General features: G+C 34.8%; 2 protein-coding genes across 3 annotated transcripts; one reads left to right on the forward strand and one right to left on the reverse strand.

Moving 5' to 3' along the window:
- Nucleotides 1-43,439: 43,439 nt before the first annotated feature.
- On the forward strand, nt 43,440-46,931 carry LOC141689150 (uncharacterized). Of its 2 annotated transcripts, none has more exons than XM_074493334.1 (4): nt 43,440-44,042; nt 44,174-44,217; nt 45,681-45,944; nt 46,672-46,931. In XM_074493334.1, exons 1-4 carry the CDS (start codon nt 43,892-43,894, stop codon nt 46,777-46,779), a joined length of 567 nt encoding a protein of 188 aa, XP_074349435.1. In that variant the 5' UTR covers nt 43,440-43,891; the 3' UTR covers nt 46,780-46,931. The 2 variants fall into 2 exon arrangements, with proteins under 2 accessions (XP_074349435.1, XP_074349436.1); XM_074493335.1 differs by having other exon boundaries at nt 43,442-44,042; nt 45,684-45,944.
- Nucleotides 46,932-53,079: 6,148 nt separating this feature from the next.
- Nucleotides 53,080-54,675, reverse strand: LOC141692885 (hyoscyamine 6-dioxygenase-like). Its single transcript, XM_074497836.1, has 4 exons — nt 54,419-54,675; nt 54,024-54,277; nt 53,615-53,933; nt 53,080-53,495 (listed from the first exon to the last, which is right to left on the reverse strand). The coding sequence occupies exons 1-4, from the start codon at nt 54,617-54,619 to the stop codon at nt 53,250-53,252; spliced, it is 1,020 nt and encodes a 339-aa protein (XP_074353937.1). The 5' UTR covers nt 54,620-54,675; the 3' UTR covers nt 53,080-53,249.
- Nucleotides 54,676-60,948: the final 6,273 nt, after the last annotated feature.

The raw sequence follows: 60,948 nt of genomic DNA on the forward strand, positions 1-60,948 counted from the left end.
GTCAGATCAAACAACGAGAACCGTTAGATATAATCTTAAAAATTATTATACAAAAAGTATAAGTTTCGAATCCTACCAGCAATATATTAAAATTATAATTTTCAATATATAATGATAAAAATAACCGTGATGCATTGTAAAGTTATTATACTTGAGGTATAAGATTTGAATCCCAATAACAATATATTAAAATTATACTTTATAATATATAATGATAAAAAATATTACGTGAGCCCGTAGGGTAACCCAGTGCGCACCCAAAGGGTAGCGGCTGCGGGTTACCTACGATTAAAAAAAAATCTGCATCGCACGAGTTATATATTAGTATTTTTAAAAGCTAAAGTTAATAAATAGTAGAAAATCAAAATAAGTTGATAAAATTAAGTCGTTACCAATATTTAATTTATTATCTTATAATTTATAAATTTAACTTATAAATTAGATCGACAAACACTTATCGATAAATTATTGGGGGCTTATAAGAGTTATAAACTTTACTTATAAAATTTTCCAAACAAGCTTGAAGATTTTTTTTCAACTTATTTATTTATTTTGTTACGGGTAAAATCACTTGGCTAAAATTAACAAATATATCTACCGTGACACAATTATAGTGTGGTATACATCCATATAATTATTTTATATAAATCTTTAGATCAAAACCTTATACTTTGAAACACGATCTCTTGAATAATTGCACATCGTCAAAGAAACATAGATAATTTACATATAAGCCATCAGAGACGAAGAAAGAGCGAGAAGAAAAATCTATTGACTCACCTTTGGCTGCCTATTGAAATTCAAGTTGACCATTTTAGACGTGAAATGATATACAGATTTTCTCGTATTTTTATAATAAAACATCTGTCCGGGTGCTTTTATAAATGAACGAGAATTCCCGTGAATATGAAAATGCTCCTGGTCTTAGCAAAAAAAAAAGTGCTCCTAATTCTTATTTCCTTCGAAGTTTTACTTTAACGATTGAATAAACGAAATACTTTTTTCTTTCATATGCGTAGAGACCGAATTAGAATTGCAAAATAGCTGGAATTTAAAAAAATATACTCCCTCCGTCCCTCCCAATTGTTATCGTTTCTGGGAGAGTGTTCGACACGCATTTTAAGATGAATAAAAATGATAGTTCTATAACTTTTTCCAAAAATTTTCTTTTTCTGAATAAAAATAGAATGTTTAAACTTTTATTCAGAAAAATAAAATTTTTAAAAAAAGTTAAAAAACTATACTTTCTCTTCATCTTAAAATGCGTGTCAAACACTCTCCTAGAAACGATAACAATTGGGAGGGACGGAGGGAGTAGTTAATATTTTAATATTAGCAAGGGTTTAACAAAAAAATTCTACTAAATTTTTTAGCTGATAGGTATGTGTTGAAAAAAAAAATCTACCAAAACTTGTTCGCTTAGCAGGCTATAGTCTAGGTTGCCACCCAAGTGGTTCCGCCCCTTCATATCCCATCCTATTATTCTATTCTTATGGTGCATGTTTGTTTACTGACTTATAGTTATAACTAACTTATTATTTATAAGCTCACTATAAATTATGGACAAGTATTTGTAAATCAAAATTTATGACTTATAAAATGATAAGTTAATTATTATTAATTATATATTTTTTCTTAAACTTATTTTAATTTTAGTTTTTTAATTATTATAGTTTTAAAATATAAATTTTAAACACTAATATAATTTATATTTCATGAATTAACATATATATATATAGAAATTATTTATTTAAATTTATTTAAATAAATAAATATAACTTATAAGTAAAATTATCTAAATACATATATAACTTTTAAGTGTTCATCTATTTATTCATTCTAAAAAACTTATTCTGTCATAAATTAGTTCTTTTAATAATTTTCAAAAACTGCAATACATTTCATTCCTCGGATACGTGACGAAACTTTAAAGAAATTGTTACATACATGGTTTAAAGTATTAATTTACAAGGAATAGTTAAAATATCTTATACTGGAAACTTACAGTACTAGATGTCAAAATGGCCAGTTTTGGATCCACACGATGGTGAACACATGGAGCAAGGTAGAGCAGCCACCTAATTGTCCGATGGCCGCAACTTGTAGGCTTTATAAGAAGACGGAGAAGCAGCCAGTTTTGATATTACAATATTTTTCGTTTAATAAAAAATTGACTTGCGATTTGTTTATCACAACCATCCATTACTTTACTATGTATATTAATGTTTATATAGGTGAAAAATTATAATCGTGTCTTTAATTGAATTTCATCTAATATAACTAGGTGTACTGGGTAGATCAATTAATTTTTTAACTAGCTTGTAAAACGGACATATTGTATTAATTGAAACTGTTTTTCTGTAATTGTTGATGATAAATTTATGTTGTTACTTAATGGATGAATAATTTATTTGTTTATACATATGAGCACGAATGAATGAGATATATTTGTAATGGTGTATTCGCATGAATTAATAAATTATGTTAGTATACATTTTTTGCCATTTCATTATTAAATGGTATTTGTAATATGTTAATAATTGGAAAATAAAATAAATACAATTGATTATGTGTGTCTGATGTATCTCAATCACTCTAAATACGAAATAATTGTAAATTTATTTTTAATTATTTAATGTGTTTATGTGTTAGAAATGTGATTGCTGAATTATGCTATATAGATAATTGATGTCAGTACTGAACGTTTAGTCACTGAATGACATATGATACTCTCCGTCCCAATAACTTTCTATTTTGGGATGTTCCAATAGATTGTTAACATTTTCTAAAATATCATATCATCTTTATAATAACTCTAAAATTTACCCCATGTTCTCAAGTTTTCTTCAACATAAGTCATTTTTAATCTCTCTGTATAACAACAATATTAACAACTGATGGGACGGTGGGCGTATATAATATTTGTCATAGAATGATTAATAGAGAAATTATAAATTGTACACATTTGTATAAATAGTTTGTTTTATTTTTTATTGGATTTAGTATAGTATTTCGCCATTTCATTATATTAGAGGACGATGTTAGATTGATGACAAATAAGAAATTACGAATATGTGTGTATGTCTCTGTATTAATTTATATTTATGTATATATTTATTGTATATATGTATGTATGCACATATTAATTATATAACAATTGATAATTTTTAATAAATAAATGACGATGTGAATTAAATATTATATACATATTAATGCAGGGGTATAATTGTCATATGAATTAATTTGTTCAAGAGACCCCCTAACGATATTAACAACTTATGGGATGGTGGGAGTATATGATATAAGTCACATAATTATTAATAGTGAAGTATAAATTGTACATATGTATTAATTAATTTGGAGAAAGAATCAACAAAACCAACTTTTGGAAACTCTCTCTCTCGAGTGATTCACGTAACCGCCATCATCACCTTCAACTTTTTCTGCCTATCTACTTACCACAAGATCAAGAAAAAGGGCACCAACAATTCTTCATTTTGCGTCTTCTAGGGATCCGGATCAAGTTTAAAACAAAAAAGGTTATCTTCTCCCTTATACAGTTTCATTCAGAAGCAAAAAATATGCCATTATCACTTGTCTAGTTTCTTCGCCAACAACTTTTTTATATTACTCCTCGACAATTACAACTTTGACTATAGAAAAATGCAACTTGTTTATATAGAGGAACCAACTTTCTTTCGAGCGATTACTTTATGTAATTTACCGATCACACACATATATGTACTTGTTCATCAATTATCCATTTCAAAGTGGATTTTCAAACTTCTTTCCTGATTGGTTGTAACTTGTGCGCGACCAAACAACAAAAAACAAATAATTAGGTATGTCCCATGTGAATAATACCATGGGCTAAAGTTTATTTCGACTCTTTTCAATTTAAGTGATCAGATTTACTTGTTTGTTTGATGTGAGTATTGATTTTTGCGTATATGTTATGTTGTTCTTTTCACATTTTACGTATTTTTAACATGCACACACAAGCCGAGGGTCTTTCGGGAAACAACCTCTTTATTCTTCGGAATGAGGGGAAGGCTGCATACATCTTATCCTCCCCAGACCTTGCGTTAAGCGGGATATATTGGGTATGTTTGGTTTGATTTTGTATAAATTATACATATGTGTACAAATAGTGTATTTTATTTTTTTATTTCATATATTTTAATATAATATCTGGTCACTTCATTGTTAGGTGGACGATGTTAAATTGATGACAAATAAAAATTTATGAGTATGTATCTATGTATGTATGTGTATATTTATATTAATTATACAACAATTGAATAAACATACAGTTGGTCAATTCTTCAGAAGATTGCTACCAAACTTCATCTACCTACTCCGGGAAACTCCTACCTACAGACTATTCAGACTTGGGATGACATCGGCCCACAACCTCACAGAAGGTTGGTACTTCTTAATCTGCAAGTTTTCTTCTACCATGTTTGGAGAGAAAGGAATGCCAAGACGATAGTTTCTAGTTCAAAATGGTTGAACAAATTAGAATATATTAACAACTTTTATATTTGGCTATTCTAGATTGTATAGTTTTCGACTAACGACCCACTTTTGCTTTTTTTTATCAGCAATTGTAATATATTAGTGATGATGTCAAAGATCACTGAAGACAACAATATCATAAGTATCCCTGATCAAAGTATGAAACAAGCCAAATGAACATCTGATCTAAGGAGATTAATGAACTGTTATTTTTGGTAATCAGCTAAGCTTGGGGCCAACCCTAAGTAAGTTGTATTGTTATCTTAATCTGTATTTTGTACTTGTAACATTTAAATTCTGTAAAAATGTCAAGGAGCAGAATGAAGCCTTTTTCTATAAACAGTATCAAGCCTAAGAATTCTATCTAGAAGAAGATCAAGAAGATCATGCCTCAGAAGAATTATGAAGAAGCTTGGAGTTAAATAAATCTGTTTTAGGAAAAATACTCTAAGTCAAGATCTCTACAAGTCACAGATTTAATGTTATAAAGAAGTCATTCAAGAACTCCAGAATGGCTTATCGAGAAGTCAGGAAAGCTACTAGAGAACTCAGAGATATCGATAAGCCAAATTGAAGACATGAAGATTGGAGATATCGACAAGTCATTTCTTCACTATAGAACTCGAAGTTATCGACAAGTCTACATTCATTAGAGAACTCTGAGTTATCGATAAGTCTAAGTCTACTAGAGAACTCAGAGATATTGATAAGTCAAAATTCACTAGAGAACTCAGAGACATCGACAAGTTAAATTTTGACTAGAGAACTCAGAGATATCGACAAGTTAAATTTGACTAGAGAACTCTTCAATATCGACAAGTCAAGAAGCTACTAGAGAACTAAGAGTTATCGATAAGTCAAAGTGAAGATGTGAAGACTAGAGATCTCGACAAGCCAAAATTCTCTTATAGAGAACTGAAGACCTCTACAAGCCAAACTAAATATAGAGTACTAGAGATCTCGATAAGCCAATATACTTATCGAGATGTCAAGTGTTCTATAGACCTAAACTGGAGATCTCGAGGTACAATCTCAAAGTACAAAGTTGCAGATCAGTTCAATATCCAAGATAAACAATCAATAAACAATCCAACAGCTGGATTGACAAGTCTACAAAAAGCAGCTTGAAGAATGTGCAAGATCAATGGTGAAAATTAACTGACAAAGGAAGATCAAAGTGAACACGGGATGCTAAAGATACGCTAAGCCATAAATGGAAGATCTACTTTTCTATAAATAGAAATGACAAGTGATAGTTTAGAAAAGCTGATAGCATGTCTTATTACACACTGTATAAACCAGCAGTTAACTAAGTTATAAAGTTAACGCCGGTCCTTAGTCAGTTGTAAGAATTTAGATCAAATTTCTTGTAATACTCTCAAGAAGAAGCTAAGCTCTTTATCAACAAAGAGCCTAGAAATTTTGTAGCAAAACAGTCTTAATTTTAATATAAAATTAAGTGAGTTTTGATGATCTGTGTTCTTTATTTTGTGCAAGATTAAATTCTGCATGAACACATTTCATTACAAGATTTAGTTTACTTTGTTCAACCATAAACAGTCAAGAAAAGTACAAAAACAGTAAAACACATTTACCCCGCCCCCTCTGTGTGTTATTCTTTCTAACAAGTGGTATCAAAGCAAAATCTGAAAGTAAACAGATACAAGATCTTGGAAGAATAAATACACAGAAAATCAGTAGCATCAAATTTCCTACCTTTGACAAAGCTAAATACACTCTTTGGAAAAAGAAAATGATGATGTTTATCAGGATGGCCAATCCACTCTACATTCAGATCCTCAAGAATGGACCCTTCATTCCTATGGTTAGAGTTGAGGAATCTACAAATGGAGACATGGTCATCCCATCTCATTTTGCTCCAAAAGATCCTTCTGAGTATTCTGACCCTGAAAAGGAGAAAGTCTTCCTAGACAGTAGCTTGTAATTAATATTGATTGAGTCACTTGACAATGTGATGTACAACAACATTGTCAACTGTGACACTGCCAAGCAAATATGGGAAACGATTGAGATACTCTGTGAAGGAACTGAAGAAGTTAGGTCAAACCAAAGAAGAATACGGATTTCACAGTATGAGGCTTTTATGGCAAAGCCAGAGGAAAGTATTACCGATGTGTTTGAAAGGTTTAACAAGCTGATAAATGATTAGCAGCTTCATGACAAATATTATGAAGCTGAAGAAGTGAACCTAAAGTTCTTGCTTACTCTCCCTGATCATTTGGAACAGAAAATCTCAGCAATCAGGGAAGGAAGAGACTTAAGTAGGATAACACTGGAAGTTCTGTATGAAATTCTCAAAATATATGAACTTGAAATAATTCAGAGAAAATCATTGAGATCTGACCAAGGACATGTGGTAGATGATTAAGTGCTTTAATTGTCAATCAATGCCAAACATCGACTAATGAGTCAAGATCACAAATACCAGTTGCCTTAACAAGTGAGCAAAGAACAAATGATTCACTGGAACAAGTCATCCCAGAATTAGAAAAAGATGAGTTCGACACTCTTGAAGAACTGGATGAGCTAGATCAGTCAATGGCCTATTTGGCTACAAAATTCTCTAATATTAGAGTTAAGAAGCCAAGATACTTCAGGAGTAAATGACAGACTTTCAATAAAGACAACAGCTGGAAAGAAAAAGGGAAGTATAATTCTGATAGCAAGAATGGCTACAAAACTGGATCTGTTGATAAATCTAATATAAGATGCTTCAATTATGATGAACAAGGCCACTTTGCTACAGAATGCACGAAACCCAAGAAAGCAAGGAATGACAAGGCTTATCTTGAACATGAAGCAAAGTATGAAGCTCTTCTAAGGAAACAACAAAGTAAAGCTTATATTGCAGATGGTAAAAGTTGGGATGACTCTGAGAATGATGAAGATGAAGAATTTGGTAATTATGCACTCATGGACCTGGAGCAAGGAGAATCATCCTCATCTAAATCACATACACCAACTCTTACCACTACTGATTTAAATATGAATCAATATAAGGAAACTGTTGAAAAGATGAGCACAGAAATGTTTCACATTCACACAAGCATGGTTGCTGCTAATGAAGAAGTTAGCAGATTAACAAAGATAAATGAGAAGCTTGAAAGTGAGAAGCAAGAAACTGAATTGTTGTTGGTGGAGCTTGAAGCTTTAAAACAAGAAAATGCTTATCTAAAGAACAAGCTCAAGTGTGCAAATAAAATTGAAGCAGTGCTAAGGGAGAAGCTGGAAAAGAATGAAGTGAAGATGAAATCTTTCAGAAATGCATCTGAACTGGTCGGAAAATATCATGAGAAGGATAAGCCATGTGCAAACATTGTTATTGGCCTTGACAATGATGTCATGAATGACAAAAAGAAGACTATAGGTGACAAAGGGAAAGCAAAGAAAACTGAGAATGCTCCAACCTTTTTGAAAGAGGTTAATGCACCTATATTCAAAGCATGTGAAGTCAAATTCAGTGAAGAAAAATTGATTATGAAGCAAGAAATTGCTAATGAAGATAAAGAGAAGAAAACTGAAGAATCAGTTCAGTCTTCCAATACTGAAGAGAAGCTCATGAACAAACAAAGTCCCGAGACTCCTGTTAAAGAAACCAAAACTGAGGATGCAAGAAAGAAAAGGAAAAATAGGGATAAACAAAAATAATAATTTTGCTTATGTTGCAAATGCTCCTAGAAAGAAGTGTAAAAAATGTGGCTCTACAAATCATCTAACTCACCTTTGTAAAAAGGTTGTTAGCAAGCCAACTGAAGGAACTTGCAAATACAATGAAGCAGATTCAAATGATCCCTATTCATTCTGTGACAAGTTTGACTGCATTCATTGCAACTTGAAAGTAATGAAGAGTTACCACAAACTGAGAGTAGACCTTAAAAAAATAAGAAATGAGTCCACATCAGAAGGAAAACATGCATAACAGTCACTGAATTCTATTTTTCTAAAACAACTCACTCATTCTGCTTCTGCTGAATAAGTTACTAAGAAGAAACTACCCAACACTGCTTGGGTTTCCAAACACACTTAAGACTCATTGTGTGCAGGGCATAGTGTAGAGAGTCATCTGGATCATAGACAGTGGATATTACAGGCATATGACAGGTGATAAGGCCCTACTATCACAGTTTGAGGAGAAAGCTGGCCCTTTAGAGACAACAGCAAAGGATTCACAATGGGATATGGCAAGATTGTTTCTGAAAATATTGTCTTTGATGTTGCAGCACTGGTAGCTGGTCTTGAAGTGAATCTTCTCAGAGTTAGCAAATTTGCAGATAAAGGCCTTAAGTCTTACTCAACAAAGAAGTATGCACTGTTATCAGCAAAAAAACTGGTGAAGTTGCTCTGAAAGGAGCAAGGAAAGGAAGCTTGTTTGTTGCAGATTTTGACTCAACAAATAAGGATGGTATTTGTTGCTTCTACACCAAGGCATGAGAAGAAGTAAACAAGCTATGGCATAAAAATCCGTCTCACTTGAATTTCAAGGAAATTAACACCTTGTCAAAAAGGAGTTAGTAAGAGACATGCCTAAGCTGGAGTTTGTGTAGTCTGTCAGAAAAGAAAAATGAAGAAACTACTCAACAGGAAAATCATGAAAATGGAAGCTCATCTCATACACCTGAATTTAATTGCACAAACTCAAGGGGAGAAAGAAGATTTTCAGATACTTGAAGGAAACTCCAAACTTGGGATTATGGTATCCTAAGGGAACTGGTTTTGAAGCTGTTGGTTACACAGATGCAGATTTTGTTGGATGCAGGGTTGACAGAAAGAGTACCATTGGAAGCTGTCAATTTCTTGGACAAAGAATTGTATCTTGGTATAACAAGAAACAACAATCTGTATCAACTTCTATAGCTAAAGCTGAATACATAGCTGCAAGAAGTTGTTGTGCTCAAGTGCTTTGGATTAGAAATCAGCTAATGGATTATGGCCTAGTGTTACACAAAATTCCTATTATGTGTGACAATACTAGTGCTATATCTATAGTAGCTAATCCAGTTAATCATTCTAGGACACAACACATTGATGTAAGGTATCATTTCATCATAGAACATGCTACAAATGGTACCATTGAGCTCATTTTTGTACCAACAGAAAAATAATTGGCTGACATTTTTACTAAACCTTTGGATGAAGCAACTTTCACCAGACTTGTAGGTGAAATTGGAATGCTTAATTCTTCATTCTAAGGCAAGAACTCATCTAATGTTTTACAACAGATTAATCTCCAGCAAATTAATATTAATTTGATTTAATTGGAAATTAACTGAAATATAAATTATAAATATTTCAGAAATCTCTGCATATTTATTTTTCAAATTTAAATTCAACTTGGAATTTTTTAAATTCTAAGTAACCTGCTCAGTTGTTAATTTGCATTCTTAATATGTAAAATTAACACAAGGTAGAATTACAATAACCAAAAGTATATAGAGAACTGAGTTCTCAACAAGTCAAATTGATTTCTCGACAAGTCATTTTAGGACTTCTCGAGTGAGACCTCGATAAGTCAAGTACTGACTTCTCAATAGGCTTAATATGACTTATCGATAAGTCTTTGTAGAGTTCTCTACTAGTGTTAATTCACAGAGTTCTCTACAAGTGTAATTTTTGACTTATCAATAACTAAGAACTGAAATAACTTAATTTAATAAATTATTTTGGTAAAATACTTTTGGAAAATTATTCAAATTTTATTTTGAACTTATTCAAATAAAAGTTGGAATTAATTCGGTCTACTTTTTGGACAAACTGGGTATTAATTTGACATCTCGATAAGTCAATTTTGAGTTCTATAAAAGAGTAATTTAAAATGACTTCTCGATGTGTACTTCATTTCTCAAAATGACTTCTCGACAGACAAACTCCAAATGTCTATTTTTGAGTTCTCGACAAGTCATTTACTTTTACTATAAATACCCAGACTTCTCGAATACATATTTTAACTTTGGATTTCTCAAAATTCTAAGTAAACTGAATATTTATTAATTCATATCCTAAATATATGAAGTTAATAAATAACAGATCAAAAGAAGGAAAAAGTATGAAAAACTTAAATAATTTAATTCATAAATTATGTTCAGCAAAATACTTTTGACATACTTAGTGTATAATTACTCAGACTTATTGACACATTTACGTGCAGATGTGCAATTTTTTTTTAAAATGTGAAATATGTTAGTCTAATGTAAGTAGACTAGTACATTATAGGTGATGTTTTGAGAATGCTGATAATAATTAAATTTATTTGACTATATGCTAATTATGTATTTTGAATTTATTCAAAATAATTCCTTATCAGTATTTGTTTTGATGAGTTAGCTAGTGGAATATTTTGCTGATTGGAAGGGTTACTTTTTGTGTAGGGAGTACTTATTTATTTGCATGGGGAATAGTTAACCTAGAACGGGAACTAAGATTCTTGAGTACTTGCATGGGGAATAGTAACTAGTCACTTCCAACTGTCTGGATACTCATAAAGTGTGTTTGTGTGATTATTACACTTATTAACCGGGAAATTCAAGAGTCTCTTGGTTTCTTTCTTTTCTCCTTCTATAAATTCGAACCCTATTCTCTTCATTATTCATCACTACTCTCTTTCTCAACAAACATCCTACCTTCAAAACATCATACCTTCTTCTTCATCTCTCTCTAATGGCTGCCCCAGTCTTCTACAAGCTTATCAATGGAGTTTATCAACCCGCTCTTCATTTGGCTGACAACCAAATCTACTATGACCCTTTCGGACTGCGTGTCCGCATCAGGGGGATTGCTTGCAGCCCCTTTGATGTTCCACTTGACGTCTTTGACGAACTTTCATGGGAAGATCAGATAAAATTCCTATTCTTTGAGGGAGAAGTCTCTCTTGAGCAGGAAAGACGTGCCATGGTGGCTGAGCAGCAACGTCTTGCTGCTGTGGAGTTGCAGGAGAGAATCATTTCTCTTGCACACTCCATGTCCAGAGCTTACCAGCGCCGGGCAAGGAGGATAGAGGCCGAGAAGAAGAAGCAGAAACTAGAGTAGTTAGGATTAGGATTTACTTGTTGAAATCTATATCTTAATGTACTATGTTTCCATTATTAATGAAAATTCAACTTCTTCTCTTTTTTTTTTAATTCTGTTTGTGTCATGATTGCTATGTGTTTATAACTGAATTGATTATTATCTTCTCTGCAATAATGCTTGTAACTAAATATCTTACAATGCATATGTCTAATTGAACTCCAAAAAGTTACATATGTTCAATGCATTACAGGTCCAACACAATCTATTTAGACAACAACAGGAAATTCAGATAATCAATCAACAGGTATTTATGCTAAACTGCAACTAAAACATTTCAAAACCAAACTGCAGTTCACCCAGGCACAGCAACACAAACATAAACTCAAACACAATCCCACTCAGGTGATTATCTAAAGAAACCTATTTTATAAAAGGACAGAAACTTCAAAATGTTCTTCAGTTGCTTTGTTGTTTGAGAATAGAAACCACCACAAACATGGGAGGTTCATCAGTTTTCACTGAATATCCCATGAATATCCCTAATGCACCTTCATATGCAAAATAGTCTTCACAGACTGAAAGGTTTGAGGGTAGTACTCCTGTGGGGAAGCTATCTAAATCCTTGTTGTGCATATATTGTGTACTTGATGATTTCATAAACAAAACATCTAAGTAGATTTTACTTAGTGAAATAATGTAGCACTCGACGGATAAGAATTATAGTCCCGACGGATAACTCATTATAGTCCCGACGGATGATTAACTTATTATCCATCGAGTGAATAGCTTATGTAATAATAAGTTTGTAGCACAGTGATGTATGCACCTTTATATAGAATCTGTAGTAGCATATAAGTCATGTTGACTTTAACTAGATATGCAGAATAGGTTGATTAACTGTACATAAGTAATGTCTTGTAATTCTGTATAAGTGAAATGAAGTCAAGTGCCAAAATAGCTACCGACGGATGATTAACAAAGCCTTCGACGGATGATCAAAAGACTATCAACGGATGTTTAACATAGCAATCGACGGATGATCAATTAAGTCATCAAAGGATGATCATATCAAGAATTCAAACATCAGTTGAACAGTGAAAGCTGACACACAGCCGTCGAGTTGGATACAAACACATTGTGGAAGCCCATTAACTGGGTAATAGAGGACGAAAAGCAGCAAAGATTAAGACTGTTAGATTTTATATTTGTTCAGTCTTTTTGACTTTGTAATCTTGGTATTATATAAACCAAGAGAGTAGCAAATAGAAAAATAACTGAGATAGCTGAGAGAAACTCAAAAACAGAGAAATCTTTGTAAGCATAATCTTTAGCATTTCCTGTATTCTCAGTAGTTCTATTTTGTAAGCAGCTGTGAGCACTTCTGCACACAGAGTCCTCTCGATATATTATATATATCTCTGGTGGAATTGTTTAAATCCACCAGAAAGTTTTTAAAGACTCTTGTTTTTAATTACTTGTGTTTTGATTCATTCAAGTTTATATTCCGCATTGTGCTAATCAAAACAAATATATCAATAATCGAGTTGAACCTTTTTATTTCAAGAAAAAGGTTCAAGAATTCCATTCAACCCCCCTTCTGTAATTCTTGCTTCATTGTTAAGGGACTAACAATTGGTATCAGAACAAGCTCTTAATCTACAAAGAGTTTAAAGATCAAAACAATTCAGCAAGATGAACAAGAAAGATGTTGGAGTCAAGATTCCTTTTCTTGATAAAGATAATTACCATCATTGGAAGGTAAAGACGCATCTTCACATGCTCTCTCAAGATGAGGCCTATGTGGACTGCATAGAAAGAGGCCCTCATGTTCCAATGAGAGCTGCAACAGGAAATGAACCATCTGTTCCAAATCCAAGGCATGAATGATCTGATCCTGACATTGAACAAGTCAGGAAAGATAAAAAGGCCATGAACATTCTGTTCAATGGTGTTGATGCAGACATGTTTGATAACATCATCAACTGCAAGACTGCCAAGGAAGTTTGGGACACAATACAAATAATCTGTGATGGTACTGAGCAAGTAAGAGAAAATAAAATGAAGCTCCTGATTCAGCAATATGAGCATTTTCACAATGAAGAAAGTGAATCACTCACTGACATTTTTAGTAGATTCCAAAAACTACTAAATGCTCTTAAGTTGCATGGAAGAGTCAATCAGACTAAAGACTCCAATCTGAAATTTCTCAGATCTCTTCCAAAGGAATGGAAACTAATGACAGTCTCATTGAGAAACTCACAGGATTATAAGGAGTTTACTTTAGAGAGACTGTATGGCATTCTGAAAACCTACGAGCTTGAGATAGAGCAGGATGAAAAAATGGAGAGAGGAAAGAAGAAAGGAAGATCCATTGCACTAGTTGCTGATCTGGAAAAGGAGAAGGAAGTAAAGATGGAAGCTGTTGAATCAACTTCAAAGGTCTGTGAAAGCAAGGATAAGGGGCTAGCTACAGAAAATGAAGATTCATTGAGCCAAGATGACATGGAGGACATTGATGAGCACCTAGCATTCCTTTCAAGAAGATTTGCCAAGCTCAAGTTCAAAAAGAACTTTGGAGCAGCCAAGCCAAATAGAAACATGGTGGATAATTCAAAATTCAAATGTTTCAAATATGGCTTGGCAGGGCATTTTGCAAATGAGTGTAGAAAGTCAGATTCCAGTAAGAAAAGATTTGAGTCTGTAGATTACAAGCAAAAATACTTTAATCTACTCAAACAAAAGGAAAGGGCTTTTATTACACAAGAGAATGACTGGGCAGCTGATGGCTTGGATGAAGATGAAGATGTCAGCTATGTCAATCTAGCCCTTATGGCCAAGTCTGATGAAACAGAGACAAGTTCCTCAAGCAATCAGGTAATCACTACAAACCTTGCACATTTATCTAAAACTGAGTGTAATGATGCCATAAATGACATGTCTACATAATTGTATCATTTGCGTGTTACACTTAAGTCCCTCACTAAAGAAAATACTAAAATCAAAGAAAACAACTTGTTTTTGAGTGAGAGGAATAATGTGCTTGAATCTCAGTTTGTTGAGTTTGAAAAACTAAAAATTGAGTGTAGGATTGCCAAGAAGGAATTAACTGAGTCCTTGAAAAAGGAAGAAATTTTAAAGAAGCAGCTCGATCGTGAACAAGAGGTGATTAAAGCATGGAAAACATCCAGAGATGTTCATGCTCAAATCACCAAGGTTCAAGGAATTGAGTCTTTTTGTGATGAAGCCTGGAAAAAGAATAAGGAGAAACTAGAACCTATTTTGGTAGATGGGTTGCTGACAGATGTAGACTCGACGGATGATGAGGACTATCCGTCGGATAACAAAAAGTGTTATCCGTCGAATGATAAAAATCCTAATCCGTCGGCTGTAAGCAAACCCATTAGCAAAGCCAAATTAACCAAGCTAAATGATAAGTATGGGTCTGTTTCCAAGAACTTTGTTTTAGGAGAGTCAAGTCAAGCTAAGAAAGGGAAAAAGGCTAATGTTGGTCACATGACTGTCAAACAGTTAAGTGACAGACTTGAGAAAATAGAGGTAAAAACAGAGACTAAAAAGAAAAACAATAGGAATGGTAAAGTAGGGATTACCAAACACAATAACTACACACCTGATAAATATGCTCATAGAAAGATCTGTGTCAAGTGTGATAGTGTAAATCATTTGTCTGTTAATTGCAAATCTGTCATGCCTATTCCCATGTTTGTTCAGTCTCAATTTCCTAACATGAATGCCATGCCTCCCATGCCTGTTAATGCTATGCCTAAACATAATATGAATGCACAATTTGCTAATATGTCATTTGCACCTAATCCATATTATGCTGCATACAATATGCCTCAAATGCCATTTACCATGCCTTACTGGAATAAAATGTTTGGACCAAGTATGCCATTTCCTGTTAGCCATAACATGCATGATAATTCTGTTGCATCTAGTGGTTTCAAAGGCCCAACCCAAATGACTAAGGAAGAATCTGAAATTCCTAAGTCAAATTAGTTAAGACCTAAGAAACAGAAGAAGAAAGCTAACAAGGCAGGACCCAAGGAAACTTGGGTACCAAAATAAACTTGATTTGATTTTGATGTGTGCAGGGAAACAGAAGGAATCTTTGGTACTTGGATAGTGGTTGTTCAAGACACATGACTGGTGATTCTACCCTGCTCACAGAGTTTAAGGAGAGAGCTGGCCCAAGTATTACTTTTGGAGATGACAGCAAAGGTTATACTGTGGGATATGGCTTGATTTCAAAGGACAATATCATCATTGAAGAGGTTGCCTTAGTGGATGGTCTCAAACATAATCTGTTGAGTATCAGCCAGCTTTGTGACAAAGGCAACTCAGTAACCTTCAACAAAGAAGCCTGTGTTGTGACTAATAATCAAAACAACAAAGTGGTTCTCACTGGTGTGAGAAGAGGAAATGTATACCTAGCTGACTTCAACTCAACTAAAGCAGAATCTGTAACTTGTTTTCTCAGTAAAGCAAGTCAAGATGAAAGTTGGCTATGGCACAAGAAGCTATCCCATTTAAACTTCAAGACCATGAATGAGCTGGTAAAGAAAGAGCTAGTTAGAGGCATTCCTCTAGTGGAGTTTACAAAGGACGGACTGTGTGATGCCTGTCAAAAAGGGAAGCAGATCAAAGCATCATTCAGGAAGAAACTTGATTCAGCAATTGAAGAGCCTCTGCAACTGCTTCACATGGATTTGTTTGGACCAGTCAATGTATTGTCAATTTCAAAGAAAAGATTTTGCCTAATAATTGTAGATGATTTCTCAAAGTTCTCTTGGACATATTTTCTAAAGTCTAAAGATGAGGCTAGTGAAATCATCATCAATTACATAAGGCAAGTTAACAATCATCCTGATTTCAAAGTTAGGAGAATCAGGAGTGACAATGGAACTGAGTTCAAAAACTATGTCATGAGAGCATTTTGTGAGGAAAATGGGATCTTGCATGAGTTTTCAGCAACAAAGACTCCACAACAGAATGAAGTAGTGGAAAGAAAGAACAGATCTCTTATAGAAGCTGCAAGGACAATGCTTGAAGAATCAAAATTACCAACTTATTTCTGGGCTGAAGCTGTAAACACTGCATGTTACACTCAGAATATCTCTCTGATTAATCAAGCAAGATAAATGACTCCTTATCAATTGTTCAAGAACAAGAAGCCAACTCTAAACTTTCTTCATGTCTTTGGCTGTAAATGCTATATTCTGAGAAATCAAACTGATCAAAATGGGAAGTTTGATGCCAAAGCAGATGAAGGAATTTTTGTTGGATATGCTGTTGGTAAAGCATATAGAGTCTACAATCTAAGAACCAATATTGTTGTTGAATCTATACATGTTGTGTTTGATGATAAAAAGATTGAAGGACTAAAAGATGGAGATTACCATGAGAACCTCAAATTCGACAATGTTGAGAGGGTCAGTGATGAAAGTGATGATGAGAGTGATCAAGAAACAGTGTGTAAGGATAATGCAGATAAATCTACCACCAATGAAGCACATAACTCAACATCCGTCGAGTTACATAATGCTTCATCCGTCGGAAGGCAATCTGTGTTATCCGTCGGAAGACAACCTGCCTCATCCGTCGGTACTCAAAATTCACCATCCGTCGGGTTATCTAAAGGAGCAGGAAATCAAGGAAGGTCACCTATAGAAAGTACCCCTTTCTCAAATCAAAGATCCACAAACTCAGGGAGAGTTTCTAGCAATCAAAACTCAATCACACATCAAGACAACATTGAGGTCTCTTCATCTAGAGCTAATCTACCTCAACCAAGGAAATGGACAAAAGATCACCCCTTTGAACTAATTATTGGTGATGTTTCTTCTAGAGTTCAAACCAGGAGAGCAACTCAAGAAGAATGTCTATACAACAGCTTTCTGTCAAAGGAAGAACCAAAGAAGGTAGAAGAAGCCTTGTTAGATCCTGATTGGATTTTAGCTATGCAGGAGGAGCTAAACCAATTTGAAAGGAATAAAGTTTGGAAGCTAGTACCCAAGCCTAAAGGAAAGAATCCAATAGACACCAAATGGGTATTCAGAAACAAGATGGATGAAAATGGCATAGTAGTAAGGAACAAAGCCAGATTGGTTGCTAAAGGCTATTGCCAGCAAGAAGGAATAGATTTTGATGAAACTTTTACTCCTGTTGCAAGACTTGAAGCCATCAGAATCTTCTTAGCCTATGCAGCCCATGCCAATTTCAAGGTCTATCAAATGGATGTCAAAAGTGCCTTTTTGAATGGAGATTTGGAGGAAGAAGTGTATGTTAGTCAACCTCCTGGCTTTGAAGATCCAAATTTTCCAGAGTATGTCTATTATCTACTGAAAGCACTTTATGGACTGAAGCAAACACCTAGAGCCTGGTATGACACCTTATCAAAGTTCCTTTTGGAGAATCACTTCACAAGAGGTACTGTAGATAAAACTTTATTTTTCAGAAATGTTAATAGCTCTAGCATACTTGTTCAAATTTATGTAGATGATATTATTTTTGGCTCTACAGATGAGAAACTTTGTAAAAAGTTTGCCAAACTGATGCAAAGTAAGTATGAAATGAGTATGATGGGAGAACTAACTTACTTTCTTGGTTTACAAGTTAAGCAAGTTAGTGATGGAATATTCATTAGTCAAACTAAATACATTTTTGATCTTTTAAAGAAGTTTGATCTAATGGATTGCACATCTGCAAAAACTCCCATGGCCACTGCAACTAAGCTTGAACTAAACACCACTGAAAAGTCTGTGGATATTTCAAGCTATAAAGGGCATGGTTGGCTCACTTCTATACTTAACAGCTAGTATGCCAAATATAATATTTGCTACATGTTTATGTGCTAGATTTCAGGCTGATCCTAGAGAGTCTCACTTGATAGCTATCAAGAGAATTTTCAGATATCTCAAGGGAACACCAAAACTTGGCATTTGGTATCCTAGAGATTCTGGTTTTGATCTAACTGGTTATTCAGATGCAGATTATGCAAGTTGCAAAATTGTTAGAAAGAGCACAACAGGAACCTGTCAATTTTTAGGAGACAAGCTTGTGTCCTGGTTCAGTAAAAAGCAAAATTCAGTTTCTTCTTCTACAGCTGAAGCTGAATATATTGCTGCTGGCAGTTGCTGTGCACAGATGTTATGGATGAAAAATCAATTGCTAGACTATGGTTTGCAAGTTGAAAGGATTCCTATTTTCTGTGATAACACAAGTGCAATTGCCATCACTGAAAATCCAGTGCAACATTCAAGGACAAAGCACATAGACATCAAGTACCATTTCATAAGGGAACATGTAATAAATGGTACTGTAGAGTTACATTTTGTTCCAAGTGAGAAGCAACTTGCAGATATTTTTACCAAGCCATTGGATGAATCCACCTTTTCTAGGTTGGTAAGTGAGTTAGGTATGCTTAATTACTCTTGAATTTATCTGAGTTATTTTGCAAGTTGAAAAGTAGCCAGAAATTTAAATGATTTTTAGTCATGGATGAAATTTTGGCTAAGTCAAAATTTGCATCTCGACGGATGACCATTATCCATCGAGTTGAGTCATCCGTCGATATATAATGTGCAAATAAAAATCAATTATTTTTCTGAAATCTTTTAAAACTCGACGGATAACAGTTTATCCTCATCCGTCGAAGTGTCTAAATCTTAACCGTTAATTCCCTGCACATTATCCATCGAGTATACTTACAGTTTGTAAGCATTACACGACGGATAATGGGTGGAATTTTTACAGTTTATTTTTAAACGGCTATTTTAGGCAATTTCAATTGGGTAATTTACTTTTCTTTATTATTTTCATCCGTTGTTTTTGAGGAAGTATAAAAGCCTATTTCATTCTAATCGTTTTCTTTTATCATTCTCAATTCAACTGCGTTTATTTCATTCTTTCTCAAGCAAAAATCCTCTTTCTCTTCAAGCTTTAATTATCTAACAATGGCACACGTAGTAAAGATCATGTCACAGACTGGGTTCATCTATGAGAAGAACAACTTCACTGCTTTGGTCAATAAGGGTATCCAGCAATCAGAAGACTATCACAGGATGATGGACTTCGTGAAAAACTGTAAACTAAGTTATGCCATGCTGAAATCACCCACAATTTACTGTGAAGTTGTTGAAGAGATGTGGACAACAACAATCTACAACTCTACTGACAAAACCATCACTCTAACTATCAAAGGTAATGAGTTTTGTATCAATAGTGATGTAATAAAAGCATGTTTCAAGATTCCTGATGATAATGTAACTACACCACACACTGACACTGATATTGTCAATATGCTCAATTCCATTCATTATGCACTTCTTACTACAAAACTAAGTGATATTAGAAGACTAGGTCTTAGGAAGGAATGGAGTTACATGTGTGATGTTGTAACTAAAGTCTTTTCTGGAAAAATCAGTAATTTTGATTCTGTGAACATTTCCATGCTTAACATGCTATATATGCTAGTTACAGATAAATTTTACAATTTCAGTGACCTTATTGTGTATGAGTTAGGTTTTAAACTAGGTGACTTAGCCAAAAGAGGAAAGAATGTTTACTATGCTAGATTTTTTATGCTTTTGGCTAACCATCTTTGTCAAGAGATTGTACTTGAGAACCCAAATAACAAATTGGCTTGTTGGGTTCAAGAGAGAAGAATCATTGCAGACTTGAACAGAGCCAACCATCACAGGGATGAGCCAATGTTCTATTTCCCTGTAATGCAGACACCTCAGGTAAGTGAGGTAAGTTCATCCATACCCTCAACCATTCCAATCTCCTCTAATTCTTTGAGTTCAGGCATAGCTATGACAACTGTGACAATGACCAAACAGTTGCCTACCAAAGCTGCCAAAACAACTGTAATTTCCAAATCCAAATCAAAGAAAACCCCCTCTGGTATCTCTCAAAAGGTACCAGTTGAAAAATCTACCAAAGCCAAAGAGGGGAGTGTGAAGGAGGGACAGATAGGTGACGGAAGGGGTGAACATCAAAGAAACCCCAAGGATAAGGTTAGAGAGATGAGTGAACCCCAGCCCAGCCACACTGCAATTTCCCAACAAACCGCAGTGCTTAAAAAGGACAAAAGCTCACTTCTAGCTGCATCCTCCCAAAAGGATGTGGCTATTGAACAAAGCTCTCATCCAAGAGCACAGGCCAAGAGGGTTAGGGACACAAGCTCACCCCAAACTTACACTAGAAAGAAGAAATCCAAAACAACTGGGGATGCACAGGGCACACACACAGTGCAAACTGGTGCTAAAGACACAGTCCCTGCACCTTCTCAAATTCAGATTGATGTGGCTCCAACAAACGTGGAGTCACAGCCAAAATCTCTCATTATAGAAGCCACTAAAACACCATACTCACCAACTAACTCACTGGAAGTGGACATGATAAACACTTCAATTCCTGATTCCCCTTCTTTAACTCTGTTGGGGAAGCCAAAATCTAGTGCAAGTGAGCATCATCTTTTAGATGATTTGTTGGCTCACTTGCCAATTCTTTCAGATTCTATTGTGACATCTGTGCCTCAAATAACTTCAATCAACACAGAGTCTACAATAGTTTCTCTTCCCACCTCATTCATTTCTACTCTCTCGATGGATATTACTCATCCGTCGAGTAGTGATTGTATCCCGACGGATAAGCTTAACAGCAGTTATCCGTCGGATTGCTTTACCACTCACCCGATAGATATCACTTATCCGTCGAGTGTCTCTGCACAACTTCAAACTTCAATAATTTCAAGTGCAGAAGATTTAGTAGTAATACAATCACTCTTAGGACTGAAAGAGGAGAGTGCATTGAGTGAGAGGCTGGGTTGCTCCCAGGCAAAAGGAGAGGAAAAGAGTCAGCAATCCATTTCTTCAGGATTGACAAAAGTGAGTGAGAGGAGTCCCACCTTGGTGAGGGTGTGAGGGTGGGGAGCCAGGGTGAGACCCTGATGCAATAAAAGAGAGAATATGAGAGAAAGGCAGGTACAGGAGAAACAAGAATGGATCCAGCCATTGCTAGTGAGTCAATGATTGTGGATGATGCTGAAAAAGAAAGACAATTTCAGCAACATTACAAAGCTGTAATTGATAACATTTCCTTGGATGCTGACACTTTTACTCACCCTGTTCCAGCCTATCAATTGTTGGCTGCTCAGGGCAATGTGGAGGCAGAACAGACTTTGAATTTAGTGCACACCACAAAATCTCTTCAAAGAGATAAAACTGCTGTTAACAGGATGCCTTCTCAAGCTGGAGAGCCATCTGGAGAATTTGAAGTAAATTCTAATGATGATGACTCTGGTTCTTTGGATGGAAGCATGAACTTAGGGGGAGCTGAAGGCCCAAGTTCCGCTTTAAGTTTATCTGCATGGGCATGGGCAAAGGAATCTACACCAGTACAATTTGAGGTGTCCTTGGTCAAACAAGTAATGGCTATTCAACAGGACCTTCAGGAAACTTCAGATACTGGTACCAAGGCTGTTCTTCAAGCTCACCTAGACTCTCTAATCTAATGAAGATCCAGCACTTAAGACAGAATCTTAGTGTGGATGAATTGAAAAGAGATATAGCTGACTTAAAGACCTATAACTCTGAGAAGCTGGATTTAGTAATGCCACATGGTACCATGCAAGATCTACTACTAAGATTGAGGAGAGAATTAGACTCTGAAAAGAAGCTAGCCAAGCTGGAAAACAGAGTTCAAGTTATTGAAGATTCAGTGGCTATTCTTCTTCAAAATCAACAGACTCAGACAAATCTTCTCATGCAACTGGCTAAAGCACAAGGCCTAACTCCTCAACTTGATGATAACAAAAAGGGGGAGAGAGAATCAAGTAAGGGGGAGAAAGGACCAACAGAGGGGGAGAAACTTCTAGTACAAATCAGCAAAGTAATTGTACCTTCAATTACTATCTCCAAGCCACCAGTTACAGATGGTATAGATCTAATTGAAGCAGCAGCAGCAAATTTGAAAGTTGCTGAAAAAGGAAAGTTGAGTTTAATCAACTGGGAAAAGATTGATGAGGAAATTCAGAAAAAGTTTGATTTAGTCAAGGAGCCAGTTAAGTCAGCCATCCATCACTCTCATGTCAAGCCAATCAGTGTGAATGAGATGAGCATGAACTATCTGGAGAAAGGACAATCTTCCTGCATCAAATCACAAAAGGCTGAAATAATTCTCAAACCAAGGGCAAATTATCCAAAGTCATCTTTGAAGAATCCCTTGGATACTGTGTATGAGACACCCAAGCCTGATGAAAAGAAGCTTCTGTCAAGATCCATTGTCTTCTATAAAGATCCAGCTGATTCAGCCTCAAAAAGGAGAATTGCTAAGATATTCAGAAATGGAAAGGAAATTTGTGTGGTAGCTGGACATCCACAATTTGCTCAAGCAAAGAGAGAAGAGAAAGCAAGATTAAAGAAGGAAAAGAGACAAGCTGCTCTAGATGCAAAGAAATCTAAACAAAAGAAAGAGCAGATTGCCATCTTGGCCAAGCTACAGGCTGTAAACTCTTCTCAACAAATTCCCTCTCAACCATCTGAAGCTGCTGAATCAAAGAAGAAGATTGAAGAACAGAAGAAATCCCCAAGAAAGAAGGAATTGGCTAGAAGAACAAAAAGGGAACTGGATGTTGTTGACAAGAAATTGGAAGATCAATTTCCTAAGGAATCCACTCAAGCTAAAACTCTAGCATCAAAGCCCTCTGTGGTATTTGAAGACATAAGGGTGGTGGACCCCTACAGGAACATACATGGAGAGCCTATTGTGCCAAAGGATGAGCCAATAGAGTGGGATAAATTACCAATTCCTGACATCAACTTGCCAATCCTTACCAAGCCAAAAAGGACAAAATCAAGGGCAGTCAAGAAAGTGAAGCTGTCACCTCTCAAATCCAAGTCAGTAATCAAAGCTCAACCCAAGGTCAACAGGGGAGACTACTTGTACTTGTGTGACATCAAAGAATTCTCAGATGTAAACCTTTATCTGGATGAACTGGATGAAGTAAGGGCAATTGATGCATACAGAAACCTACCTGAAAGGTTGGTGTTCAAGTACAAAGGAGGAAGGGAGATTCAGTGGCCTCTTCACAGGATACTTCAAGAAAGCCAAGCTGTGTTGATCAAAGTCTATTCATCCTTCAAGAAAAACTTTGGGTTCAATGTAACTGCAAGAAGACTAGTATTGAAGAGGATTGAAGAGCTGAGGAGTGCTAGAGCTAAAGATGTACTCCCAAAAACTCTAATCATCCCATACACAGGGAGAAGAGTGCATCTAAGGCCCTACTGGCTGATGGAATTCATGGATGACAAGGGTGTGAGAAGATTCTTCAGACTAGAAGACCAATTGAGTATCTCTAGCAATGAGACTCTCTTGGAGATGCAAGAAATGCTAGATCTCTCAGAATCTGATGAACTAGAATTTCACAGGCAGCTCCAGAATCAAATTGAAGAAAACAACAGAAAGCTTGGAAGAAGATCCAGACCTTCAAGAAACTAGAAAAATCTGCTCAGGCTAGAGGAGCATCTTGAACTGACTGTAAGCCAAACCTTGTACATTTTGTTTAATTGAAGCACTTTCAGTTTTATCTACTTATCTTTAAAGATATATGTTTAGGATGTTTTGTTATCATCAAGTATCTCTTAATTTATGGCTACAATTCCAGTAGACATAAATTGGGGGAGATTGTTGTGCATATGTTATGTACTTGATGATTTCATAAACAAAACATCTAAGTAGATTTTACTTAGTGAAATAATGTAGCACTTGGCGGATAAGAATTATAGTCCCGACGGATAACTCAATATAGTCCCGACGGATGATTAACTTATTATCCATCGAGTGAGTAGCTTATGTAATAATAAGTTTGTAGCACAGTGATGTATGCACCTTTGTATAGAATCTGTAGTAGCATATAAGTCATGTTGACTTTAACTAGATATGCAGAATAGGTTGATTAACTGTACATAAGTAATGTCTTGTAATTCTGTATAAGTGAAATGAAGTCAAGTGCCAAAATAGCTACCAACGGATGATTAACAAAGCCTTCGACGGATGATCAAAAGACTATCAACGGATGTTTAACATAGCAGTCGACGGATGATCAATTAAGTCATCGACGGATGATCTAAAAGTCGACGGATGATCATATCAAGAATTCAAACATCAGTTGAACAGTGAAAGCTGACACACAGCCGTCGAGTTGGATACAAACACATTGTGGAAGCCCATTAACTGGGTAATAGAGGACGAAAAGCAGCAAAGATTAAGATTGTTAGATTTTATATTTGTTCAGTCTTTTTGACTTTGTAATCTTGGTATTATATAAACCAAGAGAGTAGCAAATAGAAAAATAACTAAGATAGCTGAGAGAAACTCAAAAACAGAGAAATCTTTGTAAGCATAATCTTTAGCATTTCCTGTATTCTCAGTAGTTCTATTTTGTAAGCAGCTGTGAGCACTTCTACACACAGAGTCCTCTCGATATATTATATATATCTCTGGTAGAATTGTTTAAATCCACCCGAAAGTTTTTAAAGACTCTTATTTTTAATTACTTATGTTTTGATTCATTCAAGTTTATATTCCGCATTGTGCTAATCAAAACAAATATATCAATAATCGAGTTGAACCTTTTTATTTCAAGAAAAAGGTTCAAGAATTCCATTCAACCCCCTTCTGTAATTCTTGCTTCATTGTTAAGGGACTAACAATCCTCTCAAATTCAATTAGAGGTTCCTCAAGAAGGAACAACTCCCCTCATAACTCTAGCAGACGCTGCCTTAACAGTCAAAGCTAGAAGTACAATTGCCTATGATAATGTCATGAGAAAGGAAAGTATAACACATTTAAGTGCCAGTGTGTTGCAAGACACACAAGGGTTTGAGGCTGGTGTACATGACAGTAACCCAGTAAAATCCCCTCCAATTCAATTGGAGGTTCCCACTATAAGTGGAGGACAACACATTGTCAAAACCACAGAGCAGTCTGTGAGTTAAACTGTGACCCTAGTCACATGTATTTCTGATGAACCATCCATCCCACAACCTCAAGATGGTATTCACTCTTCTGATGAAATGAGTATGATTAGACCTATATGGATTACCCCTAATCATATGATCACTGACAACTTTTCTCAGCCACCTCTTATTTCTGTAAGTCAAACAACAATTGAACCTTTCATGTGAGGATGAGAGAAAAAATTGAGAGAGAATAGAAAATAAGAGAGGCAGGATCCTTCATGGCAAAAGAAGAGGTAGATGAGTGTCTGGATTTAGTAATCCTTATCAGAAAACTCTGACTCTTAAAAGTCATGAGACTAGTGCAGTGAGAATTAGTGAGACTACTTATTCAAAAGAACAGAGAGCTTAAGACTGTTGTTACTGACAGACTTCTTCTACAGATCTAAATAAAAATCCTATCACTGAAGCTTGAAGCTGCAGATAGTGTTCTAAAAGGACAATGATAAAAGCTTGAACAATGTGCATCTAGCTGGATCTTCCTACCTGGAGATAATGTCAAAAAAGGGGAGAATATATCTATATGCAAAAACAGCTGGATGGATGTTGCCTCACAAAAGAAGACCAGATGGGGAGATTGACTTCTGCATTTAGTTAGAGTTTTGACATCATCAATCAGAACTTGTGCATAATTCCATAATGAACAAGTTGGGGGAGATTTTAATATATTAGTGATGATGTCAAATCACCGAAGACAACAATATCATTAGTGTCCCTGATCAAAGTATGAAGCAAGCCAAATGGACATCTGATCTAAGAAGATTATTAAACTGTTATTTTTGGTAATCATTTAAGCTTGGGGACAACCCTAAGTAAGTTGTATTATTATCTTAATCTGTATTTTGTACTTGTAACATTTAAAGTCTGTAAAAATGTCAAAAGAGCATACTGGAGCCTTTTTCTATAAACAGTATCAAGCCTAAGAATTCTATCTAGAAGAAAATCAAGAAGATCATGCCTCAGAAGAATTATGAAGAAGCTTGGAGTTGAATAAATCTGTTTTAGGAAAAATACTCTAAGTCAAGATCTCTACAAGTCACATATTTAATGTTATAGAGAAGTCATTCGAGAACTCCAGAATGGCTTATCGAGAAGTCAGGAAAGCTACTAGAGAACTCAGAGATATCGACAAGCCAAATTGAAGACATGAAGATTGGAGATATCGACAAGTCGTTTCTTCACTAGAGAACTCAGAGTTATCGACAAGTCTACATTCATTAGAGAACTCTGAGTTATCGATAAGTCTAAGTCTACTAGAGAACTCAGAGATATCGATAAGTCAAAATTCACTAGAGAACTCAGAGACATCGACAAGTTAAATTTTGACTAGAGAACTCTGAGATATCGACAAGTTAAATTTGACTAGAGAACTCTGAGATATCGACAAGTCAAGAAACTACTAGAGAACTAAGAGTTATCGATAAGTCAAAGTGAAGATGTGAAGACTAGAGATCTCGATAAGCCAAAATTCTCTTATAGAGAACTGAAGACCTCTACAAGCCAAACTAAATATAGAGTACTAGAGATCTCGATAAGCCAATATACTTATCGAGATATCAAGTGTTCTATAGACCTAAACTGGAGATCTCGAGGTACAATCTCAAAGTACAAAGTTGCAGATCAGTTCAATATTCAAGATAAATAATCAATAAACAATCCAACAACTGGATTGACAAGTCTACAAAAAGCAGCTTGAAGAATGTGCAAGATCAATGGTAAAGATTAACTGACAAAGGAAGATCAAAGTGAACACGAGATGCTAAAGATATGCTAAGCCAGAAATGGAAGATCTACTTTTCTATAAATAGAAATGACAAGTGATAGTTTAGAAAAACTAATAGCATGTCTTATTATACACTGTGTAAACTAGCAGTTAACTAAGTTATAAAGTTAACACTGGTCCTTAGTCAGTTGTAACAATTTAGATCAAATTTCTTGTAACACTCTCAAGAAGAAGCTAAGCTCTTTATCAACAAAGAGCCTAGAAATTTTGTAGCAAAATAGTCTTAATTTTAATATAAAATTAAGTGAGTTTTGAAGATCCGTGTTCTTTATTTTCTGCAAGATTAAATTCTGCATGAATACATTTCATTACAAAATTTAGTTTACTTTGTTCAACCATAAACAGTCAAGAAAAGCACAAAAACAGTAAAACATATTCACCCCCCTCTGTGTGTTATTCATTTCCTAACAACAATCTGTATTCCCCAGGTTGTCTTTAGATAGTCCCTATGTGGCCTATCACATAGCATGGGTCAATCCCCGTGTATTCTTCTCTTTCTGAAATATAATACTAATTAGCAAAAAAAATTATACAACAATTGATAATTTTTAATAAATGAATGACGAGGTAAATTAAGTATTATATAGATATTAATGTAGGAGTATAATTGTCATATGAATTAATTTGCTCAACACACCTCCTGATGATGTTAACAACGTATGGGACGGTGGGAGTATACGATATTTGTCACATAATTATTAATTAATGAACTATGAATCGTACATATGCGTATAAGTAGTGTATTTTATTTTTATTTCATATAATTTAATATAATATTTGGTCATTTTATTGTGTTAAAGGATGATATCAAATTGATGACAATTAGTAATATATATGAGTATGTATCTATATATGTATGTGTACATATGTATGTATGTTTATGTGTGTATGCATGCATGTATATATATACATATATATATATGTATGCATGTATATATGCATGTATGCATGCATATATGTATGTATGTCTATATGTATGTATGTATGTATGCATATATTAATTTATATATATGTATATATTTATTGTATGTGTGATGTATTGATGTATGTGTGAACATATTAGTTATACGACAATTAATAGTTTATAATAAATGAATGATGAGGTGAAATAAATATTATATAGATATTAATGTGGTGGTATAATCGTCATATTAATTAAATTTCTCATCAAACCCCCTGTTGTATTATCTATAATAGATTAGTTTCAATATTAGATGATTTGTGATGTATTTAGTTAGAAATTAGCTATATGTGATTTACTTAGCTAGAAATTAGCTTAATTGATGATTTGAACATGGGGAGCTCATTCCTAATTTGATTGTCAATTAGCATTTTAATTTGATATACACATTTTTGATGATAAGTGAATGATTTATAGTTAGAGTTTTTAGTAGTTGAGTTTTTCTTTAAAAAATTACTCGAAAATTGAATCTTTCTCGTCCCTCGTCCCTTAGTGTTTCAAATATCATCTTTACAATTTAATATTTACATAGTATAATAACCCATGCGAGGTACTTGATATTTTCTAGTATATCGGAATCCGATGTTTAATTACAATATTTGTAATTTTACTTGATCGTGTGATAATCGGGTCAAGTCCACGATATATCACAATAAATCAATCTTGCATTTTTTATATATATTATTTATTAAACTGGTCTTATAAAAATCTCGAACATATTAATCCTTGTGGATGTAAATAATCACAAACACCTTATTTCATTGTTATAACTTTCTCATCGATCCAATAAATAAACTTAAAATCTGCTAATTGAAAAGTGCACCCAACTTGATCAAGATCTTATATATTCGTGAAATACGGTCAAATTTTGTGTTTTTTCAAAAGCGAGTAGATTCTAATGCTATGTTCGAAATAAGCCAAAGTACGTTGCTCTAAATTAAAAATCGAATAAATTTTTGAATTATGTATACATCTAACACTACTGCATTTATCTTATAATTATTAAATTATTTAATTTTTTGTGGTCAATTTTGTTAGGTAAATAAGATTTAGCATTCTATTTTTTCTAAAAATTATTTAAGATATACTTTATAATAATATATTTTTTATTGAATAAACAAGCTTTAAAAATTTATTTATTTACTTTTCATATTAGTGTGATCACGAATATTTGACATTGTTAATTAACTCTTACATATAATATCGTAGATTTTAATAAAAAAGTTACTTAAAAATATATTACATTATTTACTAAATAGTAAATAAATGTTATCTTTTAATTTATTTATAACTTTCGTATAATGATTATCATTATATGTTAAATGTTGATTAAAATTATTATCCTAATTGTAACTTTAATTATTTAGAAATATATGGCTAACTAAATCAATATATATATATATATATGAAAGGAAAAACATGACTGCAAATGTTATTTCATGAATTGCAATTAAATACTGAACTTAAACTATTTATCGACAATATATATTAAGTGTTTGATTAAGAACATGAAAGACATATTAGCATAGTTGTATTGTAATGTAAGAAATAGTGGGTAGACTCGGCGTCGATTCGCGCCAACAATATTTTTTAATTATAGTAGATACAAGTGCAAATCCGTCAATTAACTGAGAATAAAAAATCTCTAATTTTATCCTATTGTTCTCCTATTATATGAGATAATAAAATATTTCTCTTTTACATATAACAGGAGACTAATTTCAATAGAAATAGATTCTTTGAAATGTGCTCGAAATTAAATCTATGGGAAATTTACACAAAGCGTAAAATTTCATATTATTGCAATGTTATGAGGTAATGTTATGGCTACCTCGTGAGGGTAACAGTCTACAGTATTTTCATGCGGGAGGTTTTCCTCGACGTGTGTTCTGCGAGATGATCGTGGTAGTGTAAGATGTAGATAAATTAATTATTGGTGAAATATCATAGGATTTGTGATTCATTTTTGAAAGGAGAATTTTGGACAGCGTCTATCCAAGTAGGATATCGAATTGATAAAAAAATTCCGATATATAAAGCAAACAGTTAACGTTAACTACATTAATTGCATAAATTTTTTTAATACGTGTTAAAAAATAAATCTATGCGAATTCGATCTTAAATGAATAATATCATATCTATGTGAAATTAAGGCTTGCTTGTGGCCAACATTACAATTTTTTTTTTAAAAAAAAACTCTTCCTAGACGGAGCTGAGATGACATGTTGATTATAATTCGTCAAGATATTTCAATATTAGAAGTTAGTCATAATTTAAACTTACTATATATATCGAATAAGATAATAAATGCACGGTTCATCCTATTTATATGTAATATTTTTTAAAGGTGATTAAAAAATATTGAATATATGCATACAGTAAAGGTGATTCAAAATTGAAATGCATACAATTCGGAGTTCTTCGAATATGAAATCGTAGCTGAAATAGTGCATAAAGTGTATGTTTATTGGGTGTATATATGTTTATTGTACACCTTAAAGAAACACTTTATATAAAACCTAATTTAAGATTGCGTGGTGCCATAAATTTACTGCGGTTTCTTCGTTAGAAGGTTCCATTAATTCAATGCGTTCCAGCGTACAAAACAACTTGAAATAAATATAATTGTTCAACTCATATATATATAGATGCAATACGTGCACATAATCAATCACCTGACTCACATATAATTAACTACAATAAACATCTTAAGTTCACACATTTAGGGTTCGTAAGAATCAAGAAGTTGCCAACAATCAAAATGGAAGCAAATCAGGGAGGAAGCAAGAATTATACTAATGAAGTTACAAAGAGAGAGAACACTACAAGAAAAACAAGCAAAACTGACGAAACATATGTTCCGAGAGAGATCAAGTACCGCGGCATAAGGAGGCGGCCATGGGGGAAGTATGCAGCTGAGATTCGTGATCCGAACAAAAACGGAGCACGTGTATGGCTTGGAACATTCTCAAGTGGTGAAGAGGCGGCGCGTGCATACGATAGGGCTGCTTATGCTCTAAGGGGACATCAAGCACTTCTCAATTTCCCTAATGAGAACCAATACAAAACATCAAGTACTCCACTAGAAATTTCGAAACATGTTGTCAATGATATCTCAAATCATGAGTTACCATCATCATCATCATCATCATCTACAAGTACTGCTTACACAACTAAAAGTGTAAATTACGCAGATGCTCCTAGAGAGACCAATGTAACATTCAAAAGACCAATGGGGCAGTTTATCGAATTCGAGTATATGGAAGATGATTTGCTTGATGAGCTTTTGGGGACACAAGGTTCGAGCAAAAGATCAAAGTCCTTCTAATTTGTAACTAAGTGGCCGGTGAGATGAATTCCTGGTTTCGTCTATGTAATTTGCATTAATAATTCGTAATTTTTGATTTTTTTAACTGGTTATTTATGTTGCAAACTGATAATAAAATTGTTACTTGATTCATTGAATATCAAAATTGTGCCAATTGAGTTCGTAATTAAAATTTAAGTTATTTACAGTACTCGGCAATGAAGGTGCGTGGGTAACTAGCATACATACATGATTACTTATCCATTATATATCTGCATGATTGGATCCAGGACAACAAGTACTTATAGAGAGCAATGTCCGAAACCTTAACTGGCTAGTTATAATTATTGATGGAGATGGGATATTAACGACCCTATATTGTCTATAGGTTGCATGAACTCTGCAACTGCAAGAAAAAAGATACATACAGTTGCACATGTAGAATTAATGTGATCAAAACATAGATATGTTTTACCGGAGAAAGGAGCAGCTTATGAAAACTTTTCTTAAACATTCATAATTTTCCTTAATTATTTTTCAACTGAAGGTAGGTAGCAATTTATAGCCAAATTACTACCCAGATACAATGTTTACATTAATTATCTTAATACTAATCTTACTGACTCTTGCATTTTCTAGGTGAATACATGAATCTCAACTTCTCTCAATCTATCTAGAAAATCCTGGAATACACTTCTCTATTCTTCTTTTTTCTTGATGAGTAAATTATTAATTTAATCTAAGAGGATAAATTGGATCCCTAATAGATTAGGACCGGACAAGGATCTCGATATGGAAGTTGATATAGACGGTTAGAGCTAGGACCAAATGGTGGTTTTGAATAATGAGAATTTTCCACCTGTGGGAACAGATTCGAGTCTATGGTCTTTGTTCTGCACATGGATTTCTTGCTCTTTAGCTCCTTCAAGGCCTTGACAATAATCTTGTTTAAATTTTGTCGAGCCTTAATATATAACAGCTCCTCGGTTTCCAGACTGGAGTTGGGTTAGTTTGTTTGTTTCTTCTTATAATTCACACAGCTGAGATTGATGCTCGAGATATATCTTCTTCAAACAAACCCGTGGTATCATTAGTTTGTAAACTTAGTCATTCAAATTTTACCAACTAATTAATCTGATACGAGATGCCACAATCCGCTCCACGTAAATGATTCATCGTCCTCGCGGAACAAACAAACTAAAATTACCTAATCTCAGCACATATTACTTCTAGCGCAGTCTTCAGAATTACTACTTAATGGGAGTAAGGTAAAGGTAAACAGCAATTGTAATCCCCCCTTCATTTGAATGCATTTGAATTTAACATATAATAAGAACAGTACTTCTTCAATCTCATTCAATTTTATATGATTATATATTATTCAATTTCATACATTTTTTTTTCGGTCAATAAAGGTATTTTCGCTTTCAGAAGTCTCTCCTCCAATCCTTTTCGGCCAAAAAAAAAGACCTGCAAAATAGATTTTGCAAGAAATGCATGTCTGAATTATTGAGTTAACTTTGTAATACTTGACAAAAAAAAGATTATAATCTCAGAGAGAAAAATTATTGAATTAAAATAAGAAGTTTTTAAAATAAGGACGAAGGCCATTATATAAGAATTATATAAAAAATTATAAAGACGCTAGTAGAATTTAAAATATTGATTAGTGATGGGATTTTGTTATGGGTCTGATTCCAATGAGCTTAGATCCATGATCATGATGATTACTGTTGACGGAGGAATTTGGTATCAACAAAGTTTGAGGTTCGTCGCCGGAATCAAGATCTACGATGGTGGTTCTTCGCCTGAAAAGTGAGCAGAGTGTGGTGGTTGTGATAAATTGGGGGCTGAGATTGCTTAGGGTTGGTGGTGGCTCCTTATGGCTCTCGCTTCCGACCCCTTACAATTTGCCTACGTATCCCTATTTATAGGGAATCAAGCCCACGTAGTTCTTGGGGAACAAGAAATCTAATGGGCTTAGACTTCTTATTCTCAGGCCCGGTCCAGAATCCATCTTCCGCTAGCTTTAGGAATGTCCAACTATGAGGCCCAACCGCGAAGGCCCAAGGCTCGTTTGTAATCGCAGGACTTCACGGATAATGCATCTCCCTGCGCAAGGATAACATTCCGCTACAGCTATCTCCCTTGAATTACGAACGCAGGTATAGCCACGGTTCACCCCAAATGCCAGACGCGTCCCTGTCCCCCGAATGAGGATAACCCACCAGATAGCAGGACAGGTGATCCCAAGCTCTTGGGTGCAAAGTGCAGGATGACTCCAAAGTTCTCCAACGAGGACACCCGTTGAATACAAGAACAGAGTTCCCAAAGCACACACCAAAGTTAACCCCGCATCCCCAACGAGGACACCCGTTGAATACAGGAGGAGGCCTTCAATCATCAGGCATACCCCTGGAGGCCTTCAAGCTTTTCACGGACATCCCCCTCCTTGACCGTCTCAAGGAGGGAATTCTTCAAAGAGTACCTGCAACAAATATGTTAGTGAAAATAATCCTCCATTGCTCCTTCCACGCTTGTCTTGCTTTAAACTTACTCTTGATCATGCATTCTTCACACATAGGACGCGTCCTGAACGATTGGGCGCGTCCTGACGCTACGAACTCCACATATTGTTATATCTTCCAAGTATCTCTATTTGCTTTATCTTGAATGAGAACAAGCTCAACCATCCCAAAGTGTGCATCTCCAGGAGGCAGGACGCGTCCTCCCCTTGTAAAATACACATATTCTCCTTGCATGACAACCTTATTACCTGTACAGCTCATCCCGTTATTTATACTTATCAGGGCGCGTCCTGCGCCTTGGGCGCGTCCTCCTCCTTTCAATATCTTCCTCCTCATCTCTTTACATGACAACCCAAAATACAGCCTACACAATCATGGACGCATCCTACATATACAGGGCGCGTCTTCGCTTCATACAATGTAGACCAAAACCTAATTATTCATCTTCTTGCCCCAATTCAATTCCAATTGACCCGTATTTGACCCGAGATGATCCAATACCAAATTTTGGCTATAACAACTACCCCCCGAATTCCATATGAAGTTGGAAACAAAATTGGAATTCTAATATCTACATCCAAGCAAAAATTTGTGTCATCCTCCACTCGTATGAGTATGCGTCTTCTGCATCTTCCTCTATGAAGGCGCATTCTCAATTAAGGCCGCGTCTTCGGAATCTTATCCTCCTTATTGACCATGACGGCGCGCTCTCACTCTTTGTCGCGTTCACAATTGTCATTCACATTTCTTCCTGCCTTCACCTATGAATACCCCTTCTCTTCTTGATAACCTTAACCTTGGTTTGTCTAGACAGGTTTACCACTTATGTACTATATATCTAAACTTACATGAGCTAACTCTGCGTAAGAAACAAGAGAATTTGTACAAAAGTGTGCACCTCACATACCTTGGAAAAGCACAATCCATTAACAAAGATTTGAGGATTCTCTAACTTTTTCATCCCAATATTGGTCTCCTATGAGCGCGCCTTAAACTGAAAGGGTCATCATATGAGGGCGCACTCTAAGGAAAGCGCGACCAGAATAAAACACTAGCTCTCTGATCTTCAAGTAATAAATAATCTTCGACGCAAGGAGGACGTACCCTGTTGGTGATAGTGATCCTTCCACCGATGACACAATACCATTCTATATTTGATTTCCTGCTTCTTTCCAAATCATGACTCCAAACCGCTGATCTCATCTTTTCCACAAATAGCGTGATTCATTTATTCAAATCAAAGTCAAAACTTTTACAATCTTCTTCAATCATCTATTTATAGAAGGTGCGCCCTTTAAAGAGGCGACGTCTTCCTCAAATAATTAACATCATTAGAGGGCGCGTCCTCTTTACGAGGAGCGTCTTGCTCGATGAGAGGAGCATCCACGTCGACAAGGGTATCATTCTTGGAGGGCGCGTCCTCTATGAGAGGAGCGTCCACCTCCACAAGGGGAATCACCCTTGGAAGGCGCGTCTTCTCTAAGAGGAGCGTCTACTTCGACAAGCTAACATCCTTGGAGGGCGCGTCCTCTCTAAGAGGAGCGGCTTATCTCGACAAGGTCTTCATCTTTGGAGGGCGCGTCCTCTCTAAGAGGAGCGGCTTATCTCGACAAGGTCTTCATCCTTGGAGGGCGCGTCCTATGTCAGAGACGCATCCTCCTCGACAAGGGTATTCATCCTTGGAGGGCGCGTCCTCTGTCAGAGACGCATCCACCTCGACAAGGGAAATCATCCTTGGAGGGCGCGTCCTCTGTCAGAGACGCATCCACCTCGACAAGGGAAATCGTTCTTTAAGGGAGCTACCTCTGTAAGAGGCGCGTCTACCTCGACAAGCTAACATCCTTGGAGGGCGCGTCCTCTCTAAGAGGAGCGGCTTATCTCGACAAGGTCTTCATCCTTGGAGGGCGCGTCCTCTCTTAGAGGAACGTCTTATCTCGACAAGGTCTTCATCCTTGGAGGGCGCGTCCTCTCTAAGAGGAGCGTCTTATCTCGACAAGGGTATTCATCCTTGTAGGGCGCGTCCTCTGTCAGAGACGCATCCACCTCGTCAAGGGAAATCATTCTTTGAGGGAGCTACCTCTGTAAGTGACGCGTCTACCTCGACAAGCTAACATCCTTGGAGGGCGCGTCCTCTATAAGAGGAGCATCTACCTCGACAAGGGTCTTCTACAAAATCTTCATGTAACAAAACTAAATCAAAGATCAATATTTTTAGAAGGCTTTTATCTTCAACAAAGCTCAAGCGATGCAAAAACTATCTCTTGTTGAAACATCTCCCAATGAGGCATCTCACGAAGTGGCATCTGATAAAGGGCATCTCACTCTCAGAGACATTTTCTTGAAGTTGAGCGTTTCCTTAAACATGAGTATTTTTTCGACCTTACGCATCTCTCTTATTTTTAGGAAAAGCCATGTACCTTACTCATGTGGCAATATGTAACACCACAGAACTAATGAGAGGTAACCTACCCCCCGAGCGTGCACCTTGTCAAAAGTACTTTGTAGCCTCATCTTCCTCATCTAAACTAATACAACTCCCACATTCCCTTTTTGCTAAAGACAACTAGATGACCTTGGTAATCATATCGAAAGAAGAAGCCTTAACATATGAGCCAGATATGCTCAGGGCGCGTCCTGAAAACTCACTCAGATTATTGAGGATGTGAGGGCGCGTTCGCTGAAACTAAACTCTCGACATACTAGGAAGATCATTGTACTTCATTCGCTTCTTTATAAATTATGTATGTAATGTCGAGGAAGATCACATGGGTATTTCAATGAAGGCGCGCCTTGAGAGAGATAGCCTTGGAGAGTTTACTTATAACTGTGGAGGATATAACATTATATCCTTAGATGGAGGAGCTCATTCATGTCCTGGGGCCTCACCTTGACAATCAAGGGGCGCGTCCTAGGATTCATGGTACCTCTAATCTGATAGATTCTTTTCTCTTGAAGTTCCAATATTAAGATTCTCCTTGTGGTCAATAAAGTTCACCTCACCATCAATATTTTTTTTTTTTCGAGGGCGCGCCTTAAAGTAAGGGCGCGTCTTGAAAGATGAGGAATTAGTTCCAGTCGAGTCATTCTTCAAGTAGTGACTATAACTCATCTGATTATCATGACATCTTCATTGAAAACTTCCATAGACTTTTTCTTCTGAGGGCGCGCCCTGGGAGGGCAATTCTCCACTGAATGTTTCACATGCAGAGGGTGCGCCTTAATATATTGTGACGCGACACTTGGTAACTCATGAGATTTTTCCCTGATAAGATTTCCTACCTACAATAAACACAATTAATATGGAGCTTGGAATGTTACCTGGAGGACGCGTCCTAGAGGGACGGACGTGTCCAGTCGGTGAATTTTCCTGGAATTTGCTGAAAGTCATCTGGGCCCCAAAAATCAAGGCGCGTCCTAAGAGTTTGTGGGGATTTTCTCCATGCCAAATCTCTTTCCCAGTCCTCTTCCTGCACAAGTCCCAAAAACAAGTAATGGAAAATACAACGAAACTAGTTGAGTGTTACCTTGAGGGATCTTGTTAAAGGCGATGACTAGCTCATGATAGTAATGCCTTCTTCTTGGAGTGTTCTCCTCCCGATCGTCCTCAGATTTGCGCCTGATTAAGTCTTCTGAACTGAATAGTGTTCTCAAATCTTCTAAATCAAATAGAATTGTTCAGTCTTCTCGTTGGAATAGGATTCTCCAATCTTCTAAATGGAATAGGATTCTCCAATCTTCTAATTAGAACATGATTCTCCCATCTTCTAGATAGAATAGAATTCTTCAATCTTCTAATTAGAATAGGATTCTTCAATCTTCTATACCAAATAGGTTTCTCCCAATCTTCTTAATGGAATGGGTTTCTTGCAATCTTCTAAGCCAAATAGGATTTTTTGGTAAAAATTCGTAGCTGCTGTTTTCCTCTGTTTCCGGGCTGCTCAACTTGGATTGTCCTATCCATATCATCTCTGAATTAAAGAGAATTCAATAAGCTTCGCGTAGGCTGTAAGATCATTCAAATCTGAATTACGGAACTCGAGATACGGCCCAAACAGTGTAAGAAAATCGCATAACCCACCAAATCCGAATTTTTCATCCAACTTTGCTCCTTTGTGGACATGGTTGTAAACTTCAACCCTCATGGCTGGAAATCATCATCCATGGATCTCCCTCGTGGCCGTGGATACTACATTCAAATCTCCTTTGACCCCCCGGCCAAAAATATTTATTTTTACGGATCTCCTTCGTGGTCGTTGTATGCAACTCCTCCGTGGCTATCCTTCAATTCTTGCGTCAAAGAACCTTCATCGTGACGAGACATCTCTTCCTCCTGAGATTATGATCTTGATCAGCACCCCTCCTTCTAGCGCCAATTTGTTGACGGAGGAATTTGGTATCAACAAAGTTTGAGGTTCGTCGCCGGAATCAAGATCTACGATGGTGGTTCTTCGCCTGAAAAGTGAGCAGAGTGTGGTGGTTGTGATAAATTGGGGGCTGAGATTGCTTAGGGTTGGTGGTGGCTCCTTATGGCTCTCGCTTCCGACCCCTTACAATTTGCCTACGTATCCCTATTTATAGGGAATCAAGCCCACGTAGTTCTTGGGGAACAAGAAATCTAATGGGCTTAGACTTCTTATTCTCAGGCCCGGTCCAGAATCCATCTTCCGCTAGCTTTAGGAATGTCCAACTATGAGGCCCAACCGCGAAGGCCCAAGGCTCGTTTGTAATCGCAGGACTTCACGGATAATGCATCTCCCTGCGCAAGGATAACATTCCGCTACAGCTATCTCCCTTGAATTACGAACGCAGGTATAGCCACGGTTCACCCCAAATGCCAGACGCGTCCCTGTCCCCCGAATGAGGATAACCCACCAGATAGCAGGACAGGTGATCCCAAGCTCTTGGGTGCAAAGTGCAGGATGACTCCAAAGTTCTCCAACGAGGACACCCGTTGAATACAAGAACAGAGTTCCCAAAGCACACACCAAAGTTAACCCCGCATCCCCAACGAGGACACCCGTTGAATACAGGAGGAGGCCTTCAATCATCAGGCATACCCCTGGAGGCCTTCAAGCTTTTCACGGACATCCCCCTCCTTGACCGTCTCAAGGAGGGAATTCTTCAAAGAGTACCTGCAACAAATATGTTAGTGAAAATAATCCTCCATTGCTCCTTCCACGCTTGTCTTGCTTTAAACTTACTCTTGATCATGCATTCTTCACACATAGGACGCGTCCTGAACGATTGGGCGCGTCCTGACGCTACGAACTCCACATATTGTTATATCTTCCAAGTATCTCTATTTGCTTTATCTTGAATGAGAACAAGCTCAACCATCCCAAAGTGTGCATCTCCAGGAGGCAGGACGCGTCCTCCCCTTGTAAAATACACATATTCTCCTTGCATGACAACCTTATTACCTGTACAGCTCATCCCGTTATTTATACTTATCAGGGCGCGTCCTGCGCCTTGGGCGCGTCCTCCTCCTTTCAATATCTTCCTCCTCATCTCTTTACATGACAACCCAAAATACAGCCTACACAATCATGGACGCATCCTACATATACAGGGCGCGTCTTCGCTTCATACAATGTAGACCAAAACCTAATTATTCATCTTCTTGCCCCAATTCAATTCCAATTGACCCGTATTTGACCCGAGATGATCCAATACCAAATTTTGGCTATAACAATTACGTCTAACTAAACTCGTCATCTGCGTGACTCATTAGCCAAGTAATCATGATGTTAATATATTACAAATAAAGGAATTAAAAACATTTATGTAAACCGGCACGAACTAAACAACATATTTTTGTGAAATAAAAAAGAAATTCTTTTAGCTTTCGGACGCCGAAAATGATCAGTTGGTATTTACGAGGTGGCTAAAGATTCAAAAGGCTGAAACGTGACATAAATAAAAACTAGAGTTAGCATTTAACAGGTTCTTTGTATTTGGCTATGACTTAGGAGCCCCTTGCCAGTTGCGTTTCTTTATTATTCTGTTCTGTATATTATTACAGTAATATTGTATTTTTAGCAAATAGTACATACATGTGGTTGATTACAACATTATTATTATCGATCAACAAGGGGACATACTAGGGGTCACAGGTGTTACGTATCAACCACCCCCAACCGATTTATATATTACGGTTAATCACAAAATATAAATTATTTGCAAATTCATTATTTTAAAAATCGCGAGAATTTAACTATAACTGTAACTGCAACCGCATATTATACAAACTAATATATTTTTTAAAAGAATATTTCAGATATATGTATAAATAAAATTATTCAAGTATTGAAATTTAAACTTGTCCTGATATAAATAAAATTCGGAAACTTTTGCATCAACTTTTATATTTTAAAATTCATTTTTTTATAATATGTTACTGAATTATTAAATTTATTTGTCATTTAAGCTTTCGTGAGTTTTTTGAATTATTGATTTTCTTTTATAAAAACTTATAATTTTCATATGCAATATTTATTGAAGTTAGTTTTTTTTAATATTTGAGTTGTTGAACCGCAATCAACCGCCACCAACCGCAATTATATGGATGAATTTAATTGGTTTATATATACCAACGATTTGATTGCGGATACAGATATTGAAAAACCACCGCAATTTAGTTTAATTTTTACTCTACGGTCATCGTATGTGTTTACAGAATTAATTTTCTGGTAGATTAGTATTGAATGTTAGATTCCTGCTTAAGAACTAACTGGGGCATAATGTTATGGAAATAGTAGATGTCTAAGGGATAATTTGAGAAAATAGTGTATAAATTTATACCATCAACTGTGAAAAAAGTGAATAAAGTGAAGAATAGAATATCACTGTTCAACTTTAGTTTAGCTAGCATGAAATCATTTTTAATTTAGGTTTTTAGATCTGAAATAGAGTAAAAAGTAAATATAATAATTAATCATAGATACAGATATTTTAAATTAAATTTAATATTATTCTCTTCATTTCTATTCACCTCAACCAAATGACAAATACAATATTCCAATGATCTCTAATAATTGTCTTATTTTAATAAATGATAATACTCAAAATTAAATTTCAAATGATTTCAAATTATAAGTGACACATGATTAGTTATGATAAAATTAAATGAGACGTACTTTCATGTATTTCATGTATTTATATGTATTTTTTAGATAAAAATAGCTTTAATTGACAAATCTCATATGTGCCATATTATTTTGAAACTTTATTTTGAAATCAAATTGGGTACATCCCATTGGAATCAAATTGATCTAATTTTGATGTTTATAAATTTTATGATGCTAAGAAATTATAAATTTATATTATTAAAAATGTATCATTTTTAATCTCTTTAAAAATATAAATAATTTAATTAATTATCAAATGTGGATCAACATGAGATGTATTTTGAGTTGTGGGGAGTAGTTATTAATTAATTTTTGACAAATAAAAATATGAGTAGTTTAAATATATCTTCACTTAAGTTAGTTAAAAATAAAATCATATAAATATATGTTATTTCTTTAAATAATTTAATCCACCGATTATTTTAGTAAACCCAGATATTAAAATTATTTCTGATTGAATTAAAAATTGTATGTTAGTGTAATAAATAAAAAAATGGCTTAAATTGAAAAAATGGCTTAAATTGAAAAAATAGCTTAAAGTAATAATTGATTACAAGTATTTATCTCAATTAACCTAGTTTTTTATATTTGACCAAAATTTATATTACAATCGAGATGCAACTCATATGATAAATTATTTTTATTTTTACACTTGCTATTTTGACAACTTGTACAAAATCTTAAAAGTATTCAAAAGAAATGATTTGACTTTTGAATTAACAACTTTTACTAATAACTAAATGTTCAAAAGGAAAAAAAAATGTTCAAGGTACAGATTCAAGTATCACTCGAAGTTAGAGATGTTCAAAAAATCGGAATCCCGAAATTTGATTCAATCCGGAAATAAGCCCGAAAAGCTTGATCCGAGAAAAAGCCCGACCCGGTTCGGCTCAGTCCGCGGGCCTTAAATGCGTCTCCTTTTTTCTTGAAAAACCGACCCGACCCGAAGTCCAAAAAACTCGAATTTAAAAACGCCCGGATACCCGGATCGAAAAAGCCCGGATAAAAGTCCGGTTCGGCCCGGATAAAAACCCGGGTTTTTTGAAAAGTCCGAGTAAAAAACCAAATTGTTTATATAAAATTTGAAAATATACAATACGTTTTATGATTTTGAAAATATTATATTATAATATGAGAAGCTATTAAGATATATATGATTATTTATATATTATATTAAAAAATAATTATTTATTTTAGTGTTTAAACTACTCTATCTGATATATCAAGATAATATTTTCCCGGTATTTAAACTGCTCATTATTCGAGTTATAAAATATTAAAATATTTTTTTAATATATAAATAAAAAGCCCGAATAAAGCCCGGTTTGGCCCGGCCCGCGGGCCTAAAACGGGTCTTATATTTCTTAGGAAGCCCGGCCTGACCCGGTTTTTTAAAAAACCCGATTCGTTTTAAAAAAATAGGACTTTTTAAAGGCCGAATAAAACCCGTGTCGATTGATTTTTTGTGCATATCTGATCGCAGGGTAGAGGCTAACCAAAAACTTGTTTATTTATTATATATTGGGTAGCAATCCATCGAGGGCTCCCTTAGATAGAGGTCTGTAGAGAACTATTATTTAAAATGTTAATATACAATTTTTTTATCATTTTTCATCATATATAGTTATAAATTTTAATTACCAAATTAAAAACAAAGTTGCACATGTTTTTTATTTAAAAAATTATTGAAATTTGATAAAATAGTTTAAAGTGGTTCTATAGTAGAATCAGGGTAAAACAAATCAATTTTTTTAAAAAAATTTAATTATTAAACGTTTTATTATATTTAAATATAATTATTATTCTACATTAGCAACGAATTTGATGTAGTGCTATAATAAAATCAAGAGTTCTCTACGGTTCTCTTATATATAAGAGGGTTATCTCTTGAAGAAAGGCCATTATATATTAATAAATTTGCTTAAACTCAAAATAGGTATAGAGTCAAAAAGTTTCTTTCATTCTAACTTTATTTGAAACTTACTTATTTTATCTAATAATTTTATATATAACTAACTTCAGATAAAATATTTGGTGAATATATATAACAATTTGGAACTTTGACAATTTGGGAGTAGCATATAATGAGATGAATGATGATACAAAAAATAATGTTCTGTTGTTAAAACTTTTTTATAAAAGGTTAAAATACTAGACATTCAATATATATTTAAGAGACTTTCCCACCTCAAACATTCAGGAAAATCCTATATTGGTTTTCCCCTTCATCCACAAGTTATTTAGATATTTCAACAGGCACATCACATGCATACAGATTTCATGAAACTATATATAATAAATATAGATAACTCAGATTTAAGATAATATGTGGATGATCAAATCCAACTACTTAGCAGAGTACATTGCAATTTTCCAGAACTGTTAGGTATAATATAGCCAGTTAGCCACCATTCTTAGTGTTTCTTGTATGCATCAAACTCAAGCAGATCCTCCAACAACTGATCATCCATACATTCAAACTCAAAAACCTCCTTTCCCCTTCCACCACCAGAAGCCGACGGCCCCGATGACGAGGCCGCGGCCCCTGATGAAGAGCACAAAGTAGGAGGATATTCATCAGGGAAGTTCAAAACAGCTAATGCACCTCTCATTGCATAAGCAGCTTTGTCATAAGCTCTTGCAGCTTCCTCCGCTGTCAAAAATGTCCCTAGCCAAAGCCTCTGGCCCTGCCTCTTCGAATCACGAATCTCCGCCGCGAATTTTCCCCATGGCCTCCTTCTTACACCTCGGTATCGCACTTGATCATCTCCTTCTTTCTGGTCCTTACTTCCTTGTTTGGAATTATCCATTTAAACCAATTAAGCTATTAAGTATTGTATGAGCCACAAGTTTTGATGACTATTATTTTGGCAACTTCTAGCATATATACTAGGAGGAGGGAGATACATGGCACTTCGAATAAAGGTCAGCAAAGCACTCCCTTGTTAATTCTTCTAATACATACATAATGTTTATGTATGAATATTGTGGTCCACTGGTCCTCACCCCCCCTGATAATGAAGATTCGAAGCATGCAAATATTATTCAATGGTGCTCCTGAACTGAATCTATGGGTGCTGTTATTTTATATTACCTATTATATGTAAAGTTTCAATTCGTTAAGATTAAGGCCTATGTAGTTATTAAGTTTTATTCATCAACAACAAAAATATCCAAGTTTTCACAATACATAAGTGCTCTTACAATAAATTTCTTTTATTAACTAGGTACGATCATGAGTTATCAAAAATATAAAAAGTTTAAGGTGTCAAGAAAATCCAACAAAATCTTATAATATTTAACCCACCGCGTAAATCTTATATTATTCAACATGAACATGGACGGACATACTAAAGTTACAAGTATTTTACCGGATCTTCAAAAATAACTGAATTTGATGGCCGAGGAGATTTTACTTGCAAGATTATTTAATTTATCCTGATGACTTAACTTTTGAATTAAAATGAATGTAAAAAATAATAGGCACGGGACTGGTATAATATTATGTATAGAAAAGGTACATATGAGTCTTCTTGCTGGAAGTTCATACAATCCAAATAGATGACGTAAGTGTGGACTGTCATACAATGACGAGTTTGCTTAATCAGCAAGATTATGACCACCACATTAGTTAATCGCATAGTTAAGCTATGACATAGGGGGCATATTATAGTGGAATTACTTATTATAGTATAATAATAAAACAAAGGTCAATAATTAGGGAGGTGAATAATTTGATTAATTTACTAATCCACATGTAACAACAGTCTTAATTAATGACGTTGCTGAGATGCGATTTTACCTAAGCTTCTGGTGTAAGCATGATTATGGTATTAGTACGTAATTAGACATAATTAGCTTGACTATGTAAGCTATACGGTGTAAGCAATGCCGTCAGTATGAATTAGTGAAAAACTTATAATAGGGGATGACTTTTAAAATAATGAGACTGATCCCTCAAGTTATATCGATTTTATGTGATTGACGTTAAAAATTAAAAAAAATTAGGCTCAGTCAGATATATATTGAGCCAATAATGTAAACCATTTCTTGTATCATGCTTGGCCTTAAAAGTTCATCTGTTCTTGTGATATGATATTTTAAAAACGTGGAGTCTGTAATTCACACTACAATAAAAAAGACTAAAAGCGATCAAACAAAAGCGACTAACTATAAATTCCACAAAAAACGGTGGCTTTTAAGGTCAATCTCACTTGACCAAAAACCACGCTTAAAAGCGACCGATATCGGCTAGCCAAAGGAAGCGAGACTTGGATCTCCTTGTAAAGGCCAGAATGCCAAAGAAAAATAGACTCGTGTTGTATCCTCGAAATTCATTATCAGAGTTAGTAGGAGCGGATGAGGCAGCTAAATTAAACATGTCTCAGCAGACCTCTCAAACAAGCATTTCGGATGATGCATACTCCCTTATTCGAAGGGTTCTATCTGAGGTGTCAGTTGCGGTCAAGTCTTTGGAGGGAATCGATCGAGTGGCGCGTGCAGAGCTTAATGAAATGATAGAAAAATTAGCCATCGCAGCCTTTCCAGACAAAACTGATCCGGTACAACAAGCATCATGGGAACAATATATGCGGATTGGGACTGAGCTTATTGATCAAGTGATGCAGAATTTTGAGAAAGTTATCGTGGAGGTAATATATATATAATTTAATTCTTTTCTCTCAAGTTTAATTCTTTCCACTAGTAAATGTTACAAATTGGTCAAATGTCTAGTTTATTTCTTTGCGGCTGGATTTGGTATTTATATTAGCAGACTCATTTATAAATGAGCTTGTTTTAATATGTTTAAAGTTTTTTTGTTGGGATTAGAAGAGCGAGGGAAATCTGGTATTAATTTTAATTTGAGTCTAGGGTTTTTGACAATTTTAATTGTAAGACATTTTTAATTTTTAATTATTGGGTTCTTGTTTGGATCAGCTTTGCATTTAAATGGGTATTTTGTGTCTATAGATTGGGTTGTAATAAATGTTGTAGAACTGCTCAAGTTCTGATTTTTATTTATATTTACTTACAATTTTTCTTAAATATAGTATCTTTTTTTAGTTTTGATTAGTTCTAGCTTTGCAATGGAACAACTTTCATGATTCATACACATATTATGAAAAACTTGTAGATGAATGTTTGATAATCATGTAAGTATTTGTTTAAGGTGGGGAACACACCAACTGCCAACTAATAATATCTGTGTTTCTTCTTGTTGCTTAAATGTTTGGTCTTGTTTTATTTGTTTTATATGTCAATTTACTTTCTTTAACTTTTTGATTGTTCCAATTTTTTCAGTTAATCATATTGTCATTCATTATATTACTAGAGCTTACAAGACTCATTATTGTTTGAATTGTGGTGTTGTTTATGTAGGCTGGTACGTCAGAAAGGGTTCCAGGGGAGCATACAAGACTTTTATTGGAGATGGACGACGAGCGGGACCTTGACCCGAATCTGTTTTATTGTCCTCTGTATGAGTAGTATTTAGTTGAACATTAATTAGCCACTTTTGGTACTTGGCTTTTAAGCAAACTATGGAACATTTAGCTTAACCTTGATGTAATATTTTGGTATTTGTGTGATAGTTTTTTAACAGATTTGTGGGGAATGAATTTAATTAAGCTTTGACGCACTGTTAACTTTTTTTTATTTAAGTTTGTTTCCCATTTTTTGTGTTTAGGCTGTTTATTAGATCTGATTTTGTTTGTAAGAATTAGGCAGGCTCCTAGCCATTTTTGATTGAAATATTTGATCGTATAAAAGCCACGACTTTGGTGTCTTTAGTCTAGAAGCGGTAAGTTTAAATTTCAACGAAAATTAAGAGCGGGAGGTTCAAATTTTCACCAAAATATTGAAGGGAAAAACTGGAAAGTTGACCAGAAATAAAAGCCACCGAAAATGCGGTCGCTTTTATTAGGAGTTGTCCCACATCGTTTGTGGGAGGGGCAGTTTGCTAGAATATAAGCAGCCAGACAAACTCCAATTAGAATGAGGCCTTTTGGGTCGATTCTACCTCCTGATTGTGTGACCAGGCTCCCCCTTGACCCATACTGGAAGTCCATCTGGCTATCTGCTCCCCTAGGGCCATACTGGAAGGCCCGTCTGCCTTTTCCTTGAGCCTATTCTGGGGCAAGCCCATCTGCCTCTTCCTAGGTCACTTCTGGAGCCCACGTGAGATTGTTATGGACCGTCACAACCATAGCTCTGATACCACTTGTTGGGCTTGCTGAGCAGGCCTAACTCCACATTAGTATGATATTGTCCGCTTTGGGCCGAGCCCGCACGGGTTTGTTTTTGGGCACCTCCCAAAAGGCCTCATACTAATTGGAGTTGTCTGGATGCTTATATTCTAGCAAACTGATCCTCCCACAAACGATGTGGGACAACTCCTAACAATCTCCCCCTTCACACATCGGGCCCGACACCTGTCGATTCTGCCTCCTGATTGTGTGACCAGACTTCCCCTCGACCCATACTGAAAGTCCATCTGGTTATATGCTCCCCCTAGGCCCATACTGGAAGGCCACATGCCTTTTCCTTGAGCCCATTCTGGGGCAAGCCCATCTGCCTCTTCCTAGGTCACTTCTGGAGCCCACGTGAGATTGTTATGGACCGTCACAACCATAGCTCTAATACCACTTGTTGGGCTTGCTAAGCAGGCCTATCTCCACATTAGTATGATATTGTCCGTTTTGGGCTGAGCCCGCACGAATTTGTTTTTGGGAACCTCCCAAAAGGCCTCATTACTAATTGGAGTTATCTGGCTTCTTATATTCTAGCAAACTGCCCCTCCCACAAACGATGTGGGACAACTCCTAACAATCTCCCCCTTCACACATCGGGCCCGACACCTGTCGATTATGCCTCCTTCAGTGTGACCAGGCTCCCCCTCGACCCATACTGAAATCCTACTGGCTTTTTGCTCCCCCTAGGCCCATACTGGAAGGCCCGTCTGCCTTTTCCTTGAGCCCATTCTGGGGCAAGCCCATCTGCCTCTTCCTAGGTAACTTCTGGAGCCCATCTGAGATTGTTTTGGACCGTTTATAACCTGAAGCTCTGATACCACTTGTTGGGCTTGCTAAGCAGGCCTAACTCCACATTAGTATGATATTGTCCGCTCTGGGCCAAGCCCGCACATATTTGTTTTTGGGCATCTCCCAAAAGGCCTCATCCTAATTGGAGTTGTCTGGCTACTTATATTCTAGCAAACTGCCCCTCCCACAAACGATGTGGGATAACTCCTAACAATCTCCCCCTTCCCACATCGAGCCCGACACCTGTCATATCTGCCTCCTTCAGTGTGACCAGGCTCCCCCTCGACCCATACTGAAAGTCCATCTGGCTATCTGCTCCCCCTAAGCCCATACTGGAAGGCCCGTCTGCCTTTTCCTTGAGCCCATTCTGGGGCAAGCCCATTCTGCCTCCTCCTAGGTCCATTCTGGAGCCCACGTGAGATTGTTATGTACCGTCTCAACCATAGCTCTGATACCACTTGTTGGGCTTGCTGAGCATGCCTAACTCCACATTAGTATGATATTGTCCGCTCTGGGCTGAGCCCTCACGGTTTTGGTTTTGGGCACCTCCCAAAAGTCCTCATACTAGTGGAGTTATCTGGCTGCTTATATTCTAGCAAACTGCCCCTCCCACAAGCGATGTGGGACAACTCCTAACAATCTTCCCCTTCACACATCGGGCCCGACACCTGTCGATTCTGCTTCCTGATTGTGTGATCTGGCTCCCCCTTGACCCATACTGGAAGTCCATCTGGCTATCTGCTCCCCCTAGGTCCAAATTGGAAGATCCACCTGCCTTTTACTTGAGCCTATTCTGGGGCAAGCCCATCTGCCTTTTCCTAGGTCACTTCTGGAAGCCCATAGAGATTGTTATGGACCGTTACAACCATAGCTCTGATACCACTTGTTGGGCTTGCTGAGCAGGCCTAACTCCACATTAGTATGATATTGTCCGCTTTGGGCCGAGCCCGCACGGGTTTGTTTTTGGACACCTCCCAAAAGGCCTCATACTAATTGGAGTTGTCTGGCTGCTTATATTCTAGCAAACTGATCCTCCCACAAACGATGTGGGACAACTCCTAACAATCTCCCCCTTCACACATCGGGCCCGACACCTGTCGATTCTGCCTCCTGATTGTGTGACCAGACTCCCCCTCGACCCATACTGAAAGTCCATCTGGTTATCTGCTCCCCCTAGGCCCATACTGGAAGGCCACCTGCCTTTTCCTTGAGCCCATTCTGGGGCAAGCCCATCTGCCTCTTCCTAGGTCACTTCTGGAGACCACGTGAGATTGTTATGGACCGTCACAACCATAGCTCTAATACCACTTGTTGGGCTTGCTAAGCAGGCCTATCTCCACATTAGTATGATATTGTCCGCTTTGGGCTGAGCCCGCACGAATTTGTTTTTGGGCACCTCCCAAAAGGCCTCATTACTAATTGGAGTTATCTGGCTTCTTATATTCTAGCAAACTGCCCCTCCCACAAACGATGTGGGACAACTCCTAACAACTTTTATATAAATTCCACCGCTGAACATAATTTCGACCAGGTTAAAAGCCACCGACAGAGAACGGTGGATTTTATAAAAAAATCCACCGATTACGGTCGTTTATAGCTTAAAGCAACAGATTTTTGACCGGTGGCTTTTAGCCTTTTTTTTCTTGTAGTGTCATGGACATTTGTCTGTCCTGCTTTCATGCTTTAATTAGTGCCAAAGTAGAATGTAATGTTAGCTTTTTAAGGGGATCAATGCACATTTAATTTCTATTGTTTTGATAACATATGTTCCTAATATTACATTTATTATTTAACAAGTTTGAAATTTGAATATATCAGACTAAGATATTACAAAAAATTAAAGTTACACACTATAAATCAAGTAAAAACAGAAGTTTTTTCATATATTTTCACTATATATGAAATATATACTAAAGTAGCATAACAATAAGGGCAATATTCATAAAAATAAACTTCTAAATTTTGACAACATATTTTTCCCCGAACAATATCAATAATGACAAGAAAATACCCTCTAAAATATCAAATCTGACATATAATATGATCAACAATAGACAATGTGAGACACGGGCCATTTTTTTTAAAAAAAATTAGGAATATTATATATATATATATATATATCTAGATAATTTAATTAAAATGTGCAAAAAATATCACTGCAAGCAGTTTATACTCATTAATTATTTAGACTTTTGACTGATGTTATGTCGTGCGAGGTTTACCGTTTTCTTCAATCTTCGATGATTCTGGTGATCAAAAATATTATGGTTGTATCTGGTCTCTGAGTTAAAGATATGTTGATGTTCATTGTAATTTGTGTAGGTTTAAATATTTATGGGTGGAAGGTGATTGAAACTTGTTATATAGGAAATTGACAATGTCTCAGTACAATTTCGGCGTTCTCGTATAAAAATATCAGTACTTGTTGTATTCGTTTAGTGATTATTAGTATTCTAACACTCCTTATTCGAAACCCTATTTATGGGTTAAAAAGTAGATCATGAGCTATAATTTATCTTTCGCGTCCATAACAATTTATGAGAAATATTGGGGTTTGCGGGAATTCGAATATGAGTATTCATGCAGTTTGAACTCTTATACCATTGAAAGAACCACTGGCTCTAAAATCTCAATGATAATATAAAAAATAAGTTTTTGCACCTATTGTTTATATTAGATCTAAGGTGCACTATCCATGATTATATAAGTTTAACTTTTTACAGTGTTATTTTGAAAATTTTACTTTTTGTTTATACCTTTAAAAGAAAAGATATTTTCTTGGTATACTTATTAATCCAGTTAGTTTTTGTACAATATACTTGTAACTTACTTATAATATAGTCTTCTAACTCAATTACATATTTTATGTAATCATTACTCGATGTGGATTCCAAATCCCATATATAAAGTGTTTCGATATTTTTTATTTTTTATTTTTTTGATGTTTAAATATATTTTAACTTATACTTGTTTAACTTACCAGTTTATAAAACTTTATATAAAATATCAGAATATATTAAATTAAAACATGTTACGCACTTCATTATTTTTCAAAATCATGAGAGAATAAATAATTTCTAAAATTTTAAGAGTAAAATTATAATAAATATCATATTTATAAGATCATGAAAATATGTGCATGTATATGAAAGATGGCGGGATTATAAACAAATCATTACACCCAAATTATTATGTAAATAACATGATAGACTCTAGTGAAATAATGTGTTAAATTTTAAATCAATAAAAAAATTGGTATTAAAGATAATATAGTGAGCATATAATGTGTATGTGGATGATGAATTTTAAAATAAGTTCAATAATTTTCTAGATAAACTGTGGTGGTCGTGAGAACATTTTTCTATTTCATGTAGAGTTCAAGGGTTCAAATCCTATATACAGCTTTATTTTTAACAAAAATATAATGAGTAGGACAAATTTGTCTTTTCATAGTGAAGGAAATGGCTTCGAAATTGGGTTAAGAAGTTTAACATAAATTATAAAAAGGCTAATGTGTAATATGTAGTAGACTTGATGATAACTCTACGTGTAGAACATTCCTGTGCACTACAATGTCTTAGAAGTTTAGAAGTTAGAAATTTCAAGTCATGCTGACTAATAGCTAGATATGCAGAATAGGCTTGCAAATTGTAAATAAATGATGCATTATAATTCTGCATAAGTGAAAGAGTATCAAGTGCTAAGGAAACACTATCAACGGATAATCTGCAATACCCTCAACGGGTGACTCAAGCCATCTTAAACGGATAATTCATAGCAGACTCAACGGATAATGTTGAAGTCTAAAAGAATAATCATATCTGAATAGCAGTTGAAATCGACTTGACAGTCACATGTTTTTATATGGTTATAGAATACATAAAAACGCTTGTCTTAATCACATTTATATCTATTTTTGTCCTTGTAACATGAGTTTATAAGTTCGAGTCACGGTGCATATATACTATATGCGACATGTTGTGGGGCCTATGCAGACCTTAAATATGACCGGGTCAAATTTTTTATTTTTATAATAGAAGAGCAAAAAAATTATATTATCATTGATACTACATCAAAATAGAGAATAAAACTTTGAAAACTTGATCCGGGTGCCGGGAGACCGAAAGGAAAGACATGGACATGGAGTTCAATTTTGTTATATTAAGACGATAGAGGGAATTGGAAAGTGTTTTGACACCGATTATTTTTTGACCTGTTTGTTTCACTTCTTTATTGGGTTTTGATATGGGTCTTCCTACTTAACTGAACTTTGGGAGGAGATATTGATATATTTCACAACCCACTTATATGTGAATTATATTACCACCATTAAATAGGGGATCATGGTCACCCGTTATCTTATGCTAGGTTTGACTCTGAACACGGTATTATTTTGATAATTAGTCATGTATTACGTCATTTATCATTCATGGTTATTACAATATGTTTGTGATGCATGTGGATTATGTTTAAATATAAATTTTGTTTAACAGTTTATGGACATTGCATATCATCGATAATTAATTATGTATTTTATTATACAAATTCAAAATAATTCATATACAACGAGTTATAAGAGTGAACTAAAACACGAAATACTAAACTTTGAGCTAAATAGTATTGCCGATCTAAATCTTACCATATTAATTTATCTCAGGTTAAAAGATTTATATTCAACCAACTACAAATTGTGTTTAGCTTAACATATTTTCATGTTAAACCCTGTTAAAAATGCAATCTAAGCAACACATTGGTGCCTATGTTCAAGTTAATCTGTGTACACACATTTAACACCTTTACAAACTTGTCATGCAGAATAAAAGAGGCCTTGGAGCAAATTTGGTTGTACATACAAAATTAAATCACACTAGAGCATTTTACAGGATAAAATATGATATCTATATTATGTTGGAGATACTAATCCACGAGTCTAAAACACTTTAGTACAGTTTCAGCTTCACAACCTTTTCCCGTGAAAGTGCTGAAAAAATCTTTATACACATAGGATGTGTAAACTGCAGGTATATTTCTTGTTAACTCTCTTGCAGGCTCTATCGCAATTTCATTCGACGGAATGACAAACATTCCAATGGTCGTTCGCGACTCTGTTGAATTAGTCACAACACGATGTATTGCACTCTTTATCTTCTCGTTACTAATTACCTGTAAGATATAAGTCTTCATTAGAAACCTAGTCATTTGCTATTAATTTAAGTCACTCTGTATATATGATTCCAAATTTGGAATTCTGTACTCAAGACTATGTTACAACTTATCTTTACCCGTAACTGAAGTCCAGGAATGACCACGATTGCGTCAGGAATAGTCTCGACGCCAGTCCAGTGGCCATCCTTGTAGACTTCAAGGCCAGGAACATCGCACTGTTGCAACATACTTATGAGATTAGGGTCGCAGTGTTCTGGCATAGCTAAAGCAAGGCTCGGGTCAGGGCATGGAATATGGTAATTGATTGACATTAATTGATTTTTGGTGAGCTCGCCCTCAAAAAATCCGACTTCAAGTCCCAAACCTTGGCCCAAAATGTCTAATATAGTCAACAAGAACTCTCTTATTTGTACAGAATATGCGCCAACGGTTTCTCTGAAAGCAATCACTAACAGTTATGTACACAAACACTATGCACAGACACTGTATTTGCTCAATATAACTTAGATGCCGAGTGGATAGTACCGATAAGTGTTAGGCTTATCAGGCCAAGACTGTATGTGATCTTGAGGTAGAGGATGACAGCGGTGAGTGAGATTATCCCTCCAGTAATGAAACTCTTCTTTGTCATAGTTTAAAGTACTTGTGTAGAGCCTGCAGTTTTTAGTTGGATCATTGGAGTAAAAACTTGCCTTGTATTCCCCTGGCATGTCGAAGAAGTCCTTGCAGACATTCATTGTCTCATTCATTAGGCTTACTGAAACTCCATGGTTGATCACCTATACTAGTAAACTACTCAATTAACAACTATTGAATTTTGATGCATGCCTACAAGATTTATGTTATTCAATCAAACGCCAAATGAAAATATTGATTATATTGAAGATTTCATAAGCAGTACTGAAACTAAATTAATTAACCTGAAAAATCCCATATTCCTGGCTAGCTTCTAAAATTTGCTGAATGGTTTCAACTCCATGATTGCTAAAATTCCCAAGGTCAATCACCGGAATGTCCTTGCTAATCAGAACAGGGTTGTTTCCAGGTCTTCTATCGGGGGGAAATATAAAACTTTTGGGTACAGATTCAACATTTTTCCAGTTTGACATAAGAATATCCATATTCAGTTTTAGTTGTACTAATTCTTACAAGCTTGTATCATATTTATATATGCTCAATCTTATGAGCTGCAGAACTCAATAATTCATCAGTATCGTCTGATTTGTTCAAGACCAACACAATTATTACAAGGATCAAGTAACATCAGTTTCTTAATTAATTTGCTAATTATAATCATATATATCTTGTTGATACATTAGTATTTTTTTCAGGTGGTCCGGGCACAAATTATTGATCTCTTGACAAGGATTAGCGGCGGGGACCGAGAGTCATGGGGCTAACTGTACTGTAATTTATTTGTATAAATAGCTATTTGCTGTAATTTATTTGTATAAATAGCTATTTGCAAATATTTAAATGCATTTTTATCAGCCACTTGTAACTTTATGTAAGCACTTTTGTTATCATATATTAACATCTAAGTTTTTTCTGATCTAGACGTATATTTATTATATTACTAGTTGGTAATCAGTGCTAAGCACGGGGCAAGAATAAAAATAATATCAAATTTTTATTTGCATAAATTAAATCTTATAATATTCCGTACGAAATACATATCAAAATAAATAAATAAATATTCTTAAATTATGTAGTTAAAAAAATCGAAGTCAAGTATATAATTATAGAATTTCACCGTATAATTCCTTTTTTAACTAATATGACTTATAAATCTAGTTAAATTCTAGTGATGCACCTAATTATTTTTTTGTTATATTAATCTAACATGTTAGGTTTTACTAATACGATTGTTTAAAAATAAATCGACGCTTAAATGAACGCTAACAAATAAAAATTAATGTGAAAATAAAGTTTATAAAGAGTAGAAGTCAATTCGTGTTAGTTGAGATTTAATTATATAAACTTTTGAAAATCATTATATGATTTTTCGAGTGAGTATTAAGATTTGGTAATTTTATTTTCTAATAGAATATAGTTTTGCTTATTAGTATAGATAGTTGATAACACGTGCGAAGCAGATTAAAATATCGAATTAGTACTTGTAATGTGAAACACATATAAAATTTAGTATTTTAATATGAAATATTAAATTGATACTTGCAATGAATAATCATGTAGTTAAAAGGAATGAAATCAGATAAAAAAATTCATAATAATTCTAATTTCACATTATTTTACTTGTTATAGAAATCTAACATATTAGTGTTGTTTTAGTGAAATAAATTGTATAATTATCTTATGAACGTTATATTTGTTATTTTAGATAATATAATATTAATTAATATTATTTCATAATTATCTTATAATTAACTTTTTCAATATAGTTTATTTAATATTACTTCATTATTGATAAAATAAATTATTTAAATTAAAAGTAAATAGACGCTTGAATAAACACTAATTAATAAAAATAAAGTTTAGATATAATAAAAGTCGATTTACATTAGTTAAGTACCAAAATTTGGTATTGTAATATTTCGGTATTTTTATGCATCAAGATTTAGCTTGTTAACAAATAGTAAAGACGCTAAATCCATAACTAACAATAAATTGATAACTATAGATCAAAAAATGTCATTTATGTACGAATTATAGCCTGTATTCTCTCCGTAGTAGAAACGTAATATAAACTCATAGTAGAAAGGTAATATTAACCCATTACAAAATACATATTTTACTATTAAAGTTACCCGCGAGATGCAGGATAATAATTAATCAGAAAATGTATACCCTTTATTAATGAAAACAACCTTTATGTGAAACTAGACCTGGGAATTCGTGTCATGTCGAATAGTTTCGTCATGTAATTCGTGTTTCGTGTCTGAGTAAGGTATTCCATGAATGAAACGAAAGTGATCAGTGTACTCGTACACTAAAACGAAACACGAAAGGAAAGTTATTGTGTAAACACGAAACAAAAGGAAGTACACGAAATATTTCGTGTACTTATCGTGTACCTGAATGGAAATGAAATGGAAACGAAAAAATATACGAAAATAAAGAAAAAACAAAATTGTTCATGAAAATAAAGAAATTCAACTGATTAACTTAATTATGTTTACATCGAAATTCAAAATGGACATTAAAACATAAAAAACTCTACACGACAGGATCACATAAACAGCTCATAAATTGAACTCCGCAAATACAAGCTGTGGACATTTTTGAAGTGTCTTGTTCTTCGTTAGGGGATGCCAAAATCAAAACCACGCAAATAAGTAAAATCTCACGAATCTGGTTTATACTTGATATCCATGATAGCTGGAAATACTCGATACCCTGATGATAAACAATATTAACTAGATCAGATCCATTTTTGAAGTGTCGTGACTAACCATTTATTTATGCAATAAGTCACATGGCCAACAACCATTAGAAATTTAGTCACCGCTAAGTTTTTATTATACCCGACAAGTTCCAAGATTACATAATCACAAACACAGATATCAAGTCCAACAATATGACAAATGAACCAAATCAAATTCATAACAAACAGATAAAATTTAAGCAAGACTAGAAGAAAAAAATGGGTTAAATATCAAAGTAGTCACTGAAGTAAATGTCATATATCACTTCCTTCACTAATCTTAACGGGGTATCATTTTGATCACTAAAGTCACATAAATATCAAATAGATAACTCTAAAAATGCTATTATAAAGTAAATATTATCATCTGTTATGTTCTACACATTTTTCTTCAACGCTACTATAACCAAATTAAAAGTTGTGAACTCTAGTATTTTAGATAATATATCTAGATTTTAAAAAAATTATTTACTATTTATTTTAAATTTTATAGTTATTTTATCTTACTTAATTAAAAATAAATAGTAAATAAAAGTTTTAAAATCTAGATATATTATCTAAAATATTAGAGTTCATAACTTTTCATTTGATTATAGTAGCGTTGAAGAAAAATGTGTAGAACTTAACAAAAGATAATTTTTATTTTTTCGTCACATTTTTAGAGTTATCTATTTGATAATTATACGACTTTAGTGATCAAAATGATACCCCGTTAAGATCAGTGAAGGAATTGATATATCACTTTCACTTCAGTGACCAATTTGATATTTAACCCAGAAAAAAATTCTTAAAAAAGGTGTAACAATAGTACCTTAAATTAGGACCTAGAATGATCTGAACAACACTTGTCACCAAGAGAGGAAAAAAGTTTAAATTGGGAACTATAGATTTTATTTCTTGTTAAATTATATGGACATAAGATTTTATGTTCACAAGCAAGCAAATCAACCTTAGGTTCAGCTTGTTTAACACTTTGATAAAGACATTTGTCAGGAATATTTGATACTAAACGACTGTGAATGCTATTACCTTAAGGGACTGAATCAAGATCATGTTTAATCGTCAATGCTATTATAGCGTGAGTAATCTCTTCTAGAGAATAATTGGGAAGAACTGAAATTGGAAAGAATAAACAAATTGCTTAGCTATAATTTTTATAATAACTAATAAGGAACTGTCAAAATATTAGTACCTTCTTTTTCATTACATCTCCAATCTCGTGTGCAAATCCGACTCCCAATAACTGAATGTGGCAAGCAACTCCGACATTGGGTTAGTATCCTTCCTCCAGTACTAAATACAGATTCAGAGGCAACGGTATAAATGGGAATCGGGAGGATATCTCGAGCCAGAAGAGCGAGTTTAGGGAACCTGAACTGGTTCGAGTTCCAATATTCGAGAATACCAATATCAATGCTCATGTTTAACCTCTTCTCTTCCAAATATCTATCTAACTCAATTTTCTCTAAAATGGGATTCAATTCACTGTCCAAAGCATCAAATTCCTGCAAAATATAGGCAAATTAAAAAATAAACAGATTATGCATATAATAAATATAGGCTAGGAAAAAATAGGTAACGGAAGGTACCTTCATTACGTCTGATCCATCCATCTGAAGTGAACTTCCAGGCTCATGTTCACAATTGTATAACTCGGGATTCTATCTTTGTAAATATCAAATAGTTGCCTCAAAGTTTCATGAAGCAATGGAATCTGTTCACAAAAGTCTCCTTACAGCAGTTTTTAAGAAAACTCAACAAAATGAGTTTTATATCGGGGATTGAAGACCACATAAATAGCAAGAATTGTGTTAAAATATGCCCAATATTTATCAAACTTGGGTTTCATTTTTGTTTTCAGGGATCTTTCTATAAAATTCCTATCCTCAATTTCCTTAATCAATGTAAGTTGGACCAGAAAAATATTCAGAAAGTATAAATTAGCTGTGGGGTATTTTGATCCAGAAAATAACTTTGTGACATTATAAAAGACTCCAAGAAACTTACATATTCCCTCCACTCTGTCCCATTCCTCATCTGTAAGAGCATGTTTGTAGTTAGAATCACTCAACTCCAAATGTGCAAAAGCCTGTCGATAGTTAAGGGCACCATCAAGCATTATATACGTTGAGTTCCACCAAGTTGGGACATCTTGGCGCAATCATTACTCTTATTTAAAGCCAACTGTACTATGCATTCCTTAAAATTTTCTTTCCTAACTTGAGATCCCTTAATATATTTAATAGATTCTCAAATTTTAACAACTGAATCGTCCTTGTCTTTTAAACCTTCTTGCACAATTAAAATTAAGGATGTGAGCACAACATCTTATATGAAAAAACTGCCCATTTCTTAGCGAAGTGTTCCTCAAATTCAGTTGTGTTCTCAAAAGATTAACAAATGCATCATTAATTGATGCATTATCTAAAGTTATACTAAACAACTTTATCTCAATGTTGCATTCACACAATAACTTGTAATTTTTTTCGGATATAGTAATCCCCGTATGTGGTGAGGGCGTATACGAAAAATTTAGTAACTTCTTATGCAATACATAATCGTCCGTGATGTAATGAGCAGTGATTGTAATGTACCTATCAGTTGCAACCAATGTCCATAAATCAGAGGTTAAACAGACTCTACCATCGTAGGTTTTAAACAAATTATATAGCAGTTTGTTTTCGTGTTTGTAAAGTTCTATTATATCATTTTTAAAATGTTCCTACTGACCAATGTAGCATTATGATTTGCATACAAAAAAGCATTCTTAATACCTTCATACTCAATAAAAGAAAGGGGGATATTATGTCTTACCAAAACACTAGTAATCATATCCCTGAATATTTGGGGATCGAATGATATGTTCTGAATTGTGATAGAGCCGTGACTGTTGGACAAGATCATTTGCCTTATATCTCCTGTGTTTAGACATACTTTTTGATGTTTGAGGATGCTACCAGTCCCATTGATTGAGTTATAAATGTAAGTATAACCACATCTTTTGCATCTGACATATAGTACTTGATCTTCTCCTTTCGTAAGTTTTTCAAATGTAACCCAAGCTTTAGATGTTCTTCTTCTATTTCCCTTGCGCTTTAAAACAGGTTTGACATGTTCTTTTATTATTGGATTGGTTTTTGTCTTTAACATGCATATCCCCTTCATCGTCACTCAGGGATTCACAATCAGGCATATTTGTAGTTGCTTCCTCCATCACAAATTATAGCGGCGTTGAAAATGGGGGAAATAAATAGCGACATTGAAAAGGGGGGAAGAAGAAACCCTAAACTAAAACAAAGTATACGATTATGTCTGTATGTAATAAGTCTAATGATTAACAATAATGTTCCAGGCTTCTGGCCCAAAATCCAAATGTCTAACCTGATTGTTTCAAACTTAAAATTTATATTATTTTATATAAAAATTATATACACTATTTAATATATATGTATAAAATGTATTTATATTATTTAAAAATATTAATTAATTAATTTCGTGTATTTCCTGTTGTGTCGTGTATTCAGAGGTAAACACATATCCATACCCGTTTAAATTTCATATTTCATCGTGTCGTATATTTTCGTGTTTGTGTACCGAAAAGATGAATATATATCCATTTATATTGTGTCATTCTCGTGTCATTTTATCGTGTCATATATCAAATTGTAAAATTGCAATCTCTATGTAAAACACAAAGATATCAAAATTCAAAATTATAAATTTTAATTTGCACTATGTAATTCATCAGTTATTTTCACTATAAATTCAGGTTATTATATAATTATACAAAATTTATTTATTTTAGGGAATTTATCAAAAATACCAAAAAGTAGGTATTTATTTGTAAAAATACCCCCTGTCTTAGTTATTGCAAAATTACTGTTACTTTAAAAAGTTGAGCATTTAATTTGAAACTGTACCTTGCAATAACCCAGCCCACTTCTTTTACACCCACCTTTGTATCTCTGTTGTTTCTTCTCCATTTTCTTCATATCTTTCTTCTTTTTCTCTTCAATTTTTGATCTCTCTCCGTTTTTGTTACTCGCTCCGTTGGATTTGTAAGTC

This window comes from Apium graveolens, chromosome 10 (genome assembly GCF_009905375.1).
Source record: "Apium graveolens cultivar Ventura chromosome 10, ASM990537v1, whole genome shotgun sequence".
In the NCBI taxonomy this organism is placed as follows: domain Eukaryota; kingdom Viridiplantae; phylum Streptophyta; class Magnoliopsida; order Apiales; family Apiaceae; genus Apium; species Apium graveolens.

Coding starts and splice junctions, on each gene's coding strand:
- LOC141689150 (XM_074493334.1), top strand. CDS start 43,892: ATGCACCTCTCATTGCATAAGCAGCTTTGTCATAAGCTCTTGCAGCTT. Junction 44,218..45,680: donor ACATGGCACTTCGAATAAAG/GTCAGCAAAGCA, acceptor AACATGTCTCAG/CAGACCTCTCAAACAAGCAT. Junction 45,945..46,671: donor TTGAGAAAGTTATCGTGGAG/GTAATATATATA, acceptor TTGTTTATGTAG/GCTGGTACGTCAGAAAGGGT.
- LOC141692885 (XM_074497836.1), bottom strand. CDS start 54,619: ATGGATATTCTTATGTCAAACTGGAAAAATGTTGAATCTGTACCCAAA. Junction 54,278..54,418: donor AGGAATATGGGATTTTTCAG/GTTAATTAATTT, acceptor TTACTAGTATAG/GTGATCAACCATGGAGTTTC. Junction 53,934..54,023: donor GATAAGCCTAACACTTATCG/GTACTATCCACT, acceptor GATTGCTTTCAG/AGAAACCGTTGGCGCATATT.